Source organism: Oncorhynchus mykiss, chromosome 12 (assembly GCF_057628025.1).
Source record: "Oncorhynchus mykiss isolate SJ-2025 chromosome 12, ASM5762802v1, whole genome shotgun sequence".
NCBI lineage: Eukaryota > Metazoa > Chordata > Actinopteri > Salmoniformes > Salmonidae > Oncorhynchus > Oncorhynchus mykiss.
This window is the reverse complement of record NC_143033.1, coordinates 22,832,617-22,904,705: the sequence shown is the minus strand read 5'-3', so window position 1 is coordinate 22,904,705 and position 72,089 is coordinate 22,832,617. Positions and strand designations below refer to the sequence as shown.

General features: G+C 41.7%; 3 protein-coding genes across 4 annotated transcripts in view; 1 reads left to right on the top strand and 2 right to left on the bottom strand.

Annotated features, from left to right (window-relative positions):
* LOC110537211 (prolactin-releasing peptide receptor-like) overlaps window positions 1-1,886 on the top strand; it is a 2,826-nt gene extending 940 nt beyond the window's left edge. The window contains exon 2 of the mRNA XM_021623078.3: window positions 1-1,886. This exon is cut by the window's left edge and continues 213 nt beyond it. Coding sequence (XP_021478753.1) covers window positions 1-424 — 424 coding nt within the window. The 3' untranslated portion in view covers window positions 425-1,886.
* An 11,885-nt stretch (window positions 1,887-13,771) lies between these two features.
* Window positions 13,772-53,980, bottom strand: LOC110537210 (uncharacterized). 2 transcript variants are annotated; one of them, XM_090192015.1, is made up of 6 exons: window positions 52,308-53,980; window positions 40,251-40,681; window positions 38,112-40,131; window positions 24,539-25,936; window positions 23,354-23,468; window positions 13,772-15,098 (listed from the first exon to the last, which is right to left on the bottom strand). In XM_090192015.1, exons 1-6 carry the CDS (start codon window positions 52,655-52,657, stop codon window positions 14,901-14,903), a joined length of 4,512 nt encoding a protein of 1,503 aa, XP_090048141.1. In that variant the 5' UTR covers window positions 52,658-53,980; the 3' UTR covers window positions 13,772-14,900. The 2 variants fall into 2 exon arrangements, with proteins under 2 accessions (XP_090048141.1, XP_090048142.1); XM_090192016.1 differs by lacking the exon at window positions 24,539-25,936.
* Window positions 53,981-60,548: 6,568 nt separating this feature from the next.
* LOC110537209 (E3 ubiquitin-protein ligase NEURL3-like) lies at window positions 60,549-66,792 on the bottom strand. Its single transcript, XM_021623076.3, has 4 exons — window positions 66,651-66,792; window positions 62,018-62,521; window positions 61,729-61,902; window positions 60,549-61,486 (listed from the first exon to the last, which is right to left on the bottom strand). The coding sequence occupies exons 1-4, from the start codon at window positions 66,670-66,672 to the stop codon at window positions 61,335-61,337; spliced, it is 852 nt and encodes a 283-aa protein (XP_021478751.3). The 5' UTR covers window positions 66,673-66,792; the 3' UTR covers window positions 60,549-61,334.
* Window positions 66,793-72,089: the final 5,297 nt, after the last annotated feature.

Below are 72,089 nucleotides of genomic sequence, written 5' to 3'. Positions count from 1 at the left end.
GCTGGTCACCTACGTCCTGCCACTCTCTGCCGTCTGTGTCTCCTACCTCTGCATCTCTGTCAAGCTGAGGAACTGTGTGGCACCGGGACATCGGACCCGGGACCAGGCAGAGGCACAGCGAGCCCGGAAGCGGAAGATCTTCCGTCTGGTTGCGCTGGTTGTGGCGGCCTTTGGGGTGTGCTGGCTGCCCATTCACGTGTTCAACATACTGCGTGACATCGACATCCGCCTCATCAACAAGCGCCACTTCCTGCTCATCCAACTAATGTGCCATCTGTGTGCCATGAGCTCATCCTGTTGTAACCCCTTCCTGTACGCCTGGCTGCACGACCGTTTCCGCGCCGAACTGAGGAAGATGTTCACCTGCCACCGTCGCATCGGCATCCCTGCCAACCACTGTGCGACAGCCAGCGTGGCCCTGTGACTGTGCAGGGACAAGGAGAGAGAAGAGACAGAAGATCTCTGATACCAGTGTAAACATGTTATAGGTCCAATTTTCTGATTATTTGCTATTGACTTAATGTGGATATGACAAGAGTTAATTGTGAATTACAGCTGATAACAGAGATATTAGGTGGTTCCCTAGTAATTTTCGATGAACAAATCAATTGAACATGCATGAGGCGATTGCCTGGAAAGAATGAATGAACTGATTGAATGCCAATAATATGAAGGTAACACAAGAGAGAAAAAAGCAAGAGAAAGAATAAAGGGAGAGGGAAGGAGAGGGAGAAAGAGGAGGCGAGGTGACAGGACTACCAAACAAATGTTATTTGGAAGGCCATTATGCACAGCCACAGTCAATGTTTAACACCAGGATACATCAGCAAGCAGGAGATTCATCTGCCAAAAATTAGAGGTTTGGTAGATAATTTCAAGGCAGCTAAGCACTGTTCACACAATAGTTGCTTCTACATACGCGATATCCCCCATAACTCCAGGTGGACAGTTGTCTGCTGAGGTTAGAGGGTAGTAGTTGTCCCACCTAGCTATCTTAAGATTAATGCACTAACTGTAGGTCGCTCTGGATGAGAGCGTCTGCGAAATGACTAAAATGTCAATGTAAATAGTCAATGCAGGTTTGGTCCCCAGATTGGTGTTTGGCAGTGGATGACATGCTTAGTGACATGAATACAGATATAATCTCGGTCTCCACTCTGTGAATAAACATGCTTATTAAAACAGTAGGTGGTGTTTGTTCCCCCATGGTTACATCCCTATTTTTATTGCAGTTTTATCAGTCTGTTACCCATCTTTGTCTCTGGGGAACGTACACCGCTTCTGAAAATAGTCATTTAGAATTGTTTGCTACCCGAGTGGCGCAGCGGTCAAAGGCACTGTATCGCGGTATTGCGGCATCACTACTGCCAGGGTTATATCCCAGGCTGTGTCACAATCGGTCGTGACCGCCTGCAGGCTGACTTCGGTTGTCAGTTGAACGGTGTTTCCTCCGACACATTGGTGCAACTGGCTTCCGGGTTAAGCGAGCGGGTGTTTAGAAGCGCGGTTTTGGCGGGTCATGTTTCGGAGGACGTATGACTCGACCTTTGCCTCCCCCTAGCCCGTTGTGGAGTTGCATATCACGAAAAAGGGTATAAAATTTGAAAAAACTCAAATGTAATTAGGTGTTTGTTAGGCATTTGCTGAGGTCATGCTTCCCACCTCATGCTTGCATTAATGACTGCATCATAGTTTAACTGAGGTGTTGATTCTTATTGGTTTTTTAGACCAACCACAAAAAACCTTCCCCACTTTCAATACATTTAGTGAAATGTCATGGTGCCTAATAAATGGCCTTCTGTGGTTTGTGTCATGCCATATAAAATGTCTGTCCTTAAGTGATTGCATGCAATTATGTGTAAAATTCTGAATAAACAAACACTGAGAATTGGCCAATTGCTGATTGAAAAAAAAGCTAATAAGCTTAATGTATTACAGATGGCAAATGTCTTAAATCATTAAAAACTGAATTAAATCAAATTACAGCACAGAACAATATTTACACAGGACTGATTCATTTACACTTATTAGGCTATATCACTTAAATGCAATGTTAGTTTTTAGGCATAGTTTGTAGACCATAATGAATAGACTGAGAAGGAGTAAATGGAATATTTAGAGGCAAGATTGCAGTTAACTAGAGATCAACTAAAATGCACTAATCCAAGAACAAGTAAACAAAATACTAATATTATATTTCAACAAGTAAACAGTGATCTGTATGACTGTCCACAAATTCCATCTGAGGTTGCTGTGGTCACGTATGGTTGCCATGGTCACATATTAGGGATTTTATATTCTGTTAATGTGTTAGGCCTATGCGGTAACAATCCTCACACCACCCAATAGCATCCAAATAAATCCATAGAGAGCAACAAACACACTTGAGAACAATGTGGATTCAGCAACAATGACATTTGAGGCTGCGTTTACACAGGAAATCCAATTCTGATCATTTTTCACTCATTGGTCTTTTAATCAATCAGATCAGCTATGAAAAAGTTCTGATGTGAAAAGAACTGATGTGAATGGACCAAATAGTGGGACCAACACACAACTTCTGTACAAATTAACCCCCCCCCCCCTAAAACAATATATATATATATATATACAGTGGGGCATAAAAGTATTTAGTCAGCCACCAATTGTGCAAGTTCTCTCACTTAAAAAGATGAGAGAGGCCTGTAATTTTCATCATAGGTACACTTCAACTATGACAGACAAAATGAGAAAAACAAATCCAGAAAATCACATTGTAGGATTTTTAATGAATTTATTTGCAAATTATGGTGGAAAATAAGTATTTGGTCACCTACAAACAAGCAAGATTTCTGGCTCTCACAGACCTGTAACTTCTTCTTTAAGAGGCTCCCCTGTCCTCCACTCGTTACCTGTATTAATGGCACCTGTTTGAACTTGTTATCAGTATAAAAGACACCTGTCCACAACCTCAAACAGTCACATTCCAAACTCCACTATGGCCAAGACCAAAGAGCTGTCAAAGGACACCAGAAACAAAATTGTAGACCTGCACCAGGCTGGGAAGACTGAATCTGCAATAGGTAAGCAGCTTGGTTTGAAGAAATCAACTGTGGGAGCAATGATTAGGAAATGGAAGACATACAAGACCACTGCTAATCTCCCTCGATCTGGGGCTCCACACAAGATCTCACCCCGTGGGGTCAAAATGATCACAAGAACGGTGAGCAAAAATCCCAGAACCACACGGGGAGACCTAGTGAATGACCTGCAGAGAGCTGGGACCAAAGTAACAAAACCTACCATCAGTAACACCCTACGCCGCTAGGGAATCAAATCCTGCAGTGCCAGACGTGTCCCCCTGCTTAAGCCAGTACATGTCCAGGCCCATCTGAAGTTTGCTAGAGAGCATTTGGATGATCCAGAAGAAGATTGGGAGAATGTCATATGGTCAGATGAAACCAAAATATAACTTTTTGGTAAAAACTCAACTCGTCGTGTTTGGAGGACAAAGAATGCTGAGTTGCATCCAAAGAACACCATACCTACTGTGAAGCATGGGGGTGGAAACATCATGCTTTGGGGCTGTTTTTCTGCAAAGGGACCAGGACGACTGATCCATGTAAAGGAAAGAATGAATGGGGCCATGTATCGTGAAATTTTGAGTGAAAACCTCCTTCCATCAGCAAGGGCATTGAAGATGAAACGTGGCTGGGTCTTTCAGCATGACAATGATCCCAAACACACCGCCCGGGCAACGAAGGAGTGACTTCGTAAGAAGCATTTCAAGGTCCTGGAGTGGCCTAGCCAGTCTCCAGATCTCCAGAACCCCATAGAAAATCTTTAGAGGGAGTTGAAAGTCCGTGTTGCCTAGCAACAGCCCCAAAACATCACTACTCTAGAGGAGATCTGCATGGAGGAATGGGCCAAAATACTAGCAACAGTGTGTGAAAACCTTGTGAAGACTTACAGAAAACGTTTGACCTCTGTCATTGCCAACAAAGGGTATATAACAAAGTATTTAGATAAACTCAGTACATGGAACAACGTTAGTGTCAAAAATATTATCAAAATTAAGTTTGGTCTGAAGTGTCTGTCCTATATCTGAGAGATATAAGAAAGATCAGGAAACACGTTATTTTGTTTTACATGTATTTATCCCCTTATTTTTGCCACTTAACGGTCCACATATGTACTTCCAATAATTTTTTAAACTGCTACCAGGGGACCTTCAGAGTCTTGTGAGGCCTGTGGGCGTCCTAGAGCAAAACAGAGTCTCACCTTTCCAAAGAGGGGTCATATTAGTGTATAGCCAAACTGTTCGGACTGTTCGGACAGAAGTTGACAGAGTCCCAAGACAAATGTGGGGGTCATAGAGCAAAATGGAGAACACCATCATATTCATGAGAGTCTCAACCGTTCGGACGCTTCAGACAGTTTTGTGGGAAGACCGATTTTCAGGATGTCTCATGGTCTGACAAACTCTGTTCTTGCTCTGTGACATTTCACTGCAGATGCGGAAGCGTGACATTGGCGGATGCAGTGGATCCAATGCAAAAAAATGATATCTTAGGAAAACTCCACCCAAAAACTATATTTAGGTATTTAATTAATTAGTCCATTGTTGACAGTCCCAAAATGTTTCACTTGTCAGTAATCAAGTTTCAATATATATAACTTTCAAAATATATACATGTTCCCCGTATGATGCATTTTGCTTCACATGATGCTGCACTTTGTATCATATGCTGCAAAATACATCATACGGGGATGATTTCTGTATTTTTAAACTGGGGATTTTTATGAGCGACTCCAGGATGCTGGCCTTCTAGGCAGAGTTGCAAAGAAAAAGCCATATTTCAGACTCACCAATAAAAATAAAAGATTAAGATGGGCAAAATAACACTGACCCTGGACAGAGGAACTCTGTCTAGAAGGCCAGCATCCCGGAGTCGCTTCTTCACTGTTGACGTTGAGAGACTGGTGTTTTGCGTGTAATATTTAATGAAGCTGCCAGTTGATGACTTGTGAGGCAATATTTAGCTGCCAGTTTCTGCCAGTTGAAGACTAGACACTCTAATGTACTTGTCCTCTTGCTCAGTTGTGCACCGAGGCCTCCCACTCCTCTTTTTATTCTGGTTAGGGCCAGTTTGCGCTGTTCTTTAAAGGGGGTAGTACACAGCGTTGTACTAGAACTTCAGTTTCTTGGCAATTTCTCACATGGAATAGCCTTAATTTCTCAGAATAAGAATAGACTGACAAGTTTCAGAAGAAAGGTATTTGTTTCTGGCCATTTTGAGCCTGTTATCGAACCCCCAAATGCTGATGCTCCAGATCCTAAACTTGTCTAAAGAAGGCCAGTTTTATTGCTTCTTTAATCAGCCCAACAGTTTTCAGCTGTGCTAACATAACTGCAAAGGGGTTTTCGAATGATCAATTAGCCTTTTAAAATTATAAACTAGGATTAGCTAACACAACGTGCCACTGGAACACAGGAGTGATGGTTGCTGATGAGGAGTAATGGGCCTCTGTATGCCTAAGTAGATATTACATAAAAAAATCAGCCGTCATCTGAGTCAAAGTGTAAATCCGTTACCATGGAATTGCCCAATAAGCATCAAATGTCTGCCTAATAACAACATGTACTTAGTCAGGAAATGTATTTATCAGGCAATCAAGGCTAATGCTTACAGTTGAGGTGAATGATTACACAGTGTGTCTCCAGTTGTTCCATTTTGTTGCTCCCTGCCTAGACAGAAGCTAAAACAAGAAGCCCCCACGCTGAGGTCTGTTCAACGCTGGTCCGACCAATCTGATTCCACGCTCCAAGACTGCTTCCATCACGTGGACTGGGATATGTTCCGCATTGCGGCGAACAACAACATTGACGAATACGCTGATTCGGTGTGCGAGTTCATTAGAACGTGCATTGAAGATGTCGTTCCCATAGCAACGATTAAAACATTCCCAAACCAGAAACCGTGGATTGATGGCAGCATTCGCATGAAACTGAAAGCGCGAACCACTGCTTTTAATCAGGGCAAGGTGACCCGGAAACATGACCGAATACAAACAGTGTAACTATTCCCTCCGCAAGGCAATCAAACAAGCTAAGCGTCAGTATAGAGACAAAGTAGAGTCGCAATTCAACGGCTCAGACACAAGAGGTATGTGGCAGGGTCTACAGTCAATCACAAATTACAAAAAGAAAACCAGCCCCGTCAAGGACCAGCATGTCTTGCTCCCAGGCAGACTAAATAACTTTTTTGCCCGCTTTGAAGACAATACAATACCACTGACACGGCCCGCTACCAAAACATGCGGACTCTCCTTCACTGCAGCCGATGTGAGTAAAACATTTAAACGTGTTAACCCTCGCAAGGCTGCAGGCCCAGATGGCATCCCCACCCGCGCCCTCAGAGCATGCGCAGACCAGCTGGCTGGTGTGTTTACGGACATATTCAATCAATCCTTATCCCAGTCTGCTGTTCCCACATGCTTCAAGAGGGCCACCATTGTTCCTGTTCCCAAGAAAGCTAAGGTAACTGAGCTAAACGACTACCGCCCCATAGCACTCACTTCCGTCATCATGAAGTGCTTTGAGAGACTAGTCAAGGACCATATCACCTCCACCCTACCTGACACCCTAGACCCACTCCAATTTGCTTACCGCCCAAATAGGTCCACAGACGATGCAATCTCAACCACACTGTACACTGCCCTAACCCATCTGGACAAGAGGAATACCTATGTGAGAATACTGTTCATCGACTACAGCTCAGCATTTAATACCATAGTACCCTCCAAACTCGTCATTAAGCTTGAGACCCTGGGTCTCGACCCCGCCCTGTGCAACTGGGTCCTGGACTTCCTGAGGGGGCGCCCCCAGGTGGTGAGGTTAGGTAACAAAATCTCCACCCCGCTGATCCTCAACACTGGGGCCCCACAAGGGTGCGTTCTGAGCCCTCTCCTGTACTCCCTGTTCACCCACGACTGCGTGGCCACGCACGCCTCCAACTCAATCATCAAGTTTGCGGACGACACTAAAGTGGTAGGCTTGATTACCAACAACGACGAGATGGCCTACAGGGAGGAGGTGAGGGCCCTCGGAGTGTGGTGTCAGGAAAATAACCTCACACTCAACGTCAACAAAAACTAAGGAGATGATTGTGGACTTCAGGAAACAGCAGAGGGAGCACCCCCTATCCACATCGATGGGACAGTAGTGGAGAGGGTAGTAAGTTTTAAGTTCCTCGGCGTACACATCACAGACAAACTGAATTGGTCCACCCACACAGACAGCATCGTGAAGAAGGCGCAGCAGCGCGTCTTCAACCTCAGGAGGCTGAAGAAATTCGGCTTGTCACCAAAAATACTCAAACTTCTACAGATGCACAATTCGAGAGCATCCTGTCGGGCTGTATCACCGCCTGGTACGGCAACTGCTCCGCCCACAACCGTAAGGCTCTCCAGAGAGTAGTGAGGTCTGCACAACGCATCACCGGGGGCAAACTACCTGCCCTCCAGGACACCTACACCACCCGATGTCACAGGAAGGCCATAAAGATCATCAAGGACAACAACCGCCCGAGCCACTGCCTGTTCACCCCGCTATCATCCAGAAAGCGAGGTCAGTACAGGTGCATCAAAGCTGGGACAGAGAGACTGAAAAACAGCTTCTATCTCAAGGCCATCAGACTGTTAAACAGACCCCACTAACATTGAGTGGCTGCTGCCACCACACTGACTCAACTCCAGCCACTTTAATAATGGGAATTGATGGAAATTGATGTAAAATATATCACTAGCCACTTTAAACAATGCTACTTAATATAATGTTTACATACCCTACATTATTAATCTCATATGTATATGTATATACTGTACTCTATCATCTACTGCATCTTTATGTAATACATGTATCACTAGCCACTTTAAACTATGCCACTTTGTTTACATACCCTACATTACTCATCTCATATGTATATACTGTACTCAATACCATCTACTGCATCTTGCCTATGCCGTTCTGTACCATCACTCATTCATATATCTTTATGTACATATTCTTTATCCCTTTACACTTGTGTGTATAAGGTAGTAGTTTTGGAATTGTTAGGTTAGATTACTCGTTGGTTATTACTGCATTGTCGGAACTAGAAGCACAAGCATTTCGCTACACTCGCATTAACATCTGTTAACCATGTGTATGTGACAAATACATTTGATTTGATTTGATAGTGGTGGGGGAGCCATTATCTTCAGAGTCTTCCCGATCTCCTGGTAGACCACGCCTATCAGCCTGGGGTTTGTCTCCAGGAGACAACTCATGGTGCCCATTGCGATTAGACAACTCATGGATCCCATTGCGATGAGACAACTCATGGTGCCCATTGCGATGAGACAACTCATGGATCCCATTGCGATGAGACAACTCATGGATCCCATTGCGATGAGACAACTCATGGATCCCATTGCGATGAGACAACTCATGGTGCCCATTGCGATGAGACAACTCATGGTACCCATTGTGATGGGCCAGGATGCAGAATCCCACCAGAGCCTCTTTCTTCTGCAGGCTGACCAGGATTAAGTTAAGGTGCTCATTGGACTGCTTCAAATAGGTCTCTGCAGTCTCTTCCATGAGAAAGGTAAGTCTAAGAATGCAACAGAAAGCACGCACCAGGTGTATGCCTGTTTTAAAGAAGTGAAACAGTATTATCAGCCAAACATTAAAAGACACAGTATTTTGTCATATCCAACCCTCACATTGTGTCAGTTGTTCAACAGCAAGTTGAAGGAAACAGTAGTAGAAGTAGTTATCTACAGGGAAACTGCCGTTCCTACCTTTTCTTTTATCCCGGCATAGCGTCTTGTCCTCTTCTGTGCAATTCCTGTATCTGACATCTACAGGAGCAAAACAAGCAGACAAGGAAACACAAACAAAGTATTCAGTTAGCTAAATCACAGTCACAAACAATGATGTTTGACAAAGATGTTGAATGGCCTTACAGACCAAGACTCAAGCCTTACTGACTAACATTCAGAAAAAAAGCACATTCTTATAGGCAGCTGCATACATCGTTTAGCTAAGAAGATGACAGATAAACCATAGTTAGTTAACTAGCTACCTGCGCCCTGTGTCTTCACTTCAGGTGGTGGTGAGTAGCAGTGGAGACTGCTGAGAGGTGGGCGGCTCATATTAATGGCTGAAACGGAATAAATGTCTTTGATACCATTCCTCCCATTCTGCTCCAGTCATCACCATGAGCCCGTCCTCCCAAGTTAAGGTGCCACCAACATCATGTGGTGAATAGAACTTCAGATACCACAGTGCCACAATCTACACATTATAGACCCAACAATAGTCACGTCTATTATAGGCATTGGTTGAAGCTTAGTGTTAAATTCAAATCTCCCTATCATCATATCAATATGACACCAATCTCGATAAAAATTCACAAATCAACTTGATTAGAGGTACACAACACAATCCCACCTCTCGTCATCCTACCTTTACCAAGATGCACATACCAGAATTTTTAACAGGGTCTTTAGCAATTGAGTTTTAAGAGGATTTTTTTCTCCTACCTAGCTCAAATTCTAGACGTCATATTAAAACAAGACTATAGCGCCCACTATAGCGCCCATTGACTAAGTGTGTAGGTGCAACCTGGTCTCAAAGCATTCTGTATTATTCTGTATGTAAATCTGTGATGCTCCATTTAGTATGATATGTTAACTTTGGTATGGTTATAAAAGACAGATGGTTACTTAAGGCAACGCAAAGGTTGCTAGTTTGAATTTCATCACAGACAACTTTAGCATTTTAGCTAATTAGCAACTTTTCAACTACTTACTACTTTTTAGCTACTGCTGCTTGTGTCTTACTAGAACGCAGGAGAGATCAGCTCAGCACAAAAACCATCAAGCGCTATGATGAAATTGGCTCTCATGAGGACCGCAACAGGAAAGGAACACCCAGAATCTCTGCTGCAGAGAATTAATTCATCAGAGTTACCGGCGGTGATACAGCCCAACAGGATGCTCTCGATTGTGCATCTGTGAAAGTTTGTGAGGGCTTTTGGTGACAAGCTGAATTTTTCAGCCTCTTGAAGTTGAAGAGGTGCTGCTGCGGCTTCTTCACCACACTGTCTGTGTGGGTGGACCAATTCAGTTTGTCCGTGATGTGTACGCCGAGGAACTTAAAACTTACTACCCTCTCCACTACTGTCCCGTCGATGTGGATAGGGGGGTGCTCCCTCTGCTGTTTCCTGAAGTCTACGATCATCTCCTTTGTTTTGTTGACGTTGAGTGTGAGGTTATTTTCCTGACACAATCCTCCGAGGGCCCTCACCTCCTCCCTGTAGGCCGTCTCGTCGTTGTTGGTAATCAAGCCTACCACTGTAGTGTTGTTTGTAAACTTGATGATTGAGTTGGAGGCGTGCATGGCCACGCAGTCGAGGGTGAACAGGGAGTACAGGAGAGGGCTCAGAACGCACCCTTGTGGGGCCCCAGTGTTGAGGATCAGCAAGGTGGAGATGTCCAGGACCCAGTTGCTTAGTTGTTTAGCTCAGTTACCTTAGCTTCCTTGGGAACAGCAGACTGGGATAAGGATTGACTGAATATGTCCGTAAACACACCAGCCAGCTGGTCTGTGCATGCTGGGGATGCCGTCTGGGCCTGCAGCCTTGCGAGGGTTAACACTGTTTGAATGTTTTACTCACGTCGGCTGCAGTGAAGGAGAGTCCGCAGGTTTTGGTAGCGGGCCATGTCAGTGGCACTGTATTGTCCTCAAAGCGAGCAAAGAAGTTGTTTAGTCTGTCTGGGAGCAAGACATCCTGGTCTGCGACGGTGCTGGTTTTCTTTTTGTAATCCGTGATGAAGACAAAATGGAGTCGTGGTCAGCTTTTCCGAAAGGAGGGTGGGGGAGGGCTTTATATGTGTCGCGGAAGTTAGAGTAACAATGATCTAGGGTTTTACCAGCCCTGGTAGCACAATAAATACGCTGATAGAATTTAGGGAGTCATGTTTTCAGATTAGCCTTGTTAAAATCCCCAGCTACAATGAATGCAGCCTCAGGATATGTGGTTTCCAGTTTACATAGTGTCAAATAAAGTTCGTTCAGGGCCATCGATGTGTCTGCTTGGGGGGGAATATATGCGGCTGTGATTGTAATCGAAGAGAATTCTCTTGGTAGATAATGCGGTCGACATTTGATTGTGAGGAATTCTAAGTCAGGTGAACAGAAGGACTTGAGTTCCTGTATTATGTTATGATCACACCACGTCTCGTTAATCATAAGGCATAAACCCCCCCCCCCCCCGCCCCTCTTCTTATCAGAAAGATGCTTGTTTCTGTCGGCGCGATGCGTGAAGAAACCAGGTGGCTGTACCGACTCCCATAGCATGTCTCGAGTGAGCCATGTTTCCGTGAAGCAAAGAACGTTACAGTCTCTTATGTCTCTCTGGAATGCTACCCTTGCTCGGATTTCATCAACCTTGTTGTCAAGAGACAGGACATTGGTGAGTAGTATGCTTGGGAGCGGTGCGCGTTGTGCCTGTCTCCGGAGCCTGAACCGAAGACCGCTTCGCCCTTTTACGGTGTCGTTGTTTTTGTTCGCCGGCTGGGATCCGATCCATTGTCTTGGGTGGTGGGAAAAACAGAGGATCCGCTTCGGGAAAGTCGTATTCCTGATCGTAATGATGGTGAGTTGACGTTGCTCTTGTATCCAGTAGTTCCTCCCGACTGTATGTAATAAAACCTAAGATTACCTGGGGTACCAATGTAAGAAATAACACGTAAAAAAACGAAATACTGCATAGTTTCCTAGGAACACGAAGCGAGGCGGCCATCTCTGTCGGCGCCGGACTGTTCAGAGGAGACTGCGTGAATCAGGCCTCCATGGTCGAATTGCTGAAAAGAAACCATTACTAGAGTTTGCTTTCATTTAACAATAAAAGCATGAAAAGTTAGCATAATGGGATAATATCTTACTGTGGTGTGTAAGGAATCCAATACTTTAGCTTGCATGTGGTACAAATCACATCATTTTGGCAGCACCTCCTCTAAGAGTATGAATTAGGCTGTTTGAGAGAATTTGTATCTTAAGCAACCTGGCTACACATAGCTACTGTAGTAGGTCAAAGCTGTGTGCTGGAAAACCTTGGTAGAGCAACGGTGAAATAGGCACTGTGGCGCTCATGTATTTTCAGCTTCAGACCGATGCCTATTCTCACTTAAAACATTGTTTTTAGTTTTTAATACAAAAACCACTTCTGACAGATAGCAGCTATCTTAACATTAAATAGATAGCAGGCTAAATGTAGCTAGCTATTTTAGTTAGCAAAACATATGATTGTGAGCCAGCCAACACTTACAGTTATTATTCATGTGCTGTGAACGACGAATGAAAGTTTTGAATTCTTCTTCTTCTTCTTTGGTATCATGGCGTTCACACATTTATTTTGTGCATGCCGCCACCTACTGTGCGGTAGTGTGTGGTCAAGTACGTTATATGTTGTGATACAAAAATAAAAAGGAAGGCGGGGAAAGCAACAAATTGCACCACCAACTATCCCTAGACCTATACAACTTTTTCATAAACAAAAAATAATAATACATATATTTTATAATGTATAATAATAAAATCCCCTTCCAACTAAACCCTACACTCAATAAACATCCACTATCCCATTCCACTACCTTGACCCTTTCTGCTCCTGCAGGTTTCCAATGACCCGAGAGGACGGGACACCGCCACTCATAACACCCTTTAACTTTTCTGACGTCGAATCTCACATACCCAAATACTTCTCTGCATCTGCCACCACAAAATATATTTTCTGTTGTTTACGTTACAATTAATAACCATTGCTATGAACGCTAAGAAGCCATCCTTACAGAAGCATATATCACTCGTTGGCCTATCCCTCTGTGCTGGCACAGATCTACAACTCACAGGGATCCTCTCCAGATCCCTCACCCTTGACCCATCCTCCTCTACTTTTTTCACTGCCTCAGCATACAACACCTTCTGCACTACCCTGACTAGCAAGCTGACCCAAGTTGAGTGACACGGAGCACCCGCTCCCTCTGGCAGAAGAAACACCCAAGTTCACTACAGATTACTGATTCAACTGCACCCAACTCCTTTCCCACCCACCCTGAAACCACACATGTATGCCCCAAAAGGCAAGGATCTACTTTCTCCAAAAATCTCTCATACTAGAACAGTTTCTTCTTTATGTCCATTGATGCCAAGCTGGTTCCGAGCTCTTCGCCACACCTTCCACCTCACTTAACTTGCCCTCATTCACTTCCATTTCACCTCCAGAACTCGCCCTCATTCACTTCCATTTCACCTCCAGAATTCGGTTTGGTGCACGGCTCACTTTGTTTGCACTTGACACCAATCTTCTTTGACACCCCATCTCAATCTTCCTCAAATTCAAATCCAACCTCGGCTTTCCTCATTCTCATTGACCTCTTCTTCCTTCTCCATTCCTCCTCAGAAATCCACTTTTCTGTGCTCCTGTCCTGGTATTCCTCTTCTTCCGACTTTGCTTGCGGCATTCCAAAGAAACTCCATCTCATAATCCAAAACTCGATCAAGCCTTGCACACTACCACCCTTACCTTAGTTCTGCTTTTGAAAGCAACTGCAACATTCCCATTGGAACAGCATAATATAGCTGCTATATTCATAGTGTGAACAGTGAAAACGTGATTTAAAGTGCTTCATGAAGTAATAGTCAAAGAGAGGTGTGGGTCTACTCCAACCAGAGGCTAAATAAATGTTATAATAGAAAATAAGTATTTATTTCAGAATTGTAAAAAATTATAGGCAATAAGTTGACAGAAGACACTTTCTGACTTTCACCCAACTATACAGTAATCCTTCCTATGACCAAAGGCAGACACATCTTGCTATCTACCTATAAAAACAATAGCTTTCTTCACAAGGAAATGCCCCTTTAGAAAATGTCCATATGTTACACCCTTGCAATTTGCTTGTGGAGTTGCACCTGTCAGGGTGATTGCAATGAATTGAGAGTGCATTCATCCAAAGGCATAGTGGTCGTCTAAACCTGGTTTGTCTGTAGTCTAAATTGATTTATCGGTAGTCTAAATTGTTTTAATTATTAATCCATGTTTCTTTAGACTACAATTTTTTATATTATTTATTCTTCAAAGTGCTTTAACATAAAGTTTACAATATAAGAAAAGGACATCTCAATATGTACAATAAGTTATTCAGTAACAGGGAATAATATCCACAACCAATAATATGAAGTAACCCTTTACCGACAGATATAGCTCATTATAATGTGATTGTAATTAATGATAATACTTGTCATAAGCATGTACCGGTATGACCCCTATTATACCGGTCTGTCTGCATAGTGTTACGGAATATACAAACTCAATGTGTCACTGTTCTGTTGCTTTCTTTTTTTATTGATTTTTTACTATTCAATTCCTTCTTCAGTGTTGTTGCCTTCATATCACACTCCTCCTTACAAGCACATCAAAACGTTAATAGAAAGACAAATCAACTGCCCAAAATGTACAGCACCTCCCAACAGGCCTGTGTGTATTTGGTTCATGTTCTTATACGGTTTTAATACACACACCCCATAGAGCCTTGCACACTACCACCCTTGTAGTTGTTAAGATACGATTATTCAGAGTTTAGACAACATTCAAAATGTAATGAACAATCAAAAGTGCATCTGTTCAGTAGGAATAGACAAAGCCAGTGCTTGGTATGTTATACATAGGCGAATGAAACGTTCTTTGGGAGGCAAGCAGGAATTCTTCAAACAGCCTAACACATAGGCATTGAGGGAGATAAACATCTAGGAAGCCTTGCTCTGAATGATTAGGAACAGGATGGAGAAATATATATTTCTAGATGTCTCATTTGAGTGAGTTCATGGACATCAGGATACTGGGTTGCTCCTCAATGATGCGCACCAGCAGGTTGTCAATGTACTGCTCCAGCTCCTTGATCTTGTTGTCCCTCTTGGAGAGCTGGTCCTGCTGCTTCACCACCAGGGAGATCAGCTCCTCCTGGGTCAGCTGGGAGTACTGACCTTTGACCCCTGTGTCTTTGACCTAGAAGGAAAGAGGGGAATTGAGGTGGTATGAGTCAGTGCCATTTATATGTTTCCATAGAATTCTCCAAAGATATGCCATGCATTATCCATTAAGGAATGTCTAGTCTGTGCATGAACCCCTACAAAGAGCACCTTCAAAAATATTGCTAAACTTTAAGCACCCAACCAAGGCTCCTATATTTTGTTTCTTTACATAAGCAGAAAGGATTCGATGCACAACAAAGTTATAGCTTTCAGACACTTGTAATGGATGGCATGCTTGGGTGCATTGTCAACCAGATCTAATTTCTAAGGGGTCATGGAGCCTATGACGTCCCACACATGATTCTCTCTCACTCCTGATTGGAGGAATTGCAAGTGTTACTTCTGAACTTGTCTCCGTGTTGCTGTGCTGTCTGTCGCTACTTGGCTACCTGTTTTTACATTTATTAACAGTTTAATCAAAATCAGCATTTAACACATTTACCAATGTCTATGTTTCTTCCTCACTCAACTTTTTCACCCCGGACGCTTTATCTGGACATGGTTCTACAGGACCTCCACCAGCTGAAAAAGCTAAGTAGTAACATTAACACTATGCCTTCTAATTGCAGTCGCTGTACTCTTAATATACAAGAAAATGTTCTCCTTATTGTGAGGATAGCCGTGTTACAAGCCCAACTTCAGATGCAATCGTTAGGCAAGGGCAATTTAAATGTAGGAAGGGATGAAACAGCGTCTGCGCCACCAGTAAGTACATATTGTAGTATAAATCACCCCCCACACAGTCCTTGCAGGACAATTATCTCAAGGCTTCTGGAAAGAAATTATGTTGGCACACTCAACCTGTGTCGCTCATTCAACTGAAAGAAACGTTCAACCATTTCTCCCCATTAAGCAACGAGTCAGAGTCAGAGGCCGAGCCTTCTCAGGTCTCTCCTTCACCTGTTACGGGGTCTGAGCCATTGCGAATACATTACCCCCAACATTCGACTTAAAAAGAATCATCCAGCGATCATACACTGTTTACCAGGGGGCAGGGCTACCGACATAAAGGCTTATCTGAAGAGGGTACTGGGTAAGGCTAAAACTGTAGAGTGTAGAGTATAGGGCAGTTGAGGCTCATTAGAGGAGGAAGGGGACGACCACCCTCAGTGAAATTTCATAAAAATAAAAAGGTGAAACATTAAAAGTTATTTTTAGATAACTATATTAAATATATTCATATGTCACCAAATAATTGGTTAAATAACACTTTTTTGCAATGAAGGTCTACAGTAACTTCAACAGCACTGTCTGGGGTAGCATCATGGTGCAGCCGGAGGACGGCTAGCTTCCATCCTCCTCTGGCTACATTGACTTCAATACAAAACCTAGGAGGCTCGTAGGCCTCACCCCCTTCCATAGACATACATGTTAATTATGACCACTTCCAGAGGAAGTCCTCCAGCCAATCAAAGCTTTTGCAGTATGAACTGACACGCTATCCATCCAATCATAGAATTAGGATTAGAGAATGAACTATTGAGTTGTATTGGGATTGTGCCACAGAGCATTATGGGGGTTCTATGTGTTGAGAACTTGTTGGATTTTGACATTGTTGGATAGAAATTAAGAATGAAAAGTGATAGGTAAATACCCCTATAAATGATCTCATTCCTGTATGTAAAGTCAATCACATACACAATCACATATCAACGATTTTACTCCTTGCTTGGACTAACTAAATCTTGGCTATTTTGTCTAAATGTGTAGTGTGTTGTGTTATTTCTTTTTTTGTCTTCCCAGTCAAATCCTATCCTGCACTGGTCAAGCCTCTGAACACCTCAACTCATGCCTCATACCCTCATTCAATCACTGCTGTGATCCCTTTCCCACACGGTGTAAGTAGCCCTCTCATTCCCATAATATTGTACTATAAATGTCTTTATTAAATGCTTTAGGTTAGAATAGTCTATGATTTTTTTTAAACACACTGTCATCTCTGTGCATTATGCACCTATACCGTGGGTCTCCCATCCTCCTCAATTGTTCAAGTCACCAGCTTCCACTGGTATAGGGATATTGCTATCCATGTCAGCACCAACGATGTTAGGATGAAACAGTCAGGTCACCAAGCGCAACATAGCTTCAGCATGTAAATTAGCTAGAAAGATGTGTCGGCATCAGATAATGGTCTCTGGCCCCCTCCCAGTTAGGGGGAGTGATGAGCTCTACAGCAGAATATCACAACTCAATCGTAGGTTGAAAACTGTTTTCTACCACTCCCAAAATATAGAATTTGTAGATAATTGGCCCCTCTTTCAGGGACTCACCCACAAACAGGACCAAGCCTGACCTGCTGAGGAGTGATGGACTCCATCCAAGCTGGAGGTGTCATCTATCAACATAGACAGGACTCTAAGTCCTCTAGTGGCACAATGAGATCGCCTGCTGCCTGGCCTGCACCCTGTTAGCCAGCATGCTAGCTTAGTGGAGTCTGCCACTAGCAGTCAGTGTAGTCAGCTCAGCTATCCCCTTGAGACAGTGTCTGTGCCTCGATCTAGGTTGAGCAAAACTAAACATGGCGGTGTATGCGTTAGCAATCTAACTGGAATAAAGACTTCCTCCATTCCTGTCATTATTGAAAGATGATTGTGATATCTCACATCTCAAAATAGGGCTACTTAATGTTAGATCCCTCACTTCCAAGGCAGTCATAGTTAATTAACTAATCACTGATCATAATCTTAATGTGATTGACCTGACTGAAACAGGCTTGAGCTTGATGAATTGACTGTGTTAAATGAGGCCTCTGCTCCTGGTTACACTAGTGACCATATCCCCCGCGCATCCCGCAAAGGCAGAGGTGTTGCTAACATTTACGACAGCATATTTCAATTTACAAAAAAAAAAAAGACTGCGTTTGTCTTTTGAGCTTCAAGTCATGAAATCTATGCAGCCTACTCAATCACTTTCTATAGCTACTGTTTACAGACCTCCTGGGCCATATACAGCATTCCTCACTGAGTTCCTAAATCAGACCTTGTAGTCATGGCAGATAATATACACATTTTTGGTGACTTTAATATTTACATGGAAAAGTCCACAGACCTGTTCCAAAAGGCTTTAGGAGCCATCATGGGTTTTGTCCAACATGTTTCCGGACCTACTCATTGCCACAGTCATACCCTGGATCTAGTTTTGTCCCGTGAGATAAATATTGTGGATCTAAATGTTTTTCCTCATAATCCTGGACTAATCGGACCACCATCTTATTACATTTGCAATCGCAACAAATCAGCTGCTCAGACCCGATCCAAGGATCATCAAAAGCCGTGCTATAAATTCTAGGATAACACAAATATTCCTAGATGCCCCTCCACCTACTCAAGGACGTAAGAGTACAAACATTGGTTAACCACCTAACTAACTGAGGATCGAAATTTAACAGTGCGTAATACCCTAGATGCAGTCGTACCCCTAAAAACAAAACAAAAATTGTCACAAGATATTTGCTCCCTGGTATACAGAAAATACCGGAGCCCTGAAGTAAGCTTCCGACTAGCTTGGAAAGACAGTACCGTGCAATATCGAAGAGCCCCCACTGCTGCTCGATCATCCTATTTTTCCAACCTAATTGAGGAGAATAAGAACAAAATAACATTTATTTATTTTTGATACTGTCGCAAAGCTAACTAAAAAGCAGCATTTTCCAAGAGAGGGTGGCTTTCACTTCAGCAGTCATGAATTCATGAACTTCTTTGATGAAAAGATCACGATCATAAAAAGCTAATTACGGACTCCTCTTTGAATCTGCAAATTTTCCAAAACTCAGTTGTCCTGAGACTGCACAGAACTGCCAGGACCTAGGATCAATGGAGACACTGAAGTTTTTTAATCCTGTATCTCTTGACACATTCATGGAAATAGTCATGGCCTCTAAACCTTCAAGCTTCATACTGGACCCTATTCCAACTAAACTACTGAAAATAGCTACTTCCTGTGTTTGGCCATCCTATGTTGAACATAATAAATGGCTCCCTATCCACCGGATGTGTACAAAACTCTTGAAAAAGCCCAACCTTGACCAGGAAAATGTAAAGAAAACTATTGGCCTACAGTACCAGTCAAAAGTTTGGAAACACCTACTCATTCAAGGGTTTTTCTATATTTTTACTATTTTCTACATTGTAGAATAATAGTGAAGACATCAAAACTATGAAATAACACATATGGAATCATGTATTAACCAAAAAAAGTGTTAAAACAAAAATATATTTGAGATTCTTCAAAGTAGCCACCTTTTACCTTGATGACAGCTTTGCACACTCTTGGCATTCTCTAAACCAGCTTCATGAATAAGTCACCTGGAGTGCATTTCAATTATCAGGTGTGTCTTGTTAAAATACAAATGTTGGAATGTATTTTTCTTAATGCTTTTGAGCCAATCAGTTGTGTTGTGACAAGGTAGGGGTAGTATAAATAAGATAGCCCTATTTGGTAAAAGAGCAAGTCCACATTTTGGCAAGAACAGATAAAAAAAAAGAAAAAACAACAGTCCATCAGTACCTTAAGACATGAAGGTCAGACACCAAAAAACATCAAGTGCTATGCTGAAACTGGCTCTCGTGAGGACTGCCACAGGAAAGGAAGACCCAGAGTTACCTCTGCTGCAGAGGATGAGTACATTAGAGTTAACATACTCAGAAATTGCAGCTCAAATAAATGCTTCACAGAGTTCAAGTAACACACATCTCAATATCAACTGTTCAGAAGAGACTGCATGAATCAGGCCATCATGGTCGAATTGCTGCAGAGAAACCACTACTAAACGACACCAATAAGAAGAAGAGACTTGATTGGGCCAAGAAACACGACATTAGAGTACTGGAAATCTATTCTTCAGACTGAAGAGTCCAAATTTGAGATTTTTGGTTCCAACCACCTTTTCTTTGTGAGACGCAGAGTAGGTGAACGGATTATCTCCGTATGGGTGGTTCCCACCATGAAGCACGGAGGAGGTGGTGTGATGGTGCTTTGCTGGTGACACTATGTGATTTATTTTGAATTAAAGGCACACTTAACAAGCATGGCTACCACAGCATTCTGCAGCGATACACCATCCCATCTGGTCTGCGATTAGTGGGTCTGTCATTTGATTTTCAACAGGACAATGAGCCAATACACCTCCAGGCTGTGTAAGGGCAATTTGACTAAGAAGGAGAGTGATGGAGTGCTGCATCAGATGACCTGGCCTACACAATTCCCCAAACTCAACCCAATTGAGATGGTTTGGAATGAGTTGGATAGCAGAATTAAGGAAAAGCAGCCAACAAGGTCTCAAAATATGTAGAAACTCCTCCAAGAATGTTGGAAAAGCATTCCAGGTGATGCTGGTTGAGAGAATGCCAAGAGTGTGCAAAGCTGTCATCAAGGCAAAGGGTGGCTACTTTGAACAATCTAAAATATATTTTGATTTGTTTAACACGTTTTTTGTTTACTACATGATTCGATATGTGTTACCTCATTGCGTTGTCTTTACTATTATTCTACAATGTAGAAAATAGTAAAACATAAAGAATAACCCTTGAATGAGTAGATGTGTCCAAACTTTTACTGGTACTTTATATCAAATCTCCCATTCCTCTCATTTTTTTCCCCTGAAAGCCGTTGCAACTCACTGCTTTCCCGAAGACAAATAATGTAAACAAAACTCTTCATTCTGGTTTTAGACCCCATCATAGCAGAGACTGCTCTTGTGAAAGTGGTAAATTACCTTTTAATGGCGTCAGACCAAGGCTCTGCATCTGTCCTCGTGCTCCTAGACCTTAGTGCTGCTTTTGACACCATCGATCACCACATTCTTATGGAGAGATTGGAAACCCAAATTGGTCTACACAGACAACTTCTTGACTGTTTTAGATCGTATCTGTCGGAAAGATATCAGTTCATCTCTGTGGGTGGTTTGTTCTCTGACAAATCAACTAAGTTTTGGTGTTCCTCAAGGTTTCGTTTCAGGACCACTATTGTTTTCACTATATATTCAAACTCTTGGTGATGTCATTCGGAAACAAAATGTAAACTTTCACTGCTATGCGGACGACAGCTGTACACTTCGATAAAACATGGTGATACCCCAAAATTGCATACCCTGGAAGCCTGTGTTTCAGACATAAGGAAATGGATGGCTCCAGTGCTAGCCTCTACACTGGCTTCCTGTTAAGGCTAGGGCTGATTTCAAGGTTTTACCTACAAAGCATTACATGGGCTTGCTCCTATCCATCTCTCCGATTTAGTCCTTCCGTACATACCTACACATACGCTACGGTCTCAAGACGCAGGCCTCATTATTGTCCCTAGAATTTCTAAGCAAACAGTTGGAGGCAGGGCTTTGTCCTATAGAGATGCATTTTTATGGAATGGTCTGCCGATCCATGTGAGAGACACAGACTCGGTCACGACCTTTAAGTCTTTACTGAAGACCCAGTAGGTCCTACGATTGAGTGAAGTCTGGCCCAGGGGTGCGAAGGTGAATGGCAAGGCACTGGAGCGACCAACAGCCCTTGCTGTCTCTGCATGGCAAACTCCCCTCTCTCCACTGGGATTATCCGCCTCTGACCCTGTTATGGGGTCTGAGTCACTGGCTTACTAGAACTCTTCCATGCCGTCCCTAGGAGGGTTGCGTCACAGGCTTGATCTTCCGGTCTGGTTTTGCGTCCCCCGGGCTCATGCAGTGGAGGAGATCTTTGTGGGCTATACTCAGCCTTGTCTCAGGGTAGTAAATTGGTGGTCTGTTGAGATCCTTCTAGTGGTGTGGGGGCAGTGCTTTGGAAAAGTGGGTGGGGTTATATCCTGCCTGGTTGGCTCTGTCCGGGGACATTGTCCGACGCGGCCACAGTGTCCCCCGACCCCCCGTCTCAGTCTCCAGTATCTATGCTCCAATAGTCTGTGTGCCGGGTGGCTAGCGTCAGTCTGTTATATCTGGTGTAATTCCCCTGTCTTATCTGGAGTCCTGTGCGAATTTAAGTATCCTCCCTCTAATCCTCTCTCCCTCCCCTCCCAGAGGAGCTGAACCCTAGGACCATGCCTCAGGACTACCTGGCCTTATGACTCCTGGCTGTCCCCAGTCCTGGTCGTGCTGCTGCTCCAGTTTCAACTGTTCTGCCAGCGGCTATGGAACTCTGACCTGTTCACCGGACGTGCTATCTTGTCCCAGACCTGCTGATTTTGACTCTCTCTACCGCACCTGCTGTCTCGACCTCTGAATGACCCTGCTGGTCATCTATGAACGTTTGAACATCTTGAAGAACAACCTGGCCTTAATGGCCATGTACTGTACTATCTCCACCCGGCACAGACAGAAGAGGACTGTCCACCCCTCAGAGCTTGGTTCCTCTCTACGTTACTTCCTAGGGTCCTGCCTTTCTAGGGAGTTTTTCCTAGACACTGTGCTTCTACATCTGCATTGCTTAACGTTTGGGGTTTTAGGCTGGGTTTCTGTATGACTTTGCGACATCTGCTGATGTAAAAAGGGCTTTATAAATACATTCAATTGATTGTGTCCATATCATCAATCAGAGACTCCGAGAGAAGTTTGTGAAGTGTGAGCTCTGACTGCTTTGTGAGAACTCATTCAGAGCTCTGATCTGTCAGATCCCAACACCATAGGCAAAAGCCAGTGTTCACAGTGAGTTTAAGGTGAGTCACTGTCAAGATAAATATTGTTTGTGGGAATTGTTTACAGTGAGCATTTGGTGGGAGGGCTCATTGAGACTGTGTGTGTGTGTGTGTGTGTGTGTGTGTGTGTGTGTGTGTGTGTGTGTGTGTGCACCGTGTGTGTCGGCGTGCGCGCAGCAAGAATGGGAATGTTGCACTGAGGTTTTAATAAAAACCAACTGTGCATGCATCAAGGAACTGGTTGGATAAATTGAAACAGCAGCAGAGGGCATTTTCATGAGTTGCCTGGGGGAATGGTTTCAAAGATATCCTGGTACCTTAATTGCATAAGATTATTATGATAATATTATCAAGAAGAGCCCCTGCTGTGCATATTACAGGGCATAAGGCTAAGCATGTACTGTATGTGCATATTAACATGCACACACTTTCCCAAAATAGACTGTAGACACAATGAGGTCTGATTATTTAGTACACATACCTCCTGCCTAAAGCAGATCTACGTTGACAGGTGATTGGTGAGAGAACCTGTAGGTAGCTCTTTCATCTGCTGCTGGTGTTTATCAGTTCACTCAATACTGTTTCCATTGCCCTCATGGCATATTGCATTAGTACCTTTATCTTCTCTTGATGGACACCGAGGATTCCTGTAGATATGCCAGCCTGCCTCTCCTGGATGTTGGAGGCTGGCTGGTTTTCCAGGGAGCTCAAGGGCTTTACTGGATGGGGCCTGAATAGAGATAGACGGAGACAGAGACAGTCAAAATGAGAGCGGCTCAAACTTTGCTGAAGTGTTGTGTTATTTGAGGAGATGCAGCAGGTGGATATGGGGGATATGCGGATAATGACATTTTCTCAGAAAGCAAGTGTAATTGCTGCCATCAGCTTGAAATAATTTGTTCAAATCAGGTGGACCTTATCAGTTTATTAACAAAAATGTATTTAACTAGTCAAGTCAACTAAAAACAAATTCTTATTTACAATGACGGCCTGGCAAGAGGAGGCAAAAGGCCTCCTGTGAGGATGGGGGCTGGGATTTAAAAATAAATCAAATCAATGCAAAACAAAATGGACAGAGTTAGACATGACAAGCGAGCATGGGTTCTTCTTCCCTCTTGACTGATTCCCATCATACGTGACACAGTGGCAAGCGTATCTCTTCTTTCCCTCTCATATAAGGTTAGACTGCAGAGGAGCCACAGTGTACACACACTCTGAGCAATGGCATTTTACAGGCGCCACTGAGATTTGTCTGAGATTCTACAGGGAGAATAACTTGACAAAAAGCAATGAAAGCTGCAAAGGCTGGCATTTCTATAGCCATGATTCATACTGTGCCGAGGGGATTGTGTGAATGACATCGCAATTAAATAACTTGCAGAGCAAAATTAAATTTGCAGTAATTAGTAAGTGCTCTTTTGATGACTTAATATAGTGTTAATTTCTCTGGGGAGCTATGTTCATGTTGCTTTACGTTAAACTATGTTAATAATAACTACAGAATGATATAGTCATTATTAAAAAGTAGAACTAGCTATGATGTCCTGTACAACTTTTGAAAGTATTGCAAAAACAACTTGGTCAGAAGTTCCATTGATTCAATTCAGGAAAGTGAAATTAAACATTTTATAAGAGAGTAAAATTATTTTACAAGGGTCACATTCATGAAGTGTTCTCGAACAACGCATCCACCAAAGCGATTGGAAAGGTTTAGTGAATCTGACTACAGTACAGGAGAGGTTTCGTAGAGAGCACAAAGCTGCTACACACTACAGGAAAAGGCTGCAATCTCTCTCTCACCTGCGTGTGCTTGAGGTAGGCCTGTCCCCTCTCCCTCCCGCCTCCTCTCCACTGCAATGCTCTGCAACGGAGGACATAGCTCTAGCCTGAAGCAGGGTCCTCTGACCAGGGAGAGAGCTTGTCTGGGGAGGACAGTTACTCCTGCCCCCTGATCCCTTCAGGGGCTTGGGTTGGGGTAGGATGGCGGGGGCAGGTGAGGGTACACATGGGGGCTGGGCAATGGTAACACAAGTTAGTGCCATACCCACACCTCGATTCTGCAGTTTTTCTGAGATACTTGAGGAAAGCTTACTCAAAGAGGAAGCCCCTGGGGTTTGTAGTTTTACAGAACTCTGTTTACCAGTATCCTCCTCTCTAGAGATGGATGTTTTCTTCAATGGAAGCAAGGGAACACAGACCAGCTCTGCTAATGAGTTTTTGATGGGACGGAAGCCATCCTCAGCTAGCAGAACATCTGGCGTTGGAAGCTCCATTGAGTCCCTAACCACACTATTCTGCATTGAACCTGGATTTGCTTCTATAGAGGTACAACTCTGATGATTGGGAGAGTCTAGGCTCTCCTGATATTCACCAGTTAGTCTCTGTTCTTCACCATGTCCAGAGGACTTCTCCATTCTGCAGTCTTCTGCAAAGGGATTATTTGGATCAAACTCAACCAAAGAGTCATGTTCCTCAGTATTCAATTGCTTATCTATTACATCAACTTTTGGCATTGTCTTCCCTGGAGGGTACTGGGGCCTAGAAGGTGCTGGACCTTTATTGTGTTTAGCCACCCTCAACCCCCCAGTGGCAGATGGCATTTCTTGTTCTGGTTGGTTCCCATGGTGGGTAGAGCTCTGCCCTCCACTTGTGTGTTCTGTTGTAGCTGTGGAGGAAAATCTCAGTGGTGTGATAATCTGTACTACACGTTGAGAGACCTTGGACATGGAGGCACCTATGTCCTTATGTCCCAGGTTCACTCTAGTCATACTCTGGTCCCTCTGTGTCTGGCTTGGAGCCTGGCTTGGTCTATCTGGAGCAGGACCCTTGTCCATCCTGATACTGGAATGGTCCTGACCACTAACACTCTCCTGGTTATCCCCGCATCCCACCAGTGACATGGAAGATTGGCGTATTGGAGGAGGTGGCTGTTTTGTTGGCTTTGTTCGGGCGAGATTCACGGTGACAGATTGAGCGTTGCCCTTGCTAGGCCAGTTGTCCATACGAGCCCAGCGCTGGTTGAGGGGCAGAGGGGCAGGGTCTTTCTTCTCCATTAGTTCAGTAGACGGGTCCTGGGTGCCTCTGGTTTCCCCATCGCCTCTAGGGGAGTCCATAGAAATCTCAATTTCAGGAGACAAGAACGATAAGAAGGGATTGGAAGACACACTAGGCTGAGAAGGGTTCACACATGAAGAGGGTCTGGAAGAAGAGGGATAGGGAGGATGCAGTAAGAGAAAACAAATCTGCACTTTACAGCTGTATAAGATGGTTGGCTTCACACATTTGAACTTGATGACAATGTCTAACTACCACACATAAACAAATATATATACAGTACCAGTCCAAAGTTTGGACAGACCTACTCATTCAAGGGTTTTTCTATATTTTTTACTATTTTCTACATTGTAGAATAATAGTGAAGACATCAAAACTGTGAAATAACACATACGGAATCATCTATTAACCAAAAAAGTTGATGACAGCTTTGCACACTCTTGACATACTCTCAACCAGCTTCATGAATAAGTCACCTGGAATGCATTTCAATTAACAGGTGTGTCTTGTTAAAATACAAATGTTGGAATTTATTTCCTTCTTAATGCGTTTGAGCCAATCAGTTGTGTTGTGACAAGGTAGGGGTGGTATACAGAAGATAGCCCTGTTTGGTAAAAGACCAAGTTCATATTATGGCAAGAACAGCTCAAATAATCAAACGGAAATTACAGTCCATCATTACTTTAAGACATGAGGGTCAGTCAATGCGGAACATTTCAAGAACTTTTAAAGTTTCTTCAAGTGCAGTCGCAAAAACCATCAAGTGCCACAGGTGCATGTTCATTAATTGTTTATGGTTCATTGAACACGCATGGGAAACAGTAGAAATGTTGTCAAATAGCAGTTAAAAATTGAAATCGAACTGGATGGACATCAGAAATAGAGGAAGAACAGGACTAAATACAAACTAATTATAACTATTGTAAAATAGATTGTGCATGTAAAACGTCTATGGTATGTATAAACTGAAGATAGAAGCCTGGGTGTTATTGTTTATTAGTTTACTCAAATTGGGGGAGGGGTGGTAGGGTTTGCAGGGAATAATAAAGGTACATTCTAAAAATAAAAGTGTATGCATGTAAACTCAGCAAAAAAAGAAACGTCCATTCTTCTTTCAAAGAAAATTTGTAAAAATCCAAATAACTTCACAGATCTTCATTGTAAAGGGTTTACAGACCTATATACATATACATTTTACAGACCTCGTATGTTTTACATTTGTTTACTTGTTGTTACTAGTCCCACCCTTCAGCTCCATTCAACCCCTCCCATCTATCTCTTATCACCATTCAGTTTTGATTTCTATTTGCCATATATTTTTCAACTGTGCTGTGATGCTTCACAAAAGTATTGAACCTTTCTACTCGCATAGCTTCTACAGATTGTAAATTAAAGATAAACATTTTTGCTAAAATAATTATATTATTGATCGATTGACTATGACTTATCAAATCACCCAGTATTGCTCTCTGCAGCTTTAGTTCTAGGTAAATGTTGCAATACTTCAGCCATTCCTGGGCCTGTGACCAAAAATTAGCTACATATGGACAGTACCAAAATAAATTATCTAATGACTCTGCCTCTTCACAGCAAAATCTGCAGAGCTGGGAAGATTGTATCCCCCATATTAATAATATTCTATTGGTTGCAAGAATTATGTAAATTTTTTAAAAATCACATCTTTGAATCCGGCGTCGTTTTGCGTGTCAATTCATAGACCATGGAATCGGTTCATCGAAAATCTCTTCCCAACTATTTTGCAATTTATATGGCACAGCTGTCAATTGCTTGGTCTGTAAATGAAACTGGCATATAGCAGTGTTATATATACACACACACACACACAGCTCAAAAAAATAAAGGCAACACTAAAATAACACATCCTAGATCTGAATGAATGAAATATTCTTATTAAATCCTTTTTTTTTTTTTTTTACATAGTTGAAAGTGCTGACAACAAAATCACACAAAAATTATCAATGGAAATCAAATTTATCAACCCATGGAGGTCTAGATTTGGAGTCACACTCAAAATTAAAAGTGGAAAACCACACTACAGGCTGATCCAACTTTGATGTAATGTCCTTAAAACAAGTCAAAATGAGGCTCAGTAGTGTGTGTGGCCTCCACGTGCCTGTATGACCTCCCTACAACACCTGGGCATGCTCCTGATGAGGTGGCCAACTCCTGGACAGTCTGTGGTGCAATGTGGCGTTGGTGGATGGAATGAGACATGATGTCCCAGATGTGCTCAATTGGATTCAGGTCTGGGGAACGGGCGGGCCAGTCCATAGCATCAATGCCTTCCTCTTGCAGGAACTGCTGACACACTCCAGCCACATGAGGTCTAGCATTGTCTTGAATTAGGAGGAACCCAGTGCCAACCGCACCAGCATATGGTCTCACAAGGGGTCTGAGGAGCTCATCTCGGTACCTAATGGTAGTCAGGCTACCTCTGGCGAACACATGGAGGGCTGTGCGGCCCCCCAAAGAAATGCCACCCTACACCATGACTGACCCACAGCCAAACCGGTCATGCTGGAGGATGTTGCAGGCAGCAGAACGTTCTCCACGGCGTCTCCAGACTGTCACATGTGCTCAGTGTGAACCTGCTTTCATCTGTGAAGAGCACAGGGCGCCAGTGACGAATTTGCCTATCTTGGTGTTCTCTGGAAAATGCCAAACGTCCTGCACGGTGTTGGGCTGTAAGCACAACCCCCACCTGTGGATGTCGGGCCCTCATACCACCCTCATGGAGACTGTTTCTGACCGTTTGAGCAGACACATGCACATTTGTGGCCTGCTAGAGGTAATTTTGCAGGGATCTGGCAGTGCTCCTCCTGCTCCTCCTTGCACAAAGGCGGAGGTAGCGGTCCTGCTGCTGGGTTGTTGCCCTCCTACGGCCTCCTCCACGTCTTCTGATGTACTGGCCTGTCTCCTGGTAGCGCCTCCATGCTCTGGACACTACGCTGACAGACACAGCAAACCTTCTTGCCACAGCTCGCATTGATGTGCCATCCTGGATGAGCTGCACTACCTGAGCCACTTGTGTGGGTTGTAGACTCCGTCTCAAGCTACCACTAGAGTGAAAGCACCGCCAGCATTCAAAAGTGACCAAAACATCAGCCAGGAAGCATAGGAACTGAGAAGTGGTCTGTGGTCACCACCTGCAGAACCACTCCTTTATTGGGAGTGTCTTGCTAATTGCCTATAATTTCCACACGTTGTCTATTCCATTTGCACAACAGCATGTGAAATGTATTGTCAAATCAGTGTTGCTTCCTAAGTGGACAGTTTGATTTCACAGAAGTGTGATTGACTTGGAGTTACGTTGCGTTGTTTAAGTGTCCCCTTAATTTTTTTGAGCAGTGCATGCATACATACATGTTTATTTATCACAATTGTCTGCCCTCCGAATTCATATTCATTATATAAATAGGCCCTTTTAATTGTCTGGCTTGTCATTCCAAATAAAATGTAATATTTTGTGTTCATATAATTTAAAAAGCATGTCACTACGTGTAGGCAAAACCATAAGCAAATAGGTAAACTGTGATATGATTAAAGAGTTAAATAAGGGTGATTTTTCCACAAATAGACAGGTATTTTCCTTTCCACCATTCGATTTTATTAGTAAACTACGCGGTAATGTAAAAGTTGATTTTTTTAGTACGCGGTAATGTAAAAGATGATTTTTTTAGTGATCCGATACGTGATCCAACACTTATCATAATTTGGTTTTAATCCAAGTATCTACAACCTCTATGAGTCTGTGGAGGGATTCTAATTGTGGTTTTAAAAGAAAACATGAATCAGCGTACAAAGGCACCTTTTGATTTCAAGCCTTGGATTTCTAATCCTTTAATATTATTGTTGGATCTAATTTTAACAGCTAACATTTCGATGGCGATAATAAATAAATATGCCGATAGTGGACAACCTTGTTTTAACACTCATGACAGTTTAAACTTTGAGATGTAGCCATTATTTATTATTTTACACCTGGGGTTACTATCTATATAGATACAGTGCCTTGCGAAAGTATTCGGCCCCCTTGAACTTTGCGACCTTTTGCCACATTTCAGGCTTCAAACATAAAGATATAAAACTGTATTTTTTTGTGAAGAATCAACAACAAGTGGGACACAATCATGAAGTGGAACGACATTTATTGGATATTTCAAACTTTTTTAACAAATCAAAAACTGAAAAATTGGGCGTGCAAAATTATTCAGCCCCCTTAAGTTAATACTTTGTAGCGCCACCTTTTGCTGCGATTACAGCTGTAAGTCGCTTGGGGTATGTCTATCAGTTTTGCACATCGAGAGACTGAAATTTTTTCCCATGCCTCCTTGCAAAACAGCTCGAGCTCAGTGAGGTTGGATGGAGAGCATTTGTGAACAGCAGTTTTCAGTTCTTTCCACAGATTCTCGATTGGATTCAGGTCTGGACCTTGACTTGGCCATTCTAACACCTGGATATGTTTATTTTTGAACCATTCCATTGTAGATTTTGCTTTATGTTTTGGATCATTGTCTTGTTGGAAGACAAATCTCCGTCCCAGTCTCAGGTCTTTTGCAGACTCCATCAGGTTTTCTTCCAGAATGGTCCTGTATTTGGCTCCATCCATCTTCCCATCAATTTTAACCATCTTCCCTGTCCCTGCTGAAGAAAAGCAGGCCCAAACCATGATGCTGCCACCACCATGTTTGACAGTGGGGATGGTGTGTTCAGGGTGTGAGCTGTGTTGCTTTTACGCCAAACATAACGTTTTGCATTGTTGCCAAAAAGTTCAATTTTGGTTTCATCTGACCAGAGCACCTTCTTCCACATGTTTGGTGTGTCTCCCAGGTGGCTTGTGGCAAACTTTAAACGACACTTTTTATGGATATCTTTAAGAAATGGCTTTCTTCTTGCCACTCTTCCATAAAGGCCAGATTTGTGCAATATACGACTGATTGTTGTCCTATGGACAGAGTCTCCCACCTCAGCTGTAGATCTCTGCAGTTCATCCAGAGTGATCATGGGCTTCTTGGCTGCATCTCTGATCAGTCTTCTCTTTGTATGAGCTGAAAGTTTAGAGGGACGGCCAGGTCTTGGTAGATTTGCAGTGGTCTGATACTCCTTCCATTTCAATATTATCGCTTGCACAGTGCTCCTTGGGATGTTTAAAGCTTGGGAAATCTTTTTGTATCCAAATCCGGCTTTAAACTTCTTCACAACAGTATCTCGGACCTGCCTGGTGTGTTCCTTGTTCTTCATGATGCTCTCTGCGCTTTTAACGGACCTCTGAGACTATCACAGTGCAGGTGCATTTATACGGAGACTTGATTACACACAGGTGGATTGTATTTATCATCATTAGTCATTTAGGTCAACATTGGATCATTCAGAGATCCTCACTGAACTTCTGGAGAGAGTTTGCAGCACTGAAAGTAAAGGGGCTGAATAATTTTGCACGCCCAATTTTTCAGTTTTTGATTTGTTAAAAAAAGTTTGAAATATCCAATAAATGTCGTTCCACTTCATGATTGTGTCCCACTTGTTGTTGATTCTTCACAAAAAAAATACAGTTTTATATCTTTATGTTTGAAGCCTGAAATGTGGCAAAAGGTCGGAAAGTTCAAGGGGGCCGAATACTTTCGCAAGGCACTGTATGTATCTATTTATCGAGAGAGAGAAAAGAGATTCTCCAAAATTGAAATATTCTAGGCATTTTATACAGTTGAAGTCGGAAGTTTACATACATTAAAACTCAGTTTTTCACAATTCCTGATATTTTATCCTAGTAATAAGTCTGGTTCATCCTTGGGAGCAATTTCCAAATGCCTAAAGGTACCACGTTCATCTGTACAAACAATAGTACGCAAGTATAAAAACCATGGGACCACGCAGCCATCATACATCTCAGGAAGGAGACGCGTTCTGTCTCCTAGAGATGAACGTACTTTGGTGCGAAAAGTGCAAATCAATCCCAGAACAACAGCAAAGGATCATCAGATGCTGGAGGAAACGATTACAAAAGTATCTATATCCACAGTAAGACAAGTCCTATATCGACATAACCTGAAAGGCCGCTCAGCAAGGAGGAAGCAACTGCTCCAAAACCACCATAAAAAAGCCAGATTACGGTTTGCAACTGCACATGTGGACAAAGATCATACTTTTTGGAGAAATGTCCTCGTCTGATGAAAAAAAATATAACTGTTTGGCCATAATGACCATCCTCGTTTGGAGGAAAAAGGGGAGACTCGCAAGCCGAAGAACACCATCCCAACCATGAAGCATGGGGGTGGCAGCATCATGTTGTGGGGGTGAATTGCTGCAGGAGGGACTAGTGCACTTCATCATGAGGTAGGAAAATTATGTGAATATATTGAAGCAACATCTCAAGAGATCAGTCAGGAAGATAAAGCTTGATCGCAAATGGGTCTTCCAAAATGGACAATGACCCCAAGCATGCTTCCAAAGTTGTGGCAAAATGGCTTAAGGACAACAAAGTAAAGGTATTGAAGTTAGGTATTCAATCCTATAGAAAATGTGTGGGCAGAACTGAAAATGCATGTGCGAGCAAGGAGGCCTACAAACCTGACTCAGTTATGCCAGCTCTGTCAGGAGGAATGGACCAATATTCACCCAAATTATTGTGGGAAGCTTGTGGAAGGCTACCCAAAACGTTTGACCAAAGTTAAACAATTTAATGGCAATGCTACTAAATACTAATTAAGTGTATGCAAACTTCCAACTTCAACTGTATCTGTACTGTTAGTCCTTCAATTTCCTTTGTTAATATGTTAATATGTTTCCTTTCTCAACACTAACTTTTTGTGCCAGAGAGAATGACACCAAGTAATAAAGACGACTAGCTTGATTAAGCCTCCGCCATGTATATCTCACTAGGTCAGGGTATTTAAGCCTCCATACCTCCACGAATTTCAATATATCCATGACTACAGTTTGTAGTGCGATTTCGTTTACTGTCCATAGAGGCATGTAAAACCGTACTAAAATCTCCCACCATAATAATAGAGTCTAGTGTTACTTGTAGAGTGGAATTCTTGAGGTGGAGTACCTCTGAAGATCATTTTTGAACCAGGGGGTGAACCTGTTTTTAATTCTCATTTTCTTTATGGGGGCGTATTTTTTACCAATATCACTGGAAATATCCAAAAAGAAGGTCCAAGCGTCTTCGACAGATCAAACTCATTCTGTACCAATTTACAGAGGCCAGGTCATGAAGAAAGGCTTGCTCATTAAAGTCTTTTAGCACTATTGAACATGACACTCAACGTGTTCATTACCTCGATATGTGGATTGAGAAATCAAAAATGGAACCCAGTTTACAACTCTGTATAGAAAAGACACGGACAAAAACACTCTATTACAGGGGGACAGCTTCCATCCTGAGCCATTAAAAAGAGGACTTCCAAGAAGCCAATTTTTCAGACTGTGCCGTATAAACCACTCCACAGAGGATTATCTAGAAAAAGCAGCGGAGATGCGCTTTAGGTTTCTAAGAGGCTATTCGCCACAATGTGTGGATGAAGCTCTTAATTTGGCATTGGGAAAAACACGAGATGAACGGTTACAAAAAAGACCTGCTAAAGCTAAAGAACACTCCGTAAGGTTCACAACCACATATACTTTGAATTCACGAAAAGTGGGAGGTGTGCTCAAGAAACACTGGCATATTTTATCATCGGACCCAGCTCTGCCGGCTGAATTTAAAAATCCACCACTTATTGTGTATAGGAGAGGTCGCAATTTACGCAATAAATTGGTTCATGCCAACTGCCAGCCACAAAAGAAAATCAGCCAGGCTCTTTTACGCCCTCTAACAAATGGTAGCTATAAATGCAGATGCGCACAGTGCAACAATATGATGAAGTGTGAATATTTCTGCCACCCACACACAGGAAAACGGTTCCAAATAAATTACATTATTACGTGTTCCACCACCCATGTTATTTACATTATTAAATGTCCATGTGGGCTCTGCTATGTCGGTAAAACCTCCGCTCTCTCAAACAGAGAATTAGTGAACATAAAAGTTAAATCAGGAGAAACGACAGGGATTATCCAGTCGCAGTACATTTTAATGACTTAAAGCATGACATTTCTACCTTTAGATTTTGTGGCATAGAGAAAGTTAAGATACCAGACAGGGGAGGTGATATTGATGATACTCTGAATAAAAGAGAATGTTTTTGGATTTTCACCCTCCAGGCATTATTTCCTAAGGGACTTAATGATGAAATGCCTATGTATGTTATGTTGTGAATTTGAACATTAATTATATGCCTATTTAAGATTATTCTGATGTTTTTCGCACCATGTACCCAATGACTAATGAAAACTTGCTATGTCCTCATTGTGGTTTTACAGACGTGTTTAATATGTCTTGTTTATACACTTTTGCAATATTTGTGAAACGCATATTGTTCTATTTGGTAGCACTTATTTGTTTTTCCTTTGCCTCCAACCCCCTTCGATGTGTGGAATGGATGTGGGTGGGGCTAGGTCTACATAAGGGTGCAAATTTCAAATTCACAAAAGCTCTGACGAAGGCCGTGAGGCCGATACGTAAGCTTATTAAATATCAGTGATACTATCAGGTGCAGTGTGCTGTTTCCTTTTTCCTTCAACAATATCACTGGAAATATCCAAAAAGAAGGTCCAAGAGTCTTCGACAAGCTCATTCTGTACCAATTTACAGAGGCCAGGTCATGAAGGAAGGCTTGCTCATTAAAGTTTTTTAGCAAGTGTCCATGACAAATCAGGACGAACACAGGCTGTAAAACAGTGATCAATTAGGTAATTACAGAAAACACCAGACTGATACCTATCAGGATTATTTCTGAGGATAACATCAAGGAGAGTAGCCTTTTCTGGGTGTTTGGAGTCATACTTTGTGGGACTGGTAATAATCTGAGAAAGATTTATTCCCATTGCTTTATGACTTGGTCAGGTGGTTTAAGCATGACCCAGTTTAGGTCACCTAGCAGGATAAATTCAGACTTTGTGTAAGGGGCCAGGAGAGAGCTTAGGGCAGGTAGGGTACAGTCCAGTGCTGATTGAGGACAATAAACACCCAGCAACAGTCAACAAAGAGCTATTTGAAAGTGTAATGTTTAAAACCAGCAAATAAAATTGTTTGGGGACAGACTTTGTGGAGACAACCGAGCACCGAAGGTGATCCTTGGTAAAGATTGCCACTCCCCACCTTTGGAAGATCGGTCTTGCCGAAAAAGGTTATAACCAGAAAGGTTAACATCAGTGTTCAAAACATTTCTTAACCACGTCTCAGTAATGACCAACACATCTGGATTGTAGCTGTGAACCCCACCTTCAATTGGTCCATTTTAGGTAATAAGCTTCTAGTGTTAACGTGCAGAAAAGTCAGGCTTTTACGAGAGCAGAAATCAGTGAAACAGATATCAGAGCACAAGTCAGAATTGGGGCTAGCAACAGTAGATTGGCCAGGGTGTACATGCACATTTCCAGATATCATCAACAGTAATACAATCAAGGCATGTTAGAGGACATGGAGAGCTCTGCAGTGTTGATTTATGACATTTGAATGTGTATTAGATGGCAACAAGATCATATTATACAGCAATTTCATTAGGTAACATGAATACAAAGCCGGCAAGAGGTGGTTAGAATAGAATGGGATGCCAAAAGTCTGTGTAACCAATAGAGAGTCCCGAGTGTGGGAACAAACAGTCTACTTATCCTCTGCAGCAGAGCTTAGCATATGTGGGAACTCCTTCAAGATTGTTGGAAAAGCATTCCTCATGAAGCTTGTTGAGAGAATGTCAAGAGTGTGCAAAGCTGTCATCAAGGCAAAGGGTGGCTATTTGAAGAATCTCAAATAGATTTGGATTTGTTTAATACTTTTTTGGTTACCACATGATTCCATATGTGTTCTTTCATAGTTTTGATGTCTTCACTATTGTTCTACAATGTAGAAAATAGTACAAATAAAAACCTTGAAAATTAGTAGGTGTCCAAACTTTTGACTGGTACTGTATAGAAGAAAAAAATTATTTATTTATAAAACTACATAATGCAATGTCATGAAATAAACTAATGTTGAATTAAATTGAAAGTGTTATTTTTTACTTTTATCAAAAACAAAAGTCTTGTTGGAATCCACACACACAAACATTTAGCAGAGAGGTAGACAACACAAACTACAGAGGAGGTGTTACATCTTAACAAAGTTGTTACTAGGGTGGGACTAATTCACCAGACAAGACAATGGGAGAAAGGATGCCGTTTCATTTTATTAGGTCTTTATGGAGGGACATGAAGGTTAGTTATAATGGTTAGGTTAGTTACACAAACACACTAGGGAACAGAAAGGTTATACATGTAGATTTTAAATAATAAAACAAATGTAAATGATCAATATAAAAGGTAATGCTTGTAGCCTCTGAACCATTCCCTGTTCACATGACCAAACAGACTAGCCTTGACTATACTGAGTCATGTCATCCTATTGGATGGTTTCTTTGGTCCAGCCTCATCAGTATACTGATTCGCATGAGTCATTCAACATCAACGCCCTAGTTAAAAACTTGAGCAATCACCTAATGCTTTATGTCTCTCTGTAACACCTTTAATATGACACCTGTAGATTCTTTATAACAAGGTACAATTGATTCATGGGAAGCGCAGCCAATCTCAGTTTAGCCAAAGGTTTCCAATACGAAGACACAAGGGATGTGTTTACACAGCAGCCAAGTTTTGATATTTACTCCACTAATTTGTCTTTTGAAGAATCATATCAGATCTTTTCAGCTCAGAAAAATATCAGATGTGATCTGATTGGTCAAAAGATCAATTAGTGAAAAAAATATCAGAATTGGGCTGCCTGCGTAAACACAGCCACAGCACTGCAATTTTCATGAAGGTATTAGATTACTTGAGGGCAGGGATGGGCAACTGGTGGCCTGCGGCCCACCTTTTGAAGACCCTGGGATCAATTTCCCAATTATTAATTTTTTGGAACTTAGTCAGGGTCTCAACTTAGCGAGTTAGAATAGTAGACTACATAAGGTGCAATTTTTAAATTTGATTGTGGATCAGCAGTTTTACTGATAGTCAGTCAATTTTTTTAGATTGCTAAATTAGTTTAGTAGCCGGCTATCTAAATATCATGGTCGAATTACTGGCTGGGGGGCCCCAATTGATTTTGTCACTTTCACTCAGATATCATTTTGAAAATTGAAAACATTTCTCTCCACCCTATGGAAAAATGTTTAGAAATGCAGGAAATGTAGCTGTAAAACAGCTTATTTTCCTCTCCGCCCCATGACAAAATGATATGTTTGTGGGTACGCAGAACCGCGAACAACTGCAGCACCTCATGATGAGTTTAGATTTTTTTTGTGGCCCCCACTCCCATCAAAGTTGCCCATGTTTGCTTTAGGGGATTGTGCTTTAATGAGATGTGCATGTTGGAGTAGTGTCATGCGCCACACAGACAAACATACCATGACATCTAGCTTACACACTCCCTTCACACCAAATGCCTACGACACCAACACACTGAGATCTAACTCTTACCAAGAGTTTCAATTGACTTAATATATTAGACAGAACACTTTCCTGTACTAAAGTCTTTGATAAAGCGACAGGTTTTCTGCTCAAATCTGTATTTTGTGCCACAGCTGTACAGATCCAATAAAATCCTCCCAATTGCATCCTGCTGAGTTTCTACAAGCAGCTTTACTGACTGTCCCACATCCATAAATCAGGCTTGTTGCCTGGCCTGATTAACTGGTTGTATAAAAGTATTCTCAGACAAATTGGCAGGTTTTCCACTCTAATCAGACTTGTGCCACCCTTCACTGACAGCACAGGAAAAGAGAATGTTAGCATAATTTACACAGTTCTGTTGGAAGATGAAAGAGGATATCTGAATGAGAGTTCAGTGAGGATACGAGACAGGGACGTTAGTAGGTGTGTGTGGATGAGGAGACAGAGCAAGAGAAACTTGTGTGTTGCTTTTGGAGACCACCTACTGCTTTTGCAGGCTAAATAACTAGTGCATCCATAATTTATGACACCCAAGGGGTAACACAATTCTGGGGAACCGAGACAGTGATGGAGCGTGCATGTGTGAGAGTGTGAGAGTGCGTGTGTGTTCGTGTGTGTGTGTGTGTGTGTGTGTGTGTGTTCGTGTGTGTGTTCGTGTGTGTTCGTTCGTGTGTGTGTGTGTGTGTGTGTGTGTGTGTGTGTGTGTGTGTGTGTGTGTGTGTGTGTGTGTGTGTGTGTGTGTGTGTGTGTGTGGTTTGGGAGTGGGACTGACCTCTGCTTGACTGCTGATACTTTATTTGTTCGGCAGCTGCCAGTAGGAGAGGTTGTGGGGGTCTCCACAAACAGGATATTTGAAGAGTTGTCATCACATGAAGTGGTAGGAGAGACTTCCTCAAAAGGATTATTGCACACGATGGACTCTGCCTCTCTATTCTGCTTCATCGGTTGTTCAACTTTGTCCAACTTTACTCTCACCTCCTCATGCCTTTGCTTTTTCTCCATCTGTGCATTCCTCTTTTTCTCCTTCTCTGTCATCTCTTCTTCCTGTCCTCTCAAATCCTCTTTTTTCATATTTTCTACATCCACCCTAAACCTCTCTTTCGCCTCCATCAGTTTTCCCTGCTCCTCATCTCTTCTTCTATCCTCTTCCCTTTCCTCTTCAAGCCTCGTTCTTTCTGCTTCTTCCTTTCTCAACATCTCCTGCTCTATTCTCCTTTCCTCCATCTTCCTCTGCTCTTCTTCATTTCTACGCATATCATCCTCCTCCTCCCTCCTTAGCCTTTCTTCCTTTTCCCTAATCTTCCTCAGCTCTTCCTCCTTTCTCAGCCTATCCTCCTCTTCTCTCTTAATTATTTTGTCCTCCTCCATCCTCTTTATCCCCATTTCCTCTCTCAGCCAATCTTCCTCTGCGGTCTTCCTCACTCTTTCTTCCTTCTCAATCCTCCTCCTCCTTTCTTCCTCCTCCTCCTTCCTCAGCCTATCCTCCTCTCTCTTCATTCTTTCTTCTTCAGCCTCTCTCTTTATTCTTCCTTCTTCCTCCTCAATCCTCCTCCTCCTTTCTTCCTCCTCCTCCCTCCTCACTCTGTCCTCCTCTCTCTTCATTCTTCCTTCTTCCTCCTCAAACCTCCGCCTCCTTTCTTCCTCCTCCTCCTTCCTTACTCTGTCCTCCTCTCTCTTCATTCTCTCTTCTTCCTCCTCCTCCTCAAACCTCCTCCTTTCTTCCTCCTCCTCCTCCTTCCTCACTCTGTCCTCCTCTCTCTTCATTCTTTCTTCTTCCGCCTCAATCCTCCTCTTTTCTTCTTCCTCCTCCTTCAGCCTATCATCCTCTCTCTTCATTCTTCCTTCTTCAGCCTCTCTCTTCATTCTTCCTTCTTCCTCCTCCTCAAACCTCCTCCTTTCTTCCTCCTCCTCCTTCACTCTGTTTTCCTCTCTCTTAATTTTTTCTTCAGCCTCTCTCTTTATTCTTTCTTCACCCCTCCTTTCCTCCTCCCTTATTTTTCTCAGTATATCCTCCTGTTCCCTCCTTAGTATTTCTTCCTCCTCCCTCATCTTCCTCTCCTCTTGCTCTCTTATTTGCATACACTCCTCCTGTTCTCCCCTAATCCTTTCTTCCTCCTTTATCCTCTCATCTTTCTCCCTCTTCAATCTTTCCTCCACCTCCCTCATTTTCCTCTCATCCTCCTTTCTCAGTATATCCTCCCTCCTCATTATTTCATGTTCTTCTCTCCTAATTCTTTCCTCTTCTTCCCACCTCTCTTGTTCCTCCATTTCTCTCCTTTTCTCCTCTAACCTCCACTTTTCCTTCCAAATGCTGTTCTCTCCCTCCACCTTCAGACTCCTCTCCTCCTGTTCCTCTTCTAGCCTAATTTCTTCCCCCTCCTCCTCCGTAATCCTGCTTTTCTCTTGTTCCTCCTTCCTTATCCTCTCTTCCTCGTCTAACTTCTTCCTCTCCTGCTCTTCCTTTTTCTTCCTCTCCTCATCCAACATAGCCCTCTCTTCTTCCTCTGCCCAGGTCGAAGGCTGCTTCAGGGCCCTGAAGGAGTCCATGGAGGTGCCGGAGCTCTTACGACCCTGGGCCTTGCGCAGGTCTTCCATGGAGCCATGGCCTGAGCTGGCCAGGCTAAAGTTGGAGCCGGTGCGGGTGCTCCGGGGCTGGGGCTCCTCTGTGTACATGTGAGGGCCGTTGATGCACAGGTTACTCTGCTCTGCAAGCGGGGCAGGAATCTTAGAGCGTCCTAGGGACAGAGAACTGCTTGAGCGCTTTTGGGTCTGAAACTTGAATTTATTTTTACCTTTGGATGAGAAAGAAAGAAACAGGGAAAGGTTAGATCTGCAAAGACATACTGTATAACATAAACATTTTCTAATAGACAATGCTGCTATATTATCTACAGCCTATGATGATCCTCACCTTCAGAGGAGTCCACATTGAGGCCTGTGGAGCGGCTGCCACTCAGTGAGGAGTTCTTCTCAGGCAGAGGGCCCAGGACAGACATAGACTGAGAAAGTCCGTGACGCTGCAGGTTAGACTTGGGAGAAAACAGAGACTTCAGCTTGTTTTTCTTCTTTTTCTCTCCTTTGTCTGTACCCCCCTCTCCCTCCCCCTCGCTGTCCGTCAGAACCTGGGTGAAGGACGGTACCACGGCAGACGCAGTGTCCGACAGACCCTCCTTTTTGCCTCGCACCTTGTCCTTGAACCTTCCCAGGCGGGAGTGCGGCTTTTCTGTAGCAGAGAGGTCGAACATGCTGGCTGTCATGTTATTCTTCATAAACTGGATGTCCACCTGCACCTCTCCCCGGTCTTTGTCTGGCTTGCCTGCCTTGTCCAGCAGTTTATGCCATCTGTCGAGAGAAAATCTGTATTATTTTTCAAAACACTTCAACCATATATAACTGGTATAAAACAAATGCTGTTCTTGTCCAAGAGATGTCACAAGAACTAAAGGTGTAAATGAATGTGAGACAGTGAAAAAAATAATCAACATCATATTTTATTTTTCAGATGCCTGCCGTCTCCTCCACGGGTTCATGGCCATTGAAAATAACTTGTAAGTGAGCTCAGAAATAACTTGACATATGTAGGCATTAACCACTTCTTTTCAGAAAACACACACTGTTCAGACTGATCTGTCTGAACAATCCCAGTCTGCATAAGCAGAGGAAGGCTGAGGATCCAATAACGTATATTCACTTGCCTCTGGGCCTCCCCTCCAGCTTTAAAAAAAGACAGTGTCTACATGGTGATAGCTTTTCACAAATAAAGAATGCTTTCACCCCTAGCATAGCTTTATTTAAGGATGCTATTTTATCCCCTTTTTGTTACAGGGTTCCAAGGGGGTTCCAAGCGTTTATCATAACCAAGTTAATAATTCCAGTAAGTAGGGGCTGATGCCATTTTTCCTTTTACTGTTTAGAGTTTCTCCATGGAAACGGTGATCAGTACAGTAAATAATAAATTGTTGTCACTACTCTGTTAAGACTGAATACCATGCCTTAAAACACTAATGTACCATAAAAGGCAACTTAAGGGGGAACCGGGTTCCAGGAGTGAAATAATTTTTCAATGTAAAATTTAATTGATAGATTACATTGGAGGGTTCTGAGAGTGATTTCTTTTCCACCCCATGTCCCCCCTGCTACAGGGTATGCATGCTAAATATTGTCGCTGTCAATTCCAATCAATTTAGGTTCATGTTTAAATAATGACTTTAGAAATCTCTAGGCACTTGTCTATTTATGAATGTAGTTCACAAAATATAAAATCAGAATACCAGAAATATAATTCCTCTATGCCTAAAATCTGTTTCATTTAGAGGTTAGAATTCTTCATGTTGACTGGTTCAATGACCCTCAACAAATCACTATTGTATAAAACATCAAACAAGAGGGGTTAGTTTGTCTGTTTGTATTCTACATGTCATTATTACGTTATTCTAGAAGGTACACACATCTGTCAAAACAATCACTGATTTATAGTTTGGAACTGAACAATTAAGAGCTGAGGCAGCAGTAAAAGTCTCTGTCAAGCAAAACCCATAAGGCCTGAGGTTGTCTGTTCCTCAAAAACTCTTTCCTGAAAAAACAACCCAGTTGAAGTCTGGAGGGAAATGAAAAAGGACAGGAAGAGACAGCTAGGGGCCTTAGATCTGCAAGGTTAGGATGTGTGTGTGTGTGTGTGTGTGTGTGTGTGTGTGTGTGTGTGTGTGTGTGTGTGTGTGTGTGTGTGTGTGTGTGTGTGTGAATGAGTACCCTCTTGGAGGTTACAAAAACAAAATGGACAATGAACATGCGATGGAGACTGTATGAGAGAAATGTGAAAGGTGTCTCACACACACACACACACACCTCCTCAGTCCTCACTTAAAGTGGGTGTCCATGAGTAAACAAGTCATTTGTTTATGTAACACCTCTCCCATTGAGTCTAAAATACTGATCCAGCATGGAATATTAGGCAGCTTCACACACCCTCCTTTCATGTTACTTAGTGACTGAATTCCCCCCAAATACTCGTCCTGTCCTTCTACTCCTCCCTGCTAGTGTGTGGAATACTGAGCCAGAACGTCAGGGAAAGACATGCCTGCTCCTGGAATTTACTTAGGGGTCACATCGCTTACAGAAAAACAACATGACGTGGAAAATCACAACTTCACATTAAATTTAACATGAGAAATCATGTGAAAATGTGTTTTTGGAACACTTCACATGACAACATTTTTCACATGTAGTTTCATGATGTCACATGTTGCTTACATGTTGCCACATTAACTTCACATGTGATCATATGAAAACATGTGTTTTTGGAACACTTCACAAAAGGGATAGCAGTCAACTGTTCTATTGTAGTAGCTGAGCAGTTACAGTACCAGTCAAAAGTTTGGACACACCTACTCATTCAAGGGATTTTCTTTATTTTACTATTTTCTACATTGTAGAATAATAGTGAATATATCAAAAACTATGAAATAACACATATGGAATCATGTAGTAACCAAAAAAGTTAAAATATATTTTTTATTTATTTATGTTTGAGATTCTTCAAAGTAGCCACACAAAGCTGCCTTGATGACAGCTTTGCGCACTCTTGGCATTCTCTTAACTTCTTGCGACTAGCAATCCCGTATCCGGGAGCGTAATCATAGCCTCAAGTGCATTACCATAACGCAACTTTCCTATTCATGAAAATCGCAAATGAAATTAAATAAATATATTCAAACACAAGCTTAGCCTTTTGTTAACAACACTGTCATCTCAGATTTTCAAAATATACATTACAGCCAACGCTAGACAAGCATTTGTGTAAGTTTATCATGGCATAATGCTATGCTAGGCTCTGCTGGCAGCAGGTAACATGTTCACGAAAATAAGAAAAGCAACCAAATTAAATCATTTACCTTTGAAGAACTTCCGATGCTTTCACTCAGGAGACTCCCAGTTAGATAGCAAATGTTCTTTTTTTCCAAAAATAATATTTTTGTAGGCGAAAAAGATCCCATTTGTTCATCAGTTTTGGCTGAGAAATCGACCGAAAAATACTTAACCTGTTAGAGCTCTAGGGGCGCTATTTCATTTTTGGATAAAAAACGTTCCCGTTTTAAGCGCGATATTTTGTCACGAAAAGATGCTCGACTATGCATATTCTTGACAGTTTTGGAAAGAAAACACTCTGAAGTTTCAGAATCTGCAAAGATTTTGTCTGTAAGTGCCCCAGAACTCATTCTACAGGCGAAACCAAGATGATGCATCACCCAGGAATTAGCAGAATTTCTGAAGCTCTGTTTTCCATTCTCTCCTTATATGGCTGTGATTGCGCAACGAATGAGCCTACACTTTCTGTCGTTCGCCCAAGGTCTTAGCAGCATTGTGACGTATTTGTAGGCATATCATTGGAAGATTGACCATAAGAGACTACATTTTCCAAGTGTCCGCCTGGTGTCCTGCGTCGAATTCGGTGCGCAATTGCCAGCTGCTTCTACTTTACCATTTGATTCAGGGGAGAAAGCATGTGTCCAAGAACGATGTATCAATGAAGAGATATGTGAAAAACACCTTGATGATTGATTCTAAACAACGTTTGCCATGTTTTCAGTCGATATTATGGAGTTAATTTGGAAAAAAGTTCGTGTTTTGAGGACTGAATTTTCGGATTTTTTTTGGTAGCCAAATGTGATGTATAAAACGGAGCTATTTCTAATACACAAGGAATCTTTTTGGAAAAACTGAGCATCTGCTATCTAACTGAGAGTATCCTCATTGAAAACATCAGAAGTTCTTCAAAGGTAAATGATTTTATTTGAAGGCTTTTATGTTTTTGTTAATGTTGCGTGCTGGATGCTAACGCTAATGCTAACGCTAAATGCTAACGCGAAATGCTAACGCTAGCTAGCTACTTTTACACAAATGATTGTTTTCCTATGGTTGAGAAGCATATTTTGAAAATCTGAGATGACAGTGTTGTTTACAAAAGGCTAAGCTTGAGAGATGGCATATTTATTTCATTTCATTTGCAATTTTCATAAATAGTTAACGTTGTGTTATGCTAATGAGCTTGCTGATAGATTTACACAATCCTGGATACAGGGGTTTTTTCATAGCTAAACGTGACGCAGAAAACGGAGCGATTTGTCCTAAACAAATAATCTTTCAGGAAAAACTGAACATTTGCTATCTGAGAGTCTCCTCATTGAAAACATCTGAAGTTCTTCAAAGGTAAATGATTTTATTTGAATGCTTTTCTGTTTTTTTGTGTAAATGTTGCCAGCTGAATGCTAATGCTAAATGCTACGTTAGCCATCAATACTGTTACACAAATGCTTGTTTTGCAATGGTTGAGAAGCATATTTTGAAAATCTGAGATGACAGTGTTGTTAACAAAAGGCTAAGCTTGAGAGCTAGCATATTTATTTCATTTCATTTGCGATTTTCATGAATAGTTAACGTTGCGTTATGGTAATGAGCTTGAGTCTGTATTCACGATCCCGGATCCGGGATGGGGAGATCAGAAAGGTTAAACTATAACGCCAAACTTTTTTCTAATTTTTTTCAATAATATCGACAGAAACACGGCAAACGTTGTTTAGGATCCATCCTCAAGGTGTTTTTAACATATGTATTCGATAATATATCCGTCGAGGCAATTGGTTTCTCATAAGAAGCGATTGGAAAAATGGCTACCTCAGTATTTTACGCAAGATTTCTCCGGGAGACACCATGTGACCACTCGCTATATATGGTCCCTTACAGCCATTCTCCAATGGAAATGCCTAAAAAGACGTTACAATGCTGTAGACACCTTGGGGAATGCTTGGAAAACGTAAGCTCATTCGTAGCTCATTCACAGCCATATAAGGAGTCATTGGCATGAGGCGGTTTCAAAAAATGTTGCACTTCCTGATTGGATTTTTATCTGGGTTTCGCCTGTAACATCAGTTCTGTGGCACTCACAGACAATATCTTTGCAGTTTTGGAAACGTCAGTGTTTTCTTTCCAAAGCTGTCAATTATATGCATAGTCAAGCATCTATTCGTGACAAAATATCTTGTTTAAAACGGGAACGTTTTTCATCCAAAAATAAAAATAGCGCCCCCTATATCCAGCATCTTTAGGTAGTCACCTAGAATGCATTTCAATTAACAGGTGTGCCTTCTTAAAAGTTAATTTGCGTAATTTCTTTCCTTCTTAACTTCTCTAGGATAGGGGGCAGCATTTGGAATTTTGGATGAAAAGCATGCCCAAATTCAACTGCCTGCTACTCATCCCCGGAAGATAAGATATGCATATCATTAGTAGATTTGGATAGTAAACACTCTGAAGTTTCTAAAACTGTTTGAATCATGTCTGTGAGTATAACAGAACGTATGTACCAGGCGAAACCCCGAGGACAAACCATTCAGATATTATTATTTTTTTGGGGTCACCCTCTTTTCAATGGGTTTTCATTGGGAATACAGTTTTCTAAAGGACTTGCTTGCAGTTCCTACCGCTTCCACTGGATGTCACCAGTCTTTAGAAATTGGTTGAGGTTCTTCCTTTGTGTAATGAAGAAGTACGGCCATCTTGAACGAGGGTCACTTGATGTGTACCGTTTGATAGAGGCGCATGACCAGAAAGCATGCTTCAGTTTATTTTCTTCCTGTATTGAACACAGATCATCCCGTCTTCAATTTTATTGATTATTTACTTTAAAAAATACCTAAAGTTGTATTACAAAATTAGTTTGAAATGTTTTGGCAAAGTTAACAGGTAACTTTTGAGATACTTTGTAGTCAAGTTGCGCAAGTTGGAACCGGTGTTTTTCTGGATCAAACGCGCCAAATAAATGGACATTTTGGATATATATGGACGGAATTAATCGAACAAAAAGGACCATTTGTGATGTTTATGGGACATATTGGAGTGCAAACAGAAGAAGCTCGTCAAAGGTAAGGCATGATTTATATTTTTATTTCTGCATTTTGTGTCGCGCCTGCAGGGTTGAAATGTTCTCTCTTGTTTATGGAGGTGCTATCCTCAGATAATAGCTTTCGCCGAAAAGCCTTTTTGAAATCTGACATGTTGGCTTGATTCACAACACGTGTGGCTTTAATTTGGTAACTTACATGTGTGATTTCATGAAAGTTTGATTTTTATAGGAATATATTTGAATTTGGCGCTCTGCATTTTCTCTGGCTTTTGGCCAAGTGGGAAGCTACCGTCCCACATATCCCAGAGAGGTTAATGTGTTTGAGCCAATCAGTTGTGTTGTGACAAGGTAGGGGTGGTATACAAAAGATGGTCTTTTACCAAATAGGGCTAAGTCCATATTATGGCAAGAACAGCTCAAGTAAGCAAAGAGAAATGACAGGCCATCATTACTTTAGGACATGAAGGTCAGTCAATTAGGAACTTTTTAAAAATACATTTAAAAAAAAACTTCAAATGCAGTCGCTAAAACAATCAAGCGCTATGATGAAACTGGCTCTCATGAGTTACCTCTGCTGCAGATGATAAGTTCATTAGAGTTACCAGCCACAGAAATTGCATCCCAAATAAGTTCAAGTAATAGACATCTCAACATCAACTTTTCAGAGGAGCCTGCGTGAATCAGGCATTCATGGTCAAATTGCTGCAAAGAAACAACTCCTAAAGATGCCAATGAGAAGAGACTTGCTTGAGCCAAGAAACACAAGCAATGGACATGAGACCAGTGGGAACCTGTCCTTTGGTCTGATGAGTCCAAATTTGAGACCGGTGTGTCTTTGTGAGACGCAGAGTAGGTGATCGGATGATCTCCGCATGGGTGGTTCCCACCCTGAAGCATGGAGGAGGGGGTGTGATGGTGCTTTGCTGATGACACTGTCAGGGATTTATTTAGAATTCAAGGCACACTTAACCAGCATGGCTACAACAGCATTCTGCAGCGTTATGCCATCCCAACTGGTTTGTGCTTAGTGGGACTATAATTTGGTTTTCAACAGGACAATGACCCAACACACCTCCAGGCTGTGTAAGGGCTATTTCACCAAGAAGGAGAGTGATTAAGTGCTGCATCTGAAGAACTGACCTCCACAGTCACCCAACCTCAACCCAATTGAGATGGTTTGGGATGAGTAAAACCACAGAGTGAAGGAAAAGCAGCCAACAAGTGCTCAGCATATTTGGAAACTCCTTCATGACTGTTGGTAAAGCATTCCAGATGAAGCTGGTTGAGAGAATATAGTGTGCAAAGCTGTCATCAAGGCAAAGGGTGGCTACTTTGAAGAATTGCAAATATATACACTTCCGTTCAAAAGTTTGGTGTCACTTAGAAATGTCCTAGTTTTTGTGTCCATTAAAATAACATCAAAATGATCAGAAATACAGTGCAGACATTGTTAATGTTGTAAATGACTATTGTAGCTGGAAACATATGATTTTTTATGGAATATCTACATAGGCGTGTTATCCCATCCAATTTGATCATTTTAATAAGGCTAACTGATCATTAGAAAATAATTTTGCAATTATGTTAGCACTGCTGAAAACTGTGGTTCTGATTAAAGAAGCAATAAAACAGGCCTTCTTTAGACTAGTTGAGTATCTGGAGCATCAGAATTTGTGGGTTCGATAACAGGCTCAAAATGGCCCGAAACAAAGACCTTTCTTCTGAAACTCGTCAGTCTATTCTTGTTCTGAAAAACAAAGGCTATTCCATGAGAGAAATTGCCAAGAAACTGAAGAGCTCGTACAATGCTGTGTACTACTCCCTTCACAGAACAGCGCAAACTGGCTCTAGCTAGAATATAAAGAGGAGTGGGAGGCCCCGGTACACAACTGAGCAAGAGGACAAGTACATTAGAGTGTCTGGTTTGAGAAGCAGATGCCTCACAAGTCCTCAACTGGCAGCTTCATTAAATAGTACCCGCAAAACACCAGTCTCAACGTCAACAGTGAAGAGGCGACTCCGGGATGCTGGCCTTCAGAGGCCGACATCTCCATGGTCCATGTTCCCCCTTTAGAAAATAGTTAAGGGAGGGCTTGCAGGTATACACAAACACAGTTCAGAGTTAGTAAGAAATTATTTCCAGCAGCTAGTGAGAATTGGCAGTGAGGCTGTTTAAACATTACCAGTTATCTGCTTTAAGTCAAACATAATACCGTCTATGTGGGAGCTGGTAAAGCCACAGTCAAGTCCCTACCCCCTGAGAGGGAGGGAGAGCAGAGGCAAAAATGTGTTTGTTTTTCACCAAAAAACACTCCAGAATGTGAGGCTAAGTCTGGATTTGGGCCCCGCAGAAATCAGGTACACCACAGTCAACAATGAGAAATCAGAGCAGAACAAACCATGAGAAAACTTCCTCAATATGGCTCAAAGTGTGTGTATATTGGTTTTATATAATATTTTATGAAGCACTCAAAACGATAATCCTGTGGGATGCTGCAAACGTTGATAGCCATTGTATACCGTGGATAAGGTGTATGAACCAGGTTGTATGAGTTGGCATGGATATCCTTTGACCAGAAAAATAAAAACATTTTTGAGAGGCTTTGAGGAGTGCATATGAAAGTAGGTCTGGGAAGAATTCAGGTCTGAGAAAACATGTTCTGCTGAAGTTTGGCATTTGAGCTAAAGGGCAACGATAACAATAATGTCAGATGAACCAATCACTGTCACACAGCAAAAAGGACTATCAGCCGTGGAGATCCTCAGCCCTGTCTCCAGACTGACTCCTACTCAGATTGCATGAGACCAATTACTATCATGGAGAATGCACTTTCAAGTGGAACTGACAGCATTTTAGCACCAGGAAGAATATGACAAAATGTAAAAAGAATCTGACAAGCGAGCATTAGATATGGTCATTTTTAAGTTTTCATAAATTCTTAGAACGTTTGGGAATTACATATACTAAAATAATTTGTGGAAATTCTATAGCAAAATAGAGTGGGAAAGTGGCCATGCGTTTGGACAATTAATAGACACCACAGTAAATAAAACATCTGTCTCATCCAGGACTGGAGTATACGCAGACCGGTGCACCATAGCCAATCAGAACTACAGTAGGCCTTATGCAAACAAGCCATTTGCACACAGGCCTGCCATCATTCACTTTGAATTGGACTGTGTGTTTACAGACAGTTGCAACAGCGCGACATTAGATCATTAAGACTCATTCGCCAAAAGCCACAAAAATACACCTTGAATGGATTTCTGTAAATATGTCAATACCACTTACATTTGCAAACTTTACATTCCTATTGATCAAACAACCATGAAAAAAATAAGCTCTCTCTCCCTTAGTTATGCACATCAACAACAAAAATATCAACTAATGTTAGCCAGAGAAAGATGAGCTAACATCTAACAAAGGAACATTAGATAAACCCTCAAACATTTTCAGCTAGTTGGCCTTCAAAATTGCACTGATAACAATTGGGAATTGTAGCCTACTTGTCCTTCTGCAGCTTGCCTGCCAACAATGCATGCTTGTCTCAACCAAGCACCCAAAGCTAACTGGCTAAAGTTGGCTAGCTAGCTACTTCCAGACAAATGAGAGAACACCTCACTCTGACCATTTTACTCACCCTACCAGAGTTGGTTAGGCTGTTTACATGTTATCTAGAGCGTTTGTGCCTAACTATTACTTTCATTGCCTACATTTATTGACACCGGCCATAATCAGCGGATGTTGCGCATATGTAAATTCATCAGTTATTCTGTGCTCTGGCACACTCAGATGAGAGTGCTCTGAAATTGGAATAGATAGATAGCCAGAGTGAATTTGCGAATGCAAGAGATATGCTAACTGAATAACAGTTGTTCAAGTTCTTGCTAGCTATTCCAAATGACACCTGCATCTCTAGCTGTGTATAGCCATAGAAAAACAACGAGGGGCAAAATGTCAGTCACTCACCCCCTCCTCGAATGACATGACATCCTCCTAGCAGCTAGCTAACGTTAGGCTCCATGTTTTTAGCTTGCTATATCAATAGATGCGCTAACCTATTAGCCACATTATGACTGACTTGTGATCATTGCCCTTGCTTGTTTGATTGTCATTCCCAGTCTTAGTTACATTCGTCCATTTCTGTCAAAAAATATTGAGCCATAAAGGTAATCAGAAAGATGCAATAACCAAAGTAGACATACTCTAATACAGTCTAACCAAGAAGCGCTCTCCTTACACATACAAAAGACCCAGCAATATTCACTTTCAAGAGTGCCCCCTTCCCAGACATCAGTGTGTGGGCGTGCACATCACCTGCTGTTGTGTATAGCAGCTAAATAAGCTATTGACGTAGAGACAGCTTAGTGGGATGTATACTGAACAACAATATAAATGCAGCATGCAACAATTTTAATGATTTTACTGAGTTACAGTTCATATAAGGAAATCAGTCAATTGAAATAAATTAATTAGGCCTTAATCTATGAATTTCACATGACTGGGCAAGGGCCCTGTCATGGGTGGGCCTGGTAGGGCCTGGCTCCCCAACAGATTGAGTTTTTCCTCACAAAAGGGCTTCATTACAGACAGAAATATGCCTCAGCACCCCCTCAGACAATCTCGCAAGTAAAGAATCCGGATGTGGAGGTCCTGGGCTGACGTGGTTACACGTACACGTGGTCTGCAGTTGTGAGGCCGGTTGGACATACTGCCAAATTCTCTAAAGTGACGTTGGAGGCGGCTAATGATAGAGAAATTAACATTCAATTATCTGGCAACAGCTCCTGGACATTCCTGCAGTCAGCATGCCAATTCCACACTCCCTCAAAACTTGAGGCATCTGTTGTATTGTATTGTGTGACAAAGCTACATATTTTAGTGGCCTTTTATTGTCCACAGCACAAGGTGTACCTGTTTAATCAGCTTCTTGATATGCCACCCCTGTCAGGTGGCTTGATTATCTTGGCAAAGGAGAAATGCTCACTAACAGGTATGTAAACAAATTTGAGCTCAAAATGAGATAAATATATTTGTGTGTATGAAAAATGTCTGGGGTATTTTATTTCAGCTCATGAAAGATGTGGCCTACACATTACATGTTGCATTTATATTTTTGTTAGTTAGACTGTGTCAGCAATAAACTGTCCAGCAAATCCTTCCCAGTCATTCTACCATTGAGCAAGGAGCAATAATGAGGAAGGCCAGCCAGAGGCTTCAGTAATGCAAACCCATTGGTTAATTGGTTAGGAGAGGAGGCCTGTAATAAAATCAATGAGTTCCTTTACAGACATTCAGAAAGGGAGAGAACACTGATATGTACTAAAGACTCATAGGAGAGGCAATTAGTGAGGTATTGACTTTGGGGACTCCCTAAAAACACGCAACTTCGATACATCTACGTCCAGAAGTCACTTTTCATAGCAGGTTAGGAACATTTTTCTTAACCCTTTTCCTAACCTTAAACTAATTCTCATAACCTGCTACGACAAAGTCACTTCCAGTCATAGCTGTATCGAAGTGTATATTTGGTAATCTCCCTCATAATGGGATGTTGTGCTCATCACAAGCTCCACTGTTATGATTGGGCTAAATCAGTAGACTTGCCCAGGCTGCTAAAACAAACAGTGTCACCCAATGGGAGGTGAAGGCAAGAGGAGCGAAGTAAAAAGCAACGGGAGAAAGCACTTATTCCATAGGCTTGTTTCACTCTAACAACTGGTTGTTGCACCTCTGCTGGGTGAATTAACTGACAGTAAAACTGTAGGACAACATTTTTAGGCCTATGTCCTGCTCTTATAACTTACTACATTATAACATTTTGGTTACATGTTGAGTCAGATGATTATTACTCAATTGGAATATGGTGCAGTCCCTGTTCTTGTATAATTACAACCCCTATTGATGACAAATATTGGTGACATTGTGGCGCTCCATTATTGCCTTAGGCTATTTCAACAACTACAGTGATTCATTTTAAAGGGAATTGTGGAACTCAAAGCCCTTTCTGGAGCAATCTAGAAATAGTAAGGCTGTGACTATTACTGGACAGAGACGAGAACACTCACTCAGTCTTATTACGGGATTTAACCTCGCTGAGCTCCAACAGGTTGATGACTGCTTGGCCGAGCAACTTGTCAGGTCCCACGAGAGCCCGGTGCATTACGTGGACGTGCAACGTACACTTTTCTGTGTTACCGTTGTGGAAGAGCGGCAGCTCGAACGTGGCCTCTTCTTTCCACACCGGTGCCACGCTCTTCTCTGCCACCGATGTAGCGAATTTATCCTTGGCCACCTGCATGATGGCGTATGCGTCGTTGGTGCCATTTTTCCCCTTTATCCTCAGGCTTCTTGACTGAACCACAGTTACCTGTACAATGGTTGGATAACACTGTCGGCTCTGGTCTGATAGAGACATGGCTGACAGTTACGGAGGTTTAGCCCGAGGAAAACCAATACCGTCTAGAAACGTTTCGGTGTGCTAAGTAGATACATTAGAGTACCTCGCCAGAGAAAAACCTTTTACTTATGGAAAGTTGCGGAAACAGCTGAGTGGGCGTGGTATGTTGTACAGGATGTACGGCAGACTTTTGCAAGACAGGTCATTTGCTGAGCCAAGGTACTCCCCCAGATTAACGGAGCTCGATTTTGGATCGAATGCCTGAGCTGAGAAATATACCTCCCATATTATGAGGAAACGTTATCCACTAGAAGAATATAGTATAAACGTCATATTAAAGTAGTAAGCTATTAATAAAAAGTTGGTTTTAATTTACATTTCCTGCTGAACACTGAAATTGGTTGAAATCATGGTACAGTAAAAAAATAAATAATAATAATAATAAAAAAGAGTGGTGGTATTCAAAATAGTGTTCGGAAAAATATATATTATGAACGTCCCTTTTTCAGGACCATGTCTTTCAAAGAAATTTCGTAAAAATACAAACAACTTCACAGATCTTCACTGTAAATGGTTTAAACACTGTTTCCCATGCTTGTTCAATGAACCATTAACAATTCATGAACATGCCCTTAAAGAATTGTCGTAAAGACACTAACAGCTTAAGCAATTAAGATCACAGTTATGAAAACTTAGGACACTAAAGAGGCCTTTCTACTGACTCTGAAAAACACCAACAGAAAGATGCCCAGGGTCCCTGCTCATCTGCATGAATGTGCCTTAGGCATGCTGCACGGAGGCATGAGGCCTGCAGAAGTGGCCAGGGAAATAAATTGCAATGTCCGTACTGTGAGACGCCTAAGACCTAAGACATCGCTACAGGGAGACAGGACGGACAGCTGATCGTCCTCGCAGTGGCAGACCACGTGTAACAACACCTGCACAGGATCGGTAAATCCGAACATCACACCTGCGGGACAGGTACAGGATGGCAACAGCAACTGCCCGAGTTTCACTAGGAACGCACAATCCGTCCATCAGTGCTCAGACTGTCCGCAATAGGCTGAGAGAGGCTGGACTGTGGGCTTGTAGGCCTGTTGTAAGGCAGGTCCTCACCAGACATCACCGGCAACAACGTCTCCTATGGGCACAAACCCACTGTCGCTGGACCAGACAGGACTGGCAAAAAGTGCTCTTCACTGACGAGTTGCAGTATTGTCTCACCAGGGGTGATGGTCGGATTTGCGTTTATCGTCGAAGGAATGAGCATTACACCGAGGCCTGTACTCTGGAGCGGGATCGATTTGGAGGTGGAGGGTCCTTCATGGTCTCGGGCAGTGTGTCACAGCATCATTGGACTGAGCTTGTTGTCATTGCAGGAAATCTCAATGCTGTGCGTTACAGGGAAGTCATCCTCCTCAATCATGTGGTACCCTTCCTGTAGGCTCATCCTGCCATGACCCTCCAGCATGACAATGCCACCAGCCATACTGCTCGCTCTGTGCATGATTTCCTGCAAGACAGGAATGTCAGTGTTCTGCCATGGCCAGCGAAGAGCCCGGATCTCAATCCCATTGAGCAGGTCTGGGACCTGTTGGATCGGAGGGTGAGGGCTAGAGCCATTCCATTGGCTAGAGCCAATGTCCGGGATCTTGCAGGTGCCTTGGTGGAAGAGTGGGTTAACATCTCACAGCAAGAACTGGCAAATCTGGTGCAGTCCATGAGGAAGAGATGCACTGCAGTACTTAAAGCAGCTGGTGACCACACCAGATACTGACTGTTACTTTTGATTTGACTCCCCTTTGTTCAGGGACACATTATTCCATTTCTGTTAGTCACATGTCTGTGGAACTTGTTCAGTGTATGTCTCAGTTGTTGAATCTTGCTATGTTCATACAAAAAATTAAAATAAACGCAGTTGACAGTGAGAGGACATTTCTTTTTTTGCTGAGTTTACATGCACATATTTTATCAGACCCACTAATGAAAACACTATATAATCCAAGACAGGACAGTATATGTTTACACATGTGAGAATTAGTATCTCCTACCAACCTGTTCCTGATAGCTAACCTATGTACAGTTGAAGTTTGAAGTTTACATACACCTTAGCCAAATACATTTAAACTCAGTTTTTCACAATTCCTGACACTTAATCCTAGTAAAAAGGTAAGTTAGGATCACCACTTTATTTTAAGAATGTTACATTTTGAGAATGTGAAATGTAAGAATAATAGTAGAGAGAATGATTTATTTCAGCTTTTATTTATTTTGTCACATTCCCAGTGGGTCAGAAGTTTACATGCGCTCAATTAGGATTTGGTAGCATTGCCTTTAAATTGTTTAACTTGGGTCAAACGTCTCAGGTAGCCTTCCACAAGCTTCCCACAATAAGATGGGTGACTTTTGGTCCATTCCTCCTGACAGAGCTGGTGTAACTGAGTCAGGTTTGTAGGCCTCCTTGCTCACATACACTTTTTCAGTTCTGCCCACAGATTTTCTATAGGGTTGAGGTCAGGGCTTTGTGATGGCCACTCCAATACCTTGACTTTGTTGTCCTTAAGCCATTTTGCCACAACTTTGGAAGTATGCTTGGGGTCATTGTCCATTTTGGAAGACCCATTTGCGACCAAGCTTTAACTTCCTGACTGATGCCTTGAGATGTTGCTTCAATATATTCACATAATCTTCCAACCCCATGATGCCATCTATTTTGTGAAGTACACCAGTCTCTCCTGCATCAATGCACCCCCACAACATGATGCTGCCACCCCCATGCTTCACGGTTGGGATGGTGTTCTTTGGCTTGCAAGCCTCCCCCTTTCCCCTCTAAACATAATGATGGTCATTATGGCCAAACAGTTATATTTTTGTTTCATCAGACCAGAGGACATTTCTCCAAAAAGTATGATCTTTGTCCCCATGTGCAGTTGCAAACCGTAGTCTGGCTTTTTATGGCAGTTTTGGAGCAGTGGCTTCTTCCTTGCTTAGCAGCCTTTCAGATTATGTCGTTATAGGACTCGTTTTACTGTGGATATAGATACTTCTGTACCTGTTTCCTCCAGCATCTTCACAAGGTCCTTTGCTGTTGTTCTGGGATTGATTTACACTTTTCGCACCAAAGTACGTTCATCTCTAGGTGACAGAACGCGTCTCCTTCCTGTGCGGTATGAGGGCTGCGTGGTCCCATGGTGTTCATACTTGCGTACTATTGTTTGTAAATATGAACATGGTACCTTCAGGCATTTGTAAATTGCTCCCAAGGATGAACCAGACTTGTGGAGGTCTACAATTTTTTTCCTGATGTCTTGGCTAATTTCTTTAGGTTTTCCCATGTCAAGCAAAGAGGCACTGAGTTTGAAGGTAGGTCTTGAAATACATCCACAGGTACACCTCCAAATGACTCAAATGATGTCAATTAGCCTATCAGAAGCTTCTAAAGCCATGACATCATTTTCTGGAATTTTCCAAGCTATTTAAAGGCACAGTCAACTTAGTGTATGTTAACTTCTGACCCACTGGAATTGTGATTGAGTGAATTATAAGGGAAATAATCTGTCTGAAAGCAATTGTTGGAAAAATTACTTGTGTCATGCACAAAGTAGATGTCCTAACCGACTTGCCAAAACTATAGTTTGTTAACAAGAAATTTGTGGAGTGGTTAAAAACTAGTTTTAATGACTCCAACCTAAGTGTATGTAAACTTCCGACTTCATCTGTATGTCAGTCAAATCATCATGGCTGTAATGTCAAATCCAGCTTCACCAGGACAGGTCTAGTGAACCATGAGCCTGCAGGCAATATCTATCCAGTCACTCAAGGTCAATTATTTTTAGGGAGCATTGAGGAGATAAAATGTATCTCTGCACAGCCACCATAATGTGGCTCCAATGTACCTTACCCATCTCTATTTACATCAGAACAAGTATTTTTCTAGTAGAAATTGACTCAAGACACTGCTGGACCAGTTTAAAAGTCTGTATCAGAGAAGGTTCATTTTGACTGTTGGAAGAGAACTGAATTGCCTCTTGGGGAAAAAAACGAAACATCCAATCATGGTTTAAGTTCTAAAACTATCTCACAGTACAATAAATATCTTCTCAGTGTTATCCTGGAAACCCATTTGCCAGTTAAGATTGATTCTTGAGGCATTCTGTATTGAAAGAGGTGGTTTATAATCATTCTGAAATTCTGCCCCCTGCTGAATGTTGAATGTCCATCTTTCACATATACCTTCAGGGCTTTCTTATATATCTCATGCAAATGTCTCACTTTAATGTTGATTTACATAATAACATTCTATCTCAACTTATCACCACTTACGTAACAATGTGATATAACAGCCCAATATCTACAATAAATGCATAGTATGGTTACACATAATTCAATTATGTAGTTTGATCATAATAAGATCTTACATACACACTTTGAGTAAACTAACTCAGGCAGCACATGTGTAGAGGTTGCCCCCTACTGCACACAAATATAATACACCAATAAAGGCATTTGACAAGGTTGTCCCCTCTCAAGCACAAGTAAAGCACATCATGTGTCCTGGGTTTGGTCCGACAACAAGCAGCCTATGAGTTATCATTGTAAAAATGTGCCTATTCTCTGGAGAGATGGTGGTGGTAGTAGTATGTTAGATTTCTCTTAAGGTTAGAACCATGGTTGCTGTGTTGTAGTTCTGATAGAAAGATCTGGGTCTTGGTAAGGCTTATCCAGTCCTGTGATGCCCCTCTTTGATCTTGACGTCTTGAGTGTTACAGAGAAAGGAACTCCATTACCATCACAGTCAATGGCACAGAGGATCAAACATTTACCCAGCTGCATGGATCTCAGAATGATACAGTACAGCAATGTTACATTGACTTTGGACAGTTTGTACGTTGACTATTAACTCTATGTGAAGGCATCCGCTGGAATAGCTCAACAAGTTGTTTTAAAAAAATACGTGTGACACAATAATTGCTGACTATATCATGGCACACCCTGAGAAGAAAGTTAATATTTTACTTGAGACCAATAGCAGAGTCTTATTATTACAAAATGAGAGTTCCACAGCTTTGATATCTGTGGAACATCTGCACTCTCAACAGGAGGGGTTGCTGGGCGGCCGTGTCTATGGATTTTCTTGGGTATGCAGGGTCGCATCTGAACACACACACAGGCCACTGCCTGTTCCCCCCGCTATCACACACACATAGGCCACTGCCTGTTCCCCCCGCTATCATCCAGAGGCAAAGGCAGCACAGGTGCATCACAGCTGGAACAGAGAGACTGAAAAACAGCTTCTATCTCAAGGCCATCAGACTGTTAAACAACCATCACTAGCACATTAGAGGCTGCTGCCTGTAGGTATGGACTATAAATCACTGGCCACTTTATGGAATGGAACACTAGTCACTTTAATAATGTTTACATATCTGGCATTACTTATCTCATATGTATATACTGTTTTCTATACTGCTACGGTATCGTAGTCACTTAATAATGTTTACATATCTTGCATAACTCATCTCATATGTATATACTGTATTCTATACTATTCTACTGTATCTAAGTCTGTTCCGCTCTGGCATTGCTCATCCATATATCTGTTCTTAAAGATAACCTGGCTCTCAGTATGTCCAAAAGGGTAAAATAAGTTTTCTATAAATTGTAACATGGAAATACTCACTTCTACAGTCTTCCTCCAGCACCTCCTGTGGTTGTTTCTCTCCTGCCCTGGATTCTCTGGTAGACCTCAGAGTCCAGAAGAAGATGCCTCTGCCTGGGGACATCACAACTGTGACAAATATCTAAGAGCGGAGAATAATTATGCAATTATTACATTTGTCATACACTACATACGTAGTTAGTACAAATGCAACTGCAATTGGAAGAGTCACCTGTCCCTGCATGGGGCAGCATACAGAGTAGCCACATGGGGGCAGAAAACTACTTTAATCACAATATATTGGCTATGACCTTAAAATCAATTTACTCTCCTGAGTCAGTCACCTCTTGTTGTTTTTGGGGATATGATCAGTCTTCCTTACCACAAGATTCATGGGAGACATGTCTAGGTATGGAAGTCAAGTTAGGCAGAATGTTCTGTACAGGCGCTGTACTGGAATATTGCTGTTTGCTGTAGTTCTCATTACTCTCTCAACTGGCTTTTAAACCTTGCGTTACAACAATCTAGAGACAATATTAAATAATGAAAAACTTCCTATAGCTGCTTCAATCTGTATTGAGTATAGTCACATAGTCATATATTTATATAAATTAATATCAGAAATATATATCAATAGATCTCTATACAGTAAAGAGAAGACTAACTCCTGAAGAAGAGCTTCACCTCTGGTCAGTCCAAAGACTGATTTAGGTCTGGAATGGAGGGACAGGGAGAAACCATTTGAACAGAACCCAATTTGAAATAGTCATGTGAAGTGAATATAAAACTCTTCTCTATTAGTGTGGTAGCCTACCTCCCTGAGAGGCTCCAACCTACCTACCTGTGTATGAGCAGTTTTAGCTGTGGTCTGGAGCTCTTGATGTTGTTCTGAGCCTGCACATGCAGCATCCCTGCAGTAGTCTCTCTATTATGACATCACCCACTCGCCAGTCAGGGTCACCAGTCAGGGTCACCACTGTCATCAGAGCCACAGGTCAGAGGTCACTGTGGCACCTGGAGAGATGAAGCTAAGTAAATCCAGTGACCTGACAAATGCAGATACAGCAAGAGAGGTGGTACGGCAGCTGAGCGCCCTTGCACTTGTGGGATAGGGAGCCTCCACCCAAGAACATCTGTACATGAAGAGATTGTATCTCTGTCAGTAAGTAGACTTACTGGTACACACTAGAGTAATATATAACATACTGTACAGTTAAAACCTTATGCCTGTAGTATTTTACAATAATGTAGACCTATGATATTACTTTTCCAATGTCTGTCTAATAAACTATTGTTATTATTGAACTGCTGCCCTCTCCCACATGATTTACAAATGCTTTTGCTTATTGTTTATAGCACAATACTCAAAAGGACAAAACTAATGTAGTCAAAACAACATTAGAGACATGTCAAAGGAATAGACAACAATTATTTATTTGCCAAATATGAATAGTGCATTTAAATTAAACCGAAAATTAAACTCACCTGCATTGCCATGCCCAGACAAAAAAAGCTTGCAGACAGTTTAAGACAAATATAAAGAACCTCGACCTGTATCCGGGTCTAATCCCTTAGTTGGGAGACTGCCCTGAGGCAATTAGGAAATTGATGACGTGCGGGATCACTTACAAAGCGTGATTATGCCGTATTCATGTACCAGTCGGAATTGGGATACTTGGAAATGTCCTACTTGTTGATTCGTTAAACACGGCACGAGTATAACTACAGTCCGTTAGCAAGTCGGACATTTCCGAGTTTCCTAGTTCTGACTAGCACATGAACGTGACAGGCCGCTACTCCGTCCCATGCGCGTCTCCAGTTTAGGTCTAAAGCATCGGGATGTGTGAATGAATGAAGCTAAAACAATCCAAAGGGGAAAAGAAGATACCGTAATGGGAAAGGCCTATCTGTTAACATAAATGTTTGTATTTGTTTTGAAATGAGCGAGTTACTTTCGTCGTCACTAATTGGCCTGAGAGGGGAGAATCATTCGTGGTGGACGACATGTTTACTGTTGCTTTGTTACATTTTGACAAGATGAACTTGCTGCTTTTTCCAGACTATGAATATAATGTCCTTAGGCCCATTGAGTGACCTTGCTGATAGCTACTTTATTGAGGAAAAATGTACTTACTATGACTGTGATATGTTGTTTTCCCACCTAGCTATCTTAAAATGTAAATCACTTTGGACAAGAGCGACTGCTAAATAACTACAATGTAAAAATACAAATAAAAAGAACGGTGTACCTTTGAGGATAAATGCACTTTTATTTACATGTGGATTTATATCGTGAAACTATTAACACATCTGTACATTGACAAAGTCTAGGCCTACAGTACATCAAGTAGTAGGCTAAAGCCTATTCATCTAACACAGCATAGCCTGGGCCTGTTATTTAAGTGATAGTGCCCTTGAAGCTGGTGTTTGGAGGATATATTGGCACGGGTGTTGTTAGGCCCGAGAAGAAGTCAAGGGCCTGCAAATAGTGACAATATATCCTCCAAACACCGGCTTCGAGGGTATTATCACTTTTATACAAGGGGTTACCAACATATTCAAATTATTTACATATTTTCATTGAAAATGTTATTTTTATGAATTTATTCACACTATTTCATCCTTCCACAACATATTGCCCCTAAACATATAGTCCCGACACAAACCTAGGGTTGCTACCCAAGCCGGCAGGTCATTCTTTCTATCGGTTCGTTGCCAGAGACGTGACCCAGTCATTAAGTATTTTTGTTCAGTATCTATGGACGTGACCCAGTCGTTCTATCTAAATGTTCTACTGCCATACTGGCTGGCAACGTTCTTATCCCTTGCTTGCTAGCTAGCCAACTATGGCGAACTTAAGGTCACGTCAAACAGTGCAGCCAGAGTAATAACAAAGTAACTGCATTTGTCTAAGGTGTTTTCTAGTGACATTTATTTGGCACATCCATAACAATGAACTAATGATGTGCGATTTCACCTGGTATAGAAAATGTGCTTTCAATTTTTGTCAGTCAACTTTCTTTCCACCTGTCCTCGCTATCTGATTGACTGGCGACACAGCGGGCAGATTCCGAACTCCGCGGTGACGCGCACTGCGCAGCATTGGCACAGGCAGCGGTGCCCACAGGATAGGACCACAGAAGCTCTCAAGGATAGACACACAGCGCAATCTTCAACCAAGTCCCGCTCTACAGTGTGGGATAGATAAACAGCAACAACAACAAAAACATTATGATCACCAAGCCAAGACAGAAGTTGCAAAGAGAACTACATGGTAAATAGACAACAGTACCTTTAAAGAACACGATCAACAGCAATCCATATTATTCTAAACATTGAAATTAAACTGTTTTGTAACCATATCAATTTTATTGCTTTTACACTCCCCAGCCTGAATGACTAGACTTTAATAATGCAGTTGGTTACTAACCTGCAGAGGAGTCCATCTGTGTGGTAGTGATAGGGTCAGTGGGGAGGTGGTTGCCCCGAGGGGTGCATCTGGGATGACCCTTGTTCACACACATGCAGCTGTCCTCATAAGACACAGAGGGAGGAGGAGGGACAGGGCAGGACCTCCGCGTATTGCATCCTTTTTGTTTTGATCCTGAGGAATGGAAGAATAATATAAAGAACAGATCAGTTAAGTAGTATTTTGATATAATCTGGAACAAAATAGATTTTTACATTTGATTAAACAAGAAATTCACCAAATGCCTCACCCAATAAGAGCACAGCTCTGGTCTGCCCGTAGACATCTATAATAGCCCAGAGGGGGCTTCTCACATCCACCCCCTTCAGGAGCAGGTACCTCACACGATTTGGCCCCTCGTACACCAGCACCCCTTTAGGGGTCACCCAGAAGCGGAGCTCTGCCCCTGGCATGTTGAGGCTGGAGGGCACGGGGGATGCCCAGTACCGGTCGGTGGTGGTGAGGTCAGGGATGGCCATGGCAGGGGGGAAGAGTGGCCCACAGGAGGAGGGGGGTATGGAGGTGAATCCCAGCCGCAAAGCTCCATTCCAGTGCTGGTCACAAAGCTCCACCCGCAGATGTATCTTCTCCTGGACCCTGACTGGACGACTGCTGAAGGTCAGACCATTCCGGAAGGTCTCCCTGTTCCTCTCCACACGCCTACCTCCCAGACTCAAACACACCTGGGTCCCCAATACCCCTTTATGGAAGAACAGGGGCCCCAGACAGTGACGCCCATGTTTTGGACAAAATTCTAAAGAGAGGGAGGAAGATTATTTTTAATGGTGGTCTAATGGCAAGTCTACTTTCCTTCAGAAAACTTTAAGATAAGTGTAAACATTCTCGCAGTTTGCAGACAAGTCAAGACAAGTGTGAAGATGAAGTTTATGGGTTTCCTGTGCTTAATACCTTCGTCACATTTCATGTACCATAAAAAAATATTAGTGAACTTTGTAATTCATATTATGGTCTTGACTACAGTTAAGCCTCAATGTCCTTGAGTTTATGGTTTTATAGCAAAGATCTCACTGATCCTTTAGTTTCATTATCTCTTGCTAAAGTCCAAATGACATATTAATTATTAACGTATTTAGTAAAAGGGGTAAATTGGTCATCAAAAATGAAGGACCAAGGCACTCTTCACATAGTTAAAATGGCTTTATTTGTATGGCATGTTTAATGGAAACAAAGATTACAAACGCAGACGCGTTTTGGCTGCATGGCCTTAGTCAGGGAGTACAAAGATACGATAATACGATGTCCTCTTTTTGACAGCATTTTCCAATCAACCCTGATTTGAAGGGGAGATTAGTTACTGAAATCAGAGAACAACACCTAGTAAGCAATGCTATACACATCAAAAAGTTAAATATACTGAACAAAACTATAAACACAAAATGTAAAGTGTTGGTCCCATGTTTCATGAGCTGAAATAAAAGATCCCAGAAATGTTCCATATGCATTAAAAGCTTGTTTCTCTAACAAATGTGTTTACATCCCTGTTAGTGAGCATTTCTCCTTTGCCAAGATAATCCTGACAGGTGATGCAAATCAAAAAGCTGATTAAACAGCATGATCAGTACACAGGTGCACGTTGTGCTGGGAACAATAAAAGGTCACTCTACAATGTGCAGTTTTGTCAACACACAATGCCACAGATGTCTCAAGTGTTGAGGAAGTGTGCAATTGGCATGTTGACTGCATGAATGTCCACCAGAGCTGTTTGAGAATTTAATGTTAATTTCTCTACTATAAGCCGCCTCCAACGCCATTTTAGAAAATTTGGAGGTACACCCTAATGGCCTCACAACCACAGAACATGTGTAAACACGCCAGCCCGGGACCTCCACATCCATCTTCTTCACCTGCGGGATCGTCTGAGGCCAGCCACCTGGACAGTTGATGAAACTGCACTTTTGTGGGGAAAAATTAATTCTGATTGGCTGGGCCTGGCTCCCCATTGGGTGCGCCTGGCTCCTAAGTCGGTGGACATATGCCCTCCAAAGCCTACCGATTGCTGTTCCGTTGCATGTTGCGTTTATATTTTTGTTCAGTATAGATACAGTATTTTATCAAAATGCAAATCAAAGCTAGAAGCATCAGAATCCTTAGAAAATTAGTTCTAACCTTGAATGACTGGGAAAAATCTATTTTACAGTACACTAGATCACAGCAAACATGGAGGCAGGAGACTAAACACAGCAGAGGGCAAAAAAAACAATAGGTCTACTACTAGATGACAGCAAAGGGACTTCTTAAGACTCTACAGGAAAGGTGAGAAATCCATATCTTCATTTAAACCAGGGTACTTAGTGGCCTGTAGTTTGTAAATCCAAAAACGTTCCCTTTGGTTTAACTGTTTAAGATGATTTCCTTTTCTATGTCAGGCCGGAACACGATCAACACCCATAGCTTGTAGGGAGGCAGGGTTGCCATGGTGTAGGGACTTGTAGTGCCTTGCCATGGTGTAAGGACTTGTAGTGCCTTGCCATGGTGTAAGGACTTGTAGTGCCTTGCCTAGTCTTCATTGCCTACCTCTGACATACTTGTGTTCCGCTAAGCGGTCTTGAAGGCATCTCTTTGTGATTATTGACATTGTTGTATGCAAACCATTTCTAGGAAACATCCTCCTGGTACCCTGCTGCACATGATTAAGAAGATCCCGTGGGAAGAAAGTTTTCTATAGGCCTACAGAAATGGATGTTAAACTCCTATAATTAGTGTACGGCATTTTATGACTCCACAAACATTCCAATGTCTGTGCTTGTATGGTATTACCTGGGTGCATTTCACATTGGCTTTCATTAAATAATTTGTTAGATACTTGCTGATAATTGGTCTCTTTATATATTTGCAGATTTAGAATTGGATGTTAATTTTCTTACCTGCACCAACTATATACAAACAACAATGGAAATCTATGTCTTGTTATCAGGGTTGGGTAGGTTACTTTTTACATGTAATCCATTACAGTTACTAGTTACCTGTCCAGAATTGTAATCAGTAACGTAACTTTTGGATTAGCCAAACTCAGTAATGTAACCTGATTACATTCCGTTACTTTTAGATTACTTTCCCCATTAGAAGAAGACAAAAATGTATGTTACCAATTGAATGACAGCTATTGCAGGATAAATTAATGTTAAAGTTGGCCATATATAATTGTAAAATGTTACTTTATGGGTTGGTTATGTAGGCTTCTTCTAACCCATCGCTTTCTACTACATATAATAATATGATTAAAATATACATTTACATTAGAAACCAAAGTCTATCAGAATTCCAGTCATTCCAATACATGTTATACCCCTTGATCTTCAATAATAGGACTTGGAAATATAGATTAGCCAAATTGTTTTACCTGAGCATGACCCCAAAACTAAGGACTTAATAGCCAGCCCTAATCTGTTGTTTATGATTTTGTTGTCATGGAGGACTGATTGGGCTCATTGATTCCAGTTGAAAAATAAATGCTGCGCTCATAGAATGGCAAGCTTTGAGCACTACTGAAAAGTGCTATTTACATGTTAAAAATGATGCCATATGCTGCATTTGCTATAGGCCAATTGTTTACCTTTTTGTTGGTGACACTTTGATATCTTGATAATATGCAGCTGTTTAAAGGGCAAATCCATTGATGAAACAATAACAAAACAGCCGCCCAGCCTCTGTTTTGGTAAAAAGCTGAGGAATGGCCCTGGAACAATTTAACCACTCTCAGATTAATAGACAGAGCTATGGATGCAAAGACTGACCAGAATCAATGGATACATATATGTATATATGTATATAATTTATAAATCCAGAAATGGATGTAGCAACTACAGATGGCCTCTTTTTAAGTCTATCAAAAGTGTGCAAGTTTGCGCATGTGTCCATTAGGCCTATGGATTAAAAAAATATATATCAGCATGAATTAGACTGAACAATAAAAAAAAACACTTATTCCATAGGCTTGGATCCGCACTATGCAGCTGTTACAAGAGCGCATTTTTCACAGGCTGTCCACTGGTTTCAAAAATAATGATTGATTGGCAGTTTTAAACTTCTTGAGTTCAACCATTATTGGGTTCAAATACACATTTAGATTTGTGAACAGACATCCATAACAACCACAATCCGTAAACCGAAAATAGCTAAATGAGAGAGCAACATTGTGCTTCACATCAATGCGCGGTGTAGATTTAAAAAATAAATATCGTATCGCCGTAGACTACACCACTGCTGTCATCCTTACCTCCAAGCGTTTATTCAAATTGTATAATCTTTGGATACCGACAGCAGTCGCACATTTGGAAGACATAGCTTGGACTGTAGCCTACGAAAGCCTATTCCTGCTCTTTTCCCGCGATCCAGTTGTAAACGCCTTTTTTCAATGCTGAATTGAATGTCATTGAAAAAAACAGAGAAGTGTAAAAAAAAAAAAAAACGCAAACATGAATTTAAAAGTAATCCTCGAAGTAATCTCTAGTTTTTCAAAAGTATCTGTAATCTGATAACAATAGTTTTGCTGGTAACGGATTACAGTTTTTTTTATCCCTTCATGTAATCCGTTACTCCCCAACCTTGCTTGTTATTAATAGATTACCATTTCATTTTAGAATAGCAATTTTTGCTATGTTTTTACCAATAATGCCCCCTAGATGACAGACTTTTGAAGCCACCGAGCAATTTAGCAAGCCATTGTAAAAAAAAATTGGGAAGCTATAAAAATGGATTTAATAATGTGTTCACACGTTTTTCACAAGTATATTCTATTACAGACACCTTAATGCTTATGTTTAAATTATATTATATTTAATTTCTGTACATGTGTTATATCTGTCTACACATCTGTTGTTGAACACATCAGAATGTGAATAATATTAATATTGTATTCTTACCAATGCTCTTACTGTTCCCCATTCTCTTCAGGTTTGCCTGTCTTGAAGTGTGGTTATTATCTATGGAGTCTACAGACTGGACTGATACAGTAGCAGGGCAGCAGTGACATTGGCTTGTGTTAGTGTGACAGGTGTCTAGTTTTGTTTTGAGACAGAACAACCTCTTCAGTTTAAGGTTGGGGGAGTGGTATGAAAACAAAGCCTCACCTACCCACTCTTCTCTGCTCAGCAAAATTACTTTGCAAAATGTATGCTGTTAATTTGTTTATTATTTATTCAGTAAAGAAGACGAGTTGTATCATGGATTAATGTTTATGAATACCACAATAATTGTTTTGTTTTTTAAACAATTTTTTACATAATTTTTTCATTCACTAGTTTTATTTTAATGCATACATTATTTAGATAAAATGGGGCGATACATAATGTAAATGGAGCTGTGAATGGCCATTATGATGTGTTTACTGTGTTCTGTTCTCTAACCTGAGACAGAAGCAATACAGACAGAAAAGTTCAACACACCAGACCAACCTTCAGTGGCTATCAAATCTTGAACCCTGAGACAACCGTTCAACAGAATAAGTACCTGTCTTCAGATGAAAGAGCCAAGCTTGCCCCCTCACTGAACATGACACAAAGCCAGGTGAAGGTATTGTACTGTAGATGGCATCAACACTTACAGAGTCATTAATGAATGATAATCAAACATCCCACTGGGCACAGAAGTAATTTCAATGTCTAGTTTTGATTTACATTTAACGTGAATTCAAAGTGAAAAAAAGTATAGTTTCACCATGTCATTGGAATTAAAAGTTGGGTAAAAAAAATGTTGATGACTTTTTGCAAATCCAATCAGTTTCCACGTTTATTCAACAATCCTTACATATATTTTTAGGTTGAAATGACCTTGATACAACGTTGATTCAACCTTTCATTTTCATTTTCGAATTCACTCAGCATGACGAAAGCAACAGTGCCAATAGATAGATCCATAAAACATCAGTTGGCTTTAGTGATATAAAAGCCTAAGTACTTCAGTTCAAGTAAATCTGTTTGCTGCATGGCCTAACATCATTTAGTCTTGTCACACTTACAATCATTTTATCCCCAGAAATAGGTTCAGAGCCTATGGAACAGGTTTGTTGCATGGCCCCTTGAGAAACTGTAGAAAAAAAACAAAAATAAGAGGAGGGAAGGAAACAGTGTCGGGGTGAGAGCTACTAGCTATACTGGCTGGGTGTTGGGACGTGCAGGCAGCTCGTGCTGGCTGAGTGGTCTGGCCAATCTACTGGTCACTCTGTATACAAAACAAAGGATCTTCGTTGCGGGTGGATGGGTTGGGCAACTCAGATGGCTCAGGCCAGCCATTTTTTTCCAGTGTCATATGGATGCATTGGGATATGCGTCCACATGGACATGTGTCTAGGTGTTCTACCTCATGTTCAGATCCTCAGAGCTCCCATCCTCATCAGACTGTGAGGCTGTCCGAGACTTCGGCCCATTCATCATCCAAGATGGATACTACAGCTGTCTCGGGTCCATCAGCCCCACTCCCTTAAGCCCTCAAGGTGTTTGCGAAACCACTCAAGGTGTAAGAACGGTAAGGACCTCCCCAGCCATTGCACCAGCTGTCGTCATCGGCAGTTCTATGTTAAGAAACATCAGGGTTCCCGGTGCAAAAAAAACATTTGCTTTTCTAGAGCACGAGTACAGGACATTACAAGGCTGCTTCCGACCATTCTATGACAGCTGCCAGGAACTGACGCTGTCGTAGTCCATGTGGGGTCAAATTACATTAGGAGGGCTAGCTGGGAACTTCTGAAAATGTATTTTAAAGAACTGATTCTAGCATTGAAAGATTCCAAAAAGCTGCCAATTATTTCAGGTCCAGTACCATCGTTCGGCCCCGGGTGTGAAAGATTCAGCAGGTTACTGGCATTACAAACCTAGCTAAAAGATTACTGTAGCTCTGATGGAATCACTTTTATAGATAACCTTGTCACCTTCTGGAAACAGAAGATGCTCTACAGGAATGACAGAGTCCATCCAAATCATCTTGGCTTCTGGACTCTGTCCACACATTTCAAGGCTGCATTGAGACAATGACTTATCAATGACCCAAGCCCAGCTGCAAATGTACATTGTCCCAGGGGTGTTAGCAGACACAATGTAAGTAACTTAATTTATGTCCCTCTAACTGCCCTGAATGCCTCTATTGATCCTACAGCTATTGTATGCAGTAATCATGTGCCTATGAACCAGAGTTATACGGTTAGCACTGAGGCGGTGTGCCCTAGTAGGAAGTCCACTGTGTGCAGCTAACCCTGCACTATCAGCTCAAACATAAATAACATGAGCATGTCTACGTCTGCTAAGCTTCCCAATAAAGCAATGAAAACAATCAAGCATCCCAGAAAAGTCCTAAAAAGGGCCCACATTAACATATGTAGCTTAAATAACAAGGTTAATGAAATCAATAACTTGCTAGTAACAGATGACATTCACATTCTGACAATCTCTGAAACTCACTTAGATAATACCTTTGATGATACAGTGGCAGCAATACATGGTTATAACATCTACAGAAAAGGCAGACATGCTAACAGTGCTTTGCTGTTTATGTTCAGAACCACATTCCTGTAAAGATTGCTGAATACTGTTAAAGTAATATGGCTACAGATTAATATGCCTCGCCTAAAGTCCATTCTTGTGGGAAGCTGCTATAGACCACCAAGTGCTAACAGTCATTATCTGAATAATATGTGTGAAATGCTTGGTAATGTATGTGATACCAACAGAGAGGTATATTTTTCTGGGTGATTTCAATATTGACTGGCTTTCATTAAGCTGCCCACTCAAGAAAAAGCTTCAAACTGTAACCAGTGCCTGCCACCAGCCTACCATGGTAGTTAGAAACAGCACAGGAATGAAATCATCAACATGCACTGATCACATCTTTACTAATGATGCTGGTTTTTGATTAAAAGCCGTATCCAAATCCATCGGATGTAGTGATCACAATGACAGTAGCCATATCTAGGAAAACCAAATTCCAAAGGTGGTCCTAATATAGTGTATAAGAGGTAATACAATAAGTTTTGTAGTGATTTCCATGTTGATTATGAAAATACTATGTGCTAGTCTGTGGTGTGTAATGAGGAGAAACCAGACACTGCACTTGACATATTTATGAAATTGCTTATTCCAGTTACAAATAAGCATGCACCCATTAAGAAAATGACTGTACTTTTTAAAAATCCCCTTAGATTGATGAGAAATTTTAAAAAATGGCTGGTTGAGAGGGATCAGGCAAAAGGAAATAAGTCTGGCTGCACAACTGGTTGGAAAACATACTGCAAATTGAGAAATCATGTGACTAAGCTGAATAAAAAGAAGTAGAATCTATAGTATGACACAAATATAAATTATATAAAGAATGATAGCACCTTTAAATTAAATTTTGGGCAAAAAGGCAAACTCAGCTCCATCATTCATTGAATCAGATGGCTCATTCATCACAAAACACATTGATAATTCTTCCTACTAATGATTTTTTCATTGGCAAGATTAGCAAACTTAGGCATGACATGCCAGCAACAAATGAAGACACTACACATACAAGTTTATCTCACTAAATTATGAATTCTGTAAAGTATATGTGGAAGAGGTGAAAAAATTGTTGTCTATCATCAATGACAAGCCACTGGGGTCTAACAACTTGGAAGGAAAATTACTGAGTATAATAGCAGATGATATTGCCACTCCTATTTGCCATATCTTCAATTGAAGCCTACTAAAACCTGTGTGCCCTCAGGCCTGGAGTGAAGCAAAAGTTTTCCCCCTACCTAAGAATAGTAAAGCCCCCTTTATTGGCTTAATAGCCAACCAATCTGGCTGTTACCAAGCCATAGTATACTTTTGGAAAACTTGTGCTTGACCAGATACAATGCCATTTTACAGTAAACAAATTGACAACAAACTTTCAGCACGCTTATAGGGAAGGACATTCAACAAGCACAGCACTTCAAAAATGATTGATTGGCTGAGAGAAATTGATGATAAAAAGATTGTGGGGGCTGTTTTATTAGACTTCGGTATGGCTTTTGACATTATAGTTCATAGTCTGTTGCTGGAAAAACATGTGTCATGGCTTTACACCCCCTGCTATATTGTGGATACATAGTTTCCTGTCTAACAGAACACAGAGGGTGTTCTTTAATGGAAGCCTCTCCAACAAAGTCCAGGTAGAATCAGGAATTCCTCAGGGCAACTGTCTAGGCCCCTTACTTTTTTAAATTTTTACTAACGACATGCCACTGGCTTTGAGTAAAGCCAGTGTGTCCATATATGCCCATGTATGCAGATGACTCAACACTAACATACAAACTAACATACACATCAGCTTCCACAGCAACTGAAATGACAACAACACTTAACAAAGAGCTGCTGTTCTTTATGAATGGGTGGCAAGGAACATGTTATTCCTAAATGTTTCAAAAACTAAAAGCATTGATTTTGGACAAATCCTTCACTAAACCCTAAACTTCAACTAAATCTTGTAATGAATAATGTGGAAATTGAGCAAGTTGAGGAGACTACATATGGTCATGGTCAAAACATATTGATACAACAGTAGCTAGGATGGGGAGAAATCTGTATATAATAAAGCGCTCCTCTGCATTCTTAACAGCAGTATAAACCAGGCAGGTCCTACAGGCCCTACTTTTGTCCCACCTGAACTAGTGTTCAGTCGTGTGGTCAGGTGCCACAAAGAGGGACTTGGGAAAATTGCAATTGGCTCAGAACAGGGCAGTAAGGCTGGCCCTTGGGTGTACACAGAGAGCTAACATTAATGCTATGCATGTCAATCTCTCCTGGCTCAAAGTGGAGGACACACATGCATACCCCACAAGACATGCCACCAGAGGTCTCTTCACAGTCCCGAAATCCAAAATAAACTCTGGGAGACAGTACTAGATAGAGCCATGACTACATGGAACTTTATTCCACATCAAGTAACTCATGCCAGCAGAAAAAAAGTATTTAAAAAAAACAGATAAAAATACACCTTATGGAATTGAGGGGACTGTGAAGCAACACAAACATTGGCACAGACATATGCATTCACACACACGCACGATAACATATGCACTGTACATACACATGGATCCAATACTGTATATATGTGGTGGTGATGGAGTAGGGTCCTGAGGGAACACAGTGTGTTTCAATATGTGAATGTATTGTAATGTTTTTAAAATTGTATATACTGCCTTCATTTTGCTGGACCCGAGGAAGAGTAGCTGCTGCCTTGGCAGCTAATGGGGATCCATAATAAATACAAATAATAAGAAGAGACTTGCTTGGGCCAAGAAACACGACTATAGTTTGTTTTTCAACAGGACAATGACCCAACACACCTCCAGGCTGTGAAGCAAC

Bases quoted from the DNA above. Each gene is read 5' to 3' on its own strand.
- LOC110537210 (XM_090192015.1), bottom strand. From the start codon at position 52,657: ATGTCTCTATCAGACCAGAGCCGACAGTGTTATCCAACCATTGTACAG. The intron at 40,682-52,307 runs GTGAGTGTTCTC...TTCTCTCGACAG, and splicing joins AAATCCCGTAATAAGACTGA to ATGGCATAAACTGCTGGACA. The intron at 23,469-24,538 runs GTGAGAGAGAGA...ATCTCTATTCAG, and splicing joins CCTACCTCAAGCACACGCAG to GCCCCATCCAGTAAAGCCCT.
- LOC110537209 (XM_021623076.3), bottom strand. From the start codon at position 66,672: ATGGGGAACAGTAAGAGCATTG. The intron at 61,903-62,017 runs GTGAGGCATTTG...TCCATTCCTCAG, and splicing joins CAGAGCTGTGCTCTTATTGG to GATCAAAACAAAAAGGATGC. The intron at 61,487-61,728 runs GTTAGTAACCAA...CCCACACTGTAG, and splicing joins ACAGATGGACTCCTCTGCAG to AGCGGGACTTGGTTGAAGAT.